The sequence below is a fragment of the Mercenaria mercenaria genome, chromosome 7 (assembly GCF_021730395.1).
Source record: "Mercenaria mercenaria strain notata chromosome 7, MADL_Memer_1, whole genome shotgun sequence".
NCBI lineage: Eukaryota > Metazoa > Mollusca > Bivalvia > Venerida > Veneridae > Mercenaria > Mercenaria mercenaria.
Window position 1 is genome coordinate 5,944,901 of NC_069367.1, and position 72,089 is coordinate 6,016,989.

At 35.0% G+C, this 72,089-nt stretch overlaps 3 protein-coding genes across 8 annotated transcripts in view; 1 reads left to right on the plus strand and 2 right to left on the minus strand.

Moving 5' to 3' along the window:
* Window positions 1–4,161: 4,161 nt before the first annotated feature.
* Window positions 4,162–45,287, minus strand: LOC123555070 (restin homolog). Of its 6 annotated transcripts, none has more exons than XM_053547431.1 (17): window positions 45,051–45,287; window positions 40,610–40,905; window positions 35,178–35,264; window positions 34,437–34,520; window positions 33,826–33,894; window positions 32,884–32,952; window positions 28,619–28,702; window positions 28,097–28,180; window positions 26,815–26,898; window positions 24,629–24,712; window positions 21,682–21,765; window positions 18,730–18,813; window positions 10,612–10,695; window positions 10,095–10,226; window positions 7,663–7,749; window positions 7,041–7,112; window positions 4,162–6,133 (listed from the first exon to the last, which is right to left on the minus strand). In XM_053547431.1, exons 2-17 carry the CDS (start codon window positions 40,883–40,885, stop codon window positions 6,131–6,133), a joined length of 1,467 nt encoding a protein of 488 aa, XP_053403406.1. In that variant the 5' UTR covers window positions 40,886–40,905; window positions 45,051–45,287; the 3' UTR covers window positions 4,162–6,130. The 6 variants fall into 6 exon arrangements, with proteins under 6 accessions (XP_053403406.1, XP_053403405.1, XP_053403408.1 ...); XM_053547430.1 differs by having other exon boundaries at window positions 4,163–6,133; window positions 45,046–45,286; XM_053547433.1 differs by lacking the exon at window positions 21,682–21,765 and having other exon boundaries at window positions 4,163–6,133; window positions 45,046–45,286.
* An 8,149-nt stretch (window positions 45,288–53,436) lies between these two features.
* LOC123556090 (uncharacterized) lies at window positions 53,437–54,459 on the minus strand. The gene has a single exon (XM_045346688.2). The coding sequence runs from the start codon at window positions 54,457–54,459 to the stop codon at window positions 53,437–53,439; it is 1,023 nt and encodes a 340-aa protein (XP_045202623.2).
* Window positions 54,460–63,371: 8,912 nt separating this feature from the next.
* The window catches only part of LOC123555661 (uncharacterized), an 11,408-nt gene continuing 2,690 nt past the window's right edge, over window positions 63,372–72,089 (plus strand). The window contains exon 1 of the mRNA XM_045346254.2: window positions 63,372–63,640. The gene's annotated coding sequence lies outside the window, so the exon portion shown is untranslated. The remainder of the gene's footprint in view (window positions 63,641–72,089) is intronic.

The following is a 72,089-nucleotide window of genomic DNA, read 5'->3' on the forward strand; positions in this document are numbered from 1 at the left end:
TTGGTGCAAATTTTTCAATGTAGGTTGCTGGTTGGTATTCAAGGACCATCCTAGCATCAATTGCAAGCAAAATATTCGCATCTTCAGAATCACCCAAAATCCCGAATTTTCAGCAGGTCCCGACCTGGAGAAAATTGACGATTTTTGAGGGTACCGTTGCTGGCCGTTTTGGTGCAAATTTTTCAAAGTAGGTCGCTGGTTGGTATTCAAGGACCATCCTAGCATCAGTTGCAAGCAAAATATCCGGGTCTTCAGAATCACTCAAAATCCCGAATTTTCAGCAGGTCCAGACCTGGAGAAAATTGTCGATATTTGAGGGTACCGTTGCTAACCGTTTTGGTGCAAATTTTTCAAAATAGGTCGCTGGTTGGTATTCCTGGACCATCCTAGCATCAATTGCAAGCAAAATATCCGGGTCTTCAGAATCACCCAAAATCCCGAATTTTCAGCAGGTCCCGACCTGGAGAAAATTGACGATTTTTGAGGGTACCGTTGCTAACCGTTTTGGTGCAAATTTTTCAAAGTAGGTCGCTGGTTGGTATTCCAGGACCATCCTAGCATCAATTGCAAGCAAAATATCCGGGTCTTCAGAAACACCCAAAATCCCGAATTTTCAGCAGGTCCCGACCTGGAGAAAATTGACGATTTTTGAGGGTACCGTTGCTGGTCGTTTTGGTGCAAATTTTTCAATGTAGGTTGCTGGTTGGTATTCAAGGACCATCCTAGCATCAATTGCAAGCAAAATATTCGCATCTTCAGAATCACCCAAAATCCCGAATTTTCAGCAGGTCACGACCTGGAGAAAATTGACGATTTTTGAGGGTACCGTTGCTGGCCGTTTTCGTGCAAATTTTTCAAAGTAGGTCGCTGGTTGGTATTCAAGGACCATCCTAGCATCAACTGCAAGCAAAATATCCGGGTCTTCAGAATCACCCAAAATCCCGAATTTTCAGCAACGGTACCCTCACCTGGAGAAAATTGACGATTTTTTAGGGTACCGTTGCTGGCCGTTTAGGTGCAAATTTTTCAAAGTAGGTCGCTGGTTGGTATTCCAGGACTGTCCTATCATCAATTGCAAGCAAAATATCCGAGTCTTCAGAATCACCCAAAATCCCGAATTTTCAGCAGATCCAGACCTGGAGAAAATTGTCGATATTTGAGGGTACCGTTGCTAACCGTTTTGGTGCAAATTTTTCAAAGTAGGTCGCTGGTTGGTATTCCAGGACCATCCTAGCATCAATTGCAAGCAAAATATCCGGGACTTCAGAATCACCCAAATCCCGAATTTTCAGCAAGTCCCGACCTGGAGAAAATTGACGATTTTTTAGGGTACCGTTGCTAACCGTTTTGGTGCAAATTTTTCAAAGTAGGTCGCTGGTTGGTATTCCTGGACCATCCTAGCATCAACTGCAAGCAAAATATCCGGTTCTTCAGAAACACCCAAAATCCCGAATTTTCAGCAGGTCCCGACCTGGAGAAAATTGACGATTTTTGAGGGTACCGTTGCTGGCCGTTTTCGTGCAAATTTTTCAAAGTAGGTCGCTGGTTGGTATTCAAGGACCATCCTAGCATCAATTGCAAGCAAAATATCCGGGTCTTCAGAATCACCCAAAATCCCGAATTTTCAGTAGGTCCCGACCTGGAGAAAATTGACGATTTTTTACGGTACCGTTGCTGGCCGTTTAGGTGCAAATTTTTCAAAGTAGGTCGCTGGTTGGTATTCCAGGACTGTCCTATCATCAATTGCATGCAAAATTTCCGGGTCTTCAGAATCACCCAAAATCCCGAATTTTCAGTAGGTCCCGACCTGGAGAAAATTGACGATTTTTTAGGGTACCGTTGCTGGCCGTTTTGGTGCAAATTTTTCAAAGTAGGTCGCTGGTTGGTATTCAAGGACGCTCCTAGCATCAATTGCAAGCAAAATATCCGGGTCTTCAGAATCACCCAAAATCCCGAATTTTCAGCAGGTCCCGACCTGGAGAAAATTGACGATTTTTGAGGGTACCGTTGCTGGCCGTTTTGGTGCAAATTTTTCAAAGTAGGTCGCTGGTTGGTATTCAAGGACCATCCTAGCATCAATTGCAAGTAAAATATCCGGGTCTTCAGAATCACCCAAAATCCCGAATTTTCAGCAAGTCCCGACCTGGAGAAAATTGACGATTTTTGAGGGTACCGTTGCTGGCCGTTTTGGTTCAAATTTTTCAAAGTAGGTCGCTGGTTGGTATTCCAGGACTATCCTAGCATCAATTGGTAGCAAAATATTCGGGTCTTCAGAATCACCCAAAATCCCGAATTTTCAGCAGGTCCCTACCTGGAAAAAATTGACGATTTTTGAGGGTACCGTTGCTGGCCGTTTTGGTACAAATTTTTCAAAGTAGGTCGCTGGTTGGTATTCAAGGACCATCCTAGCATCAATTGCAAGCAAAAAATCTGGGTCTTCAGAATCACCCAAAATTCCGAATTTTCAGCAGGTCCCGACCTGGAGAAAATTGACGATTTTTGAGGGTACCGTTGCTGGCCGTTTTTGTGCACATTTTTCAAAGTAGGTCGCTGGTTGGTATTCAAGGACCATCCTAGCATCAGTTGCAAGCAAAATATCCGGGTATTCAAAATCACCAAAAAAACCGAATTTTCAGCAGGTCCCGACCTGGAAAAAATTGACGATTTTTGTGGGTACCGTTGCTGGCCGTTTTGGTGCAAATTTTTCAAAGTAGGTCGCTGGTTGGTATTCAAGGACCATCCTAGAATCAATTGCAAGCAAAATATCAGTGTCTTCAGAATCACCCAATATCCCGAATTTTCAGCAGGTCCCGACCTGGAGAAAATTGACGATTTTTGATGGTACCGTTGCTGGCCGTTTTGGTACAAGTTTTTTCAAAGTAGGTCGCTGGTTGGTATTCAAGGACCATCCTAGCATCAATTGCAAGCAAAATATCCGGGTCTTCAGAATCACCCAAAATCCCAAATTTTCAGCTGGTCCCGACCTGGAGAAAATTGTCGGTTTTTTAAGGGTACCGTTGCTGGCCGTTTTGGTGCAAATTTTTCAAAGTAGGTCGCTGGTTGGTATTCAAGGACCATCCTAGCATCAGTTGCAAGCAAAATATCCGGGTCTTCAGAATCACCCAAAATCCCGAATTTTCAGCAGATCCCGACCTTGAGAAAATTGACGATTTTTGAGGGTACCGTTGCTGGCCGGTTTGGTGCAAATTTTTCAAAGTAGGTCGCTGGTTGGTATTCAAGGACCATCCTAGCATCAGTTGCAAGCAAAATATCCGTTTCTTCATTATCACCCAAAATCCCGAATTTTCAGCAGGTCCCGACCTGGAGAAAATTGACGATTTTTGAGGGTACCGTTGCTGGTCGTTTTGGTGCAAATTTTTCAATGTAGGTCGCTGGTTGGTATTCAAGGACCATCCTAGCATCAATTGCAAGCAAAATATCCGGGTCTTCAGAATCACCCAAAATCCCGATTTTTTAGCAGGACGCGACCTGGAGAAAATTGACGATTTTTGAGGGTACCGTTGCTGGCCGTTTTGGTGCAAATTTTTCAAAGAAGGTCGCTGGTTGGTATTCAAGGACCATCTTAGCATCAGTTGCAAGCAAAATATCCGGGTCTTCAGAATCACCCAAAATCCCGAATTTTCAGCAGGTCCCGACCTGGAGAAAATTGACGATTTTTGAGGGTACCGTTGCTGGCCGTTTTGGTGCAAATTTTTCAAAGTGGGTCGCTGCTTGGTATTCAGGGGCCATCCTAGCATCAGTTGTAAGCAAAATGTCCGGACTTTCGAAGATCTGCCTATGTTGCTTGCTATTGTTGCTTCAATCGTGTAGCCTATTTTCCCGTTGTGTACAATGATTAACATAGTATGCACAGGGATAGGAGATAACAATTAAAATTCCTTTTCTTTCTGATCTTGTGCCAGTACTCCTTGCAATCTTATAAATGTTAAAGTCACTGAAACAAGATGAACTTTTGTGTACTTTCAGTAGTCCTTTCTTATCTCATTTATATAATGGGATTAGAAGAACCTGGGTCTCTTTGGTTTACAAACTAGGTCAGTTGTAAAATAATTGTGCACATTGTAAAAATATGTAATTTCTACCTGATCTGTATGAAACCTTGATAAAATGTTTGTTTTTATGATATTTAACCGATGTTCGGAATCGTTTGAATCATCTTGTATAAAGCAATGTCACCTGCTTCCTTTCCTTTAAGTATTTTACAAACTAACTAGCGCCAATTGCAGCTTACAATCAGTGCCTTGAGCGCTTTGATTCAACATGCCTGTCTTAACATCACTCTGTACAAAAAACAGACACCTGTTTGAAGTTGTTAAAGACTTGCGACAGGTTTATTTAGATGACATGTTTGATATGCATTTATATATTTTCCATAAACTATGATTACATTTACGCAACAACATATATTTCCATTTAAAAACAACATTTATAGACATTATATACATAGCTTTATATATTACAACATTTTCATTCATATTACTTTCATACATTTTCATGTAACTCTACATGCTAAGATCCAGTAGATCAAAAATATTTAAACTGCAGTTGCACTGATATTTGAACAATCTATTAACTGTTCATGTCAATCAAAATATTGTATATACTGATTAAAAAGTGATCGCTATTTCATCAGAGGAACACCGGCTGCACACGAAAATAAAGAGCCCATATATTGATTTCAAAAATGATGTATTACAGACTTTGACTTGGTAAGAAATGTGGCTATACTAGCGATTGTATTGCACGACAATCAATATGATTTCATAGAACGCTATTACGAAATAACGGGTCTAACCAAAGTATATAATGTTAATAATCAGTTCACACACACTTGAATAGCAAAGTAAGTTTATAGCCTGTGTGGGTGAGGTTAGCGAAGAACCAAAACCACATGCAAATCTGTCAATTCTTTGACAAATACCACATAAATAAACTGCTTAATGATTCGAGCCAATTATACTTTGCCTCTACTATTTATGCTATATTATGATAAGTCATTCGTTCTGCGCTATGCTACGAAACGCGCAGAACCGTCAGCTTTAAACTGATTAGGGATGCCATTACAATGTTCGTGGCAAAATATTGCCGCTAGAATCATGAAAGACAACACCATTGAACTGCAGCCATTCTTTGTAATATCTTATCATGCATAAAATCACTCTACTTGGACATAGCAGTTTGGTTTGTTGAATTATAAATATGTGAATTATTAAATAAACGATCTGGGCGGCCCGGGAAGCGCATTAGGAAAAAAAATAGACAAAATGTCTTAACACGGTGACAATATTATGTTATGCTTTATTTTTAGAAAAAATACGAATTTGTATTACTGTGTGAAGGAATTAAACGCGTTTTTGTTACTTACTTTATAGAAATGGATCCTCCAATCTAGAGGCTTCACAAGTAGTGCAACGTTTCCGCTTCAGATCCCGTGCACATTTCTCAATATAAATCCAAAAATCTGTTCAACACATACGCATCTTCACTTACTGGTTATCATATAAATGATATCATTTTGTTCTTTAGCTTGGTTAAAATTGAAAATATTTTCGTTAAATATTTTTAAACGCAACGACATAAATGAAATTGATGTCAAAATTGACATTACCCAGCCGATATGAAATTAAAACGGCATGGAGTTTATAAGTATGTAATGAGATTATATTTTGTATAGAAATAACCAAAGAAATGGTCAGTATCATAACTAGAACTCGCACTCCACCGAAACAAAAACATTTTCAATTTATATACACAGGCCGTAGTTTTCTCGGATGAGATGAATAAATATGGCTGGGTGACGGTATTTTCATATTAGCACTTGTATTATATGCATACAATCACAAAGATTACCACGACTTATGGGTTTAAAATGTATGTCCTCCAGTGCAAACTGTCCTTTTGTTAACGTTTCTTCTTTTGTTCAAAACGGAGTATTTCCATTAATTCTTTCTTTATCTATGGTTTGTTTTTCATCTTAATGCCAGGGAGTTTCATTGTCACCTTTTTTTAAAAGCTCTTCTCCGCTGATATGATACTTGTATCAAATGTATATCTTGTAAAAGTCTATCATCCACGATCAAAGATCTGTACATATTCTGCCACTGAAAACTTACTGAAATTGAAATATATTTTTGCAGATTTTCGTTCAACTATTCAAAGTGTAAAGGGGGCTAATGCACTTCCTCTGGGGTAGGCGTCGGCGTTCATGTTGTTTAAAGTTTTTAAATAAAGATAAGTTTCTTCTTCTTTACTTAAGATATTCATTTAAAACTTGCTGTTCTTGCTCATTGTGACAATATATATATAGTGTGACAGAATATTCAATTCTCTTAACAATATATCAAGAGTTATGTATCTTTTTAGCTAAGAAAGTTTTGTCAAAGTTTTTCAGATAGTACAATTTTGTACTTTTAGCCATTGCAAATACAACGTTGAAACTTCACGCTCATCATTCAGATAACAACACACAACTCCAAGTCCCGTAACTATTATATGAATATAAAAAAAATCCCTTCTACGATTTAGAAAGTCAAGGTTGAATTGCTTATATATTGTTCTTTCCCAAGTCAATAAATATATTAAACTGAAACTTTTAATTATATAAGTTATTTCAGTGGATAAAACATGGTAAAAGGTGCATGACCTATAACTCTGAATTGTATTTTAGAAAACTTTTGTACCATTTGGGACCTAGAAATGCGGTTTGAAATTTTGCATGGAAATTACTACTGTCACTATTAATGCAGATGTTTGGTTGAAACTGTGTTTGTGAAATTAAACAAGAATACAGCATAAGTTTAATAACTCTTGCATTATTATCTACAATATAAGTATTCTTATATAGACGACAAGCCTTTACATATTCGAGCATACTGTCATGAGACAGCTCTTGTTGTTTAAGGATTTTCATAAAGCCGATTTTATTTTTGTTGAAAATTAATATGAAATTATATTCGGTGTAATATATTAATTTTATATTATCTATGTAATTTGCAGAAAGGAAAAACAGGTGTATGTACCTCTGCATCGCAATTTCTATTTCCATGACTTTCGTTTCCGTCTCCTTTTCTCTGAAACACTCTTGGCAGCATCTTAAGCAAATACAAAAGTATAAAAAGACATAATCTAAGACATTATGACAAAAAAGAAAGATAAAAGATAAAATCGAAATTGTTTTGCAAAAGAAAATGTCAACTTTGTTTTGTTCAGCTAGAAACGTTGAATGTACCATATCTATTCTAACGGTAGTTAGTTCATCACTGTTATTTTACAGTACAAGAACGCGCTAGAGTTATGACTGCTTTACTATGTCTAGAAAATTAGTTCCTGTGATATTGGTTCATTATAGTTATATGAATAAGTATGTATCCATTTATACCATGATTTCATAAAATACAATCATCTGTTGCACCACTTTTTGCACTAACTAGCTGTAGAAAGTATTTTCTGTCGCAATAAGTGTTGATTAGAAAAAAAATTAGCGAGTGTTTAACCAATTTACAAGACACAAAACTATATAATGAAATAACCAATTAAGTAGCTTAAACAAAATGACAAAAGAATATGTAAATCCGTTTGAAACAAAAACGGTCTTTTCTGCCTACGTTATAAGTTATATGTAAAAAAAAAAACGTTTCAAACCTGAAAAATGCCTGATGAACGTTTGTCTGTATACTGATTAGCCATTTTCAGTTCAGCAACCATCTTTTCAAGGTCTTCGTTACGCTCCTTCGTAATCATAATGTAAAACGTCATAAAGAGTAAAGAAATGATGCAATAAATTTATATGTTCTGTTTTTATGGGCCTTCATAATCATACGAACATCATAAATTGGTTTGAAATAGTGCAAGACATTTTGATGATTCAAGCCGTTTATAAAACAATGATTTAAACTGATTCAGTAAGGTTCATTTGCTTCTGCTATTGACTCACGTATAAGGTGTTAACAATCTATTCTAACACCTTTAAGATTTTCTTTTATATAAACGTAGAAGGATTTTATCATGTGTTGTATTGTCGATTAAAATACGTTTCGCAAAATGACCTACTTACGCATAACAGGGATTTCAGATTAGTATCCCTCCCTGGTGTAATTTGAACTTGTCAGAATGGAAATAGATTATACAGTCATGTAGTTTTGCGTGCTTTGTTGGCAAATAAAAAGCACGTTATTTTCGTTCAGATGCGAAGTAATTAATCAATCAGGCCTTCGGCCTTCGTGATTAGATAACTAAGCATCTGAACTCAAAACGGTGTTTTATGTGCCAACAAAGCACGCTATATTTCCCAAATGTAACATCACTAATTTAAACAAAAAAAAAAATAAAAAAAAACATACGGACGTTGTTAAACAAATTCAATAGAATTACAAAGGACTACTAGATAAGAACTTTATCAATTTTATTAGTTGAGTTTAGAGTCATAACGACACAATTTTGGTTATATGGCGATTTTTTCCAGCTTTTTATGGTGGAGTAAGGTTCTATGTTCCGTCCAAGCACTGAATCAAGCATTGGCGGATATGTGGTTCTGGGGCTATTTGTGTATGAAAAGTATTGGAACCACTGCCTTACCCTTGCATGATCGTAAGAGGCGACTAATAGGGTCTTAACACTTGGTTTTGCTGTAACTCTGATTCCAGCAGGTATGCAAATTTTGATTCCATACCTCATGTTTTTATTTCGATGTAAATGAGATGTGAAACCAAAATTTGTAGTCCTGTTTGGCGCCATATAACCTATACTGTGTTGGTGCGCCGTAAAACCCAAATATTAATATTAGATCGAACCACAGATCTTCCGTTGGCAACTAGAATATGTCTGTAGAACACAAGGTGTGTCTCCAATGATACATTTATCACATATACTAGTATGGTGCAATAATTCAGATGTTAGCAGTCTTAAGTGGGTATGGCCTTAACAAATATTTTATATAAAGGATTCATTATTCTACGCCATATACTTTCATAGCTATAACCATCACAAACAAAAAATCAAGGGAAAGATCTCTTTAATTAGCGCTAAAATCTCAAGACGAACGCCAAGTGTTTGAGGTCACCTCATGATAAATGCTCAAGCAAGGTTTCATGAATTTGTATTAAACACTTTTTGATCTAGGCACGTCATTAGTGAAAATGCGCATTTTTGATTATTTCGGGAGCAATAACTTTGGAAATAGAGGTGGTGCCAGACGAGAAATAGAAGATGTGCAAGTTAACATCATGATAGAGACTCGTGCTAGTTTTCATCAATTTATTTCAAATACAATTTGTTTTACGCTCGTCAAAAAATGAAAAAATGCGGATTCTTTTACTAGTTTAAACAGTTCTTTTACAGATTAAAACTAGGAGGTCCGCAAGTTCATATCGTGAAAAAGACTCATGCAAGGTTTCATCAATTTATATGAAATACTTTTTGAGCTATGCCCGTCACAAGGTGAAAATGTGCATTTCTGACTATTTCAGGGGTCAAAACTCTTGACATACGGGGCGGAGTTACACAAAAATAAATAAGAGGTGCACAAGTTCATATCATGAAAAAGACTCATGCAAGATTTCATCAATTTATATTAAAAACGTTTTGAGCTAGGAGCGTCACAAGGTACAAATGTGTATTTTTGACTATTTCAGGAGCCATACCTCTTGCAGTAGGAGCAGAGCCAGAGGAAAAATAGGAGGTGCGCAAGTTTATATCATGATTAAGACTCATGCAAGATTTCATTGACTTAAATCAAATACTTTTTGAGCTAGGCGCGTCACAATGTAAAAATGTGCATTTTTGACTATTTTAGGGGCTATAAATAGGGGCCTTGAAATAGGGGCAGAGCCAGACGAAACAAAGGAGGTGCGCAAGTTCATATCATGATTAAGACTAATGCAGGGTTTCATTAATCTATATCAAATACTTTCTACATAAACGCGTCATAAACTCTTAAGGACGCTGAGACGGACGCACAGACAAGACCAAATCTATATGCCAACACAACTCAACGGAGAGAGAACAAAAAACATGCATGTAAAGAATGCACTGAGTATGTTTTTTGACAAATTAATTTATATGTCACTCTTCCTTACCTTTAGTGCAAAACACGTATCTCCTATTTTATCAACAGCTTCACGCAAATGAGCAATTGTCATATCGTTTTCTTCGAGCTGCACCTTGAGTTTTGCTTTCTCGCGCTTTTCATTTTCCAAGTCTTTCTCAAACTAAACAGATTTTTGATATCAATATTTGTTTCCTTAGTCAAATACATTATTCATTAAATTAAATATTTACTGTGCAGAATGTAAATCAAGATCGTGAAACGGTTGCAAGTGCAATGTATGTGGTCAAGGAAGTACATTGTATCCAAATTTAATTCTTTATATGATATAGATTGTATTTATCGAAATGGAAGTATGTATGGTCTTCAGATGAATTTGAACATTTCGTTTCTGACTGCTTGCCTCTCTTCCATTTATAAAGAATCGTTTTTGCAAGTTAGTAATTAGACCTTTATCTTGAAGCAATTATATACAGTTTTGATATTCGCTGATCTTCTCTTCATAAGAACAAAAAAAATCGGAACAAAGTGAAATGGTTAGTGAATACCTTCTCTTGTTGTTTTTGCAAGTCAATCATATCAGTCTGAAAGGCATTGTTTCTTGCTTGGAGTTCATGTTTCCTCTTGTTCTCCTGTAAAAATTTAATAAAATCTTAAAATCAGTCAAAGAAATAATGCATTTTCAGTGTTAAACGTAGATGGTAATTGTATGTTTTTCAGTTTATATCTTCACCGATGAGAAAGACAGTTCAAAACTTTGACAAAGGTGAGCCTGTGAAAAAAATATCAGAATGTTCTCCCTGATCGGTGAAGATAAATAGACATATGTTTGTTTTGAGTGAATATGGAATATATTTCACTGAGGAGTGAGAAAATATTAAATATTTTCACGAGCGCGTAGCGCTAGTGAAAAACGCGAGTGAAAATGTGAAATTTTCTCACTTTGAGGTGAGATATATTCCATATTCACGAAAAACAAACAAAGTTTCTTTTTAGTTTATGGAACAAATTTTTATTTCAGCGGGGGAGACAGACGCGCGTAAACAGACGTGACGTCAGACGTGTTGTGACGTTAAAAAACGCACACAACATAAAGTTATATTAAATCATGTTTTTGCTGCATAACGTTAAGAAATTCTCATAGAGTAAAATAATTTGAATCGAGAAATTTACTAAGAATAACGAAGTGCGACTACAATTTTCACTCTGTTTTAAGCAAATAATTTAAAAATTTATACACAATGTACGCGTGGATCGGCTTTTACAGTGAGTCATATGCAGTGAGTGATATGGATTATATCTCACTGATAAAACACAGTTTTTCATCAGTTAGCATAAAATAAATTTCAATATCTCACTGAAAACAAGCATAGTTTCTTTTTATTTGATGTTAATTTGTGAAGCTCAACGAATTTTCTGTTTATTATATGCTTACATATTCAAATAAGAAAGACAGATTATGCCAAAATTCAGATTTATTTAAGCTACTGTTAAACCAATACTACGCCATTTTGTTTTTAAAAACAAAAACTGTATTTCAATATTTCTTTAAAATGTGCACGATCCGCAGCTAACAGATAGTGGCATATGTCAATAGTTAAGTATGCATATTTAGAACTTTTTGGGTCAATTCCGTCAGCAAATTGAATGACCGGGAGATTGCTTTGCTTGCCACAGAAACATTCACTGAAGGTCAGATTAAAAAACAACTGGAAAAAGTTAAACAGGTGAGGAATAACCGAAAAGCATAGGTAAATCAAGCTACACGATTACAGTCAAACTTGTCTATAAAGACCACCTTGGGAGAGTCAAATTGTGGTCTTTATTGAGAGATGGTTTTTTATGCACAGGTTACACTACACTGTAAACGTTAAAATGGGAAACAAAACATGTGGTCTTTAGAGCCAGGTGGTCACTATTTCGTACGTCGGATTGACATCGGGCCGATATTAGATTCTCTAATATAACTATATTTTTCAAAATATTATTTATTTTTTTTGACCTTTTATTTTATTTTATTTACAACAACAGGTAACATAACATGACATGCAAATTATGAAGGGTTTTACGTTCAGCAATGCATCATATATCATATATAGATTACAATGAAATGTCTTACTACCCGTACATATGGATAACATTATATTGTGTATTGTTTTTGAAAAACACACAAAAAAATCAACAACAAAAAAACCTTTCCCTAACATAGAGTTCAAACAAGTTCGAATCAGATCTCTGTGTTTAGGATAGTTTTAAAAAAGTATATTGACCTGGTGCGTTTTAAAGTACCGATCTTACAAATACATATACTCGAAAGAATGCAAGATCAACATAATATACGGATCTTACAAGATACATGTGTATATATACCCGAAAGAATGCAAGATCAACATAGCACGCACTCGTCAAGCTGTTTGGGTTGTTCCCCTTTTATTATATCAACTTGATTCTATTGAGAACTTTTATATCTTCTTTGTTTAAAGTCTGAAATTTAAATAAATCTTTTACATTTGATATGATTTTTTTTCCATCACAGCACTTTCGTGCTTAACATTTGAAAATTTTAATTCGTTTCTGTGTTTCCAGATAGTAAATTTCGTTTCAAAAATGAAATTATTTAAAACGTTAGAGTTTTTCAAATAAATTGTACTTATACCTAGTGCTATCTTGGAATAATCGAGAGTAATGTGCTCCTCGGGCAGAATTAAATGGAATATTTCGTTTACAAAAATCCATAATCGTTTAATATCACAGCATTCCCAAAAAAGATGTTTTAATGTTTCCATCTTCGTTTTACATATGTTGCATAACCCGTTAGATGTGTTCATTAAGAATAATTTGTGTTCCGTGTTAATAACATTGTGAACAATCTCCATTGAAAATATTTCGTGCTCGAAGGGCAATATGATTTGTAAATGTTCATCCAAATTTTGTCCCAACTGAGAGAGGAAAGACTTAAATTTTGTTCCCATTTCAATTCAACTTTTGATGGTGATTTATTATCACAGTATACTAACTGTTTCATTATATCACGTACGTGCAAGTTCGAGTAATGTACCAATTTACACCCATTTGTCAAAAGTTCAAGATTTTTAAACTTAAAAAAGGGCTTTTTTGCTGTTTTTGAGTCTTCATTTGACTTTAAAATAGATAAATACTTTGTTGGAATACTACTTCTTACAACTGACCATTCAGATATCCAATTTACCCTTCTTTTTAGCTTTTGAAAAATCTGATTACTTGACATAAATTGCTTTTTTTTCCAGATCCCATATATGTCTAATACTTGTAATACCGCTTTCTAAAAAGGATTTAATGAGAACAGGATTCATATGAAAAAGTATATCTGTATTATTAAACAAGGAAGTATCTAAAATATCTTCTACCGTCACTGGTGTTATTTTTTGAAGTAGTTTACTCCAGTGCTTTATTGCCATGGCATAATACGAAGACATTCTTCTTTCATAATCGATATTATTTAAATATGAACATCTGCAAAGAAAGAATGTCTGTGAATAGATGTTATCTAACGACTGTAAATAATATTTACCAATTGAGTTCCCGTTATCTAACTTTGAGTGTATGATTTTATAAATCATTTTAATGTTAAGTGATTCTCGTATATCTGAAATATTATATAAATTTATTCCCCCTTGCCATTTCTCTTTTTTCAACGTCAGTTTAGCAACAAGCGACTTTTTCCGTTCCATAAAAAGTTCGAAATCAAATCTTCAAGTTCTTTTTCATATTTTTCCGGAATACCTCTTTATTTTATTTATTTTAGCCCGCCATATTGCATCATTGTCGATATTGTAACCGTGGTGAACGCCAAGTGTTTTTACATACGATTTTGTCCATTTGATTTCCTTGAAAGACGGCGTTTTCCCTTTTAGTTTGCCAATAAAAAGTCCAAATGTTTTATCTTTATTGAGTTTAGCACCGGATGATTTTTTCGTAATATGTCAAATCTTTGAATATGTATTTCAGCGACGTTTCATTTTTAGCAAAAAATTGTGTATCATCAACAAACTGATTTATTTTCGCCGTTAATATAAGAGCTGTTGACGGTAGCACTATGCCTTGAATATTTTCATTTTGTCTTATGCAGCATGACATTGGCTCTGCTTGAATAATGTATAAAATTGGGGCGCACGGACAGCCCTGCTTTATAGACCTTGAAATAGGGAAGAACCCAGACAAAAAACCGTTTGTAATAATTGCTGTTTTTGAGAATTTAAGTAGTGTTGTTATCCAGTTCCGAAATTTCAAACCAAAACCAAATTTTTTAAGGCACATGTCGATCCACTGCCATTCACATCTATCAAAAGCTTTAGTTTGATCTAGAAATACGATAAGCCCCTCCTAATTTTCACGATCTGTATATTCTATCAAATCTTGTATCAATCTGTTTGCTTCATTAATGTTTCTTCCTTCAACGTAACCTTTTTGATCAGAAATTATTATAGTCGGAAGCAATGGTTTTATTCTATCCGATAAGCATTTAGCAATTATTTTATAGTCGACGTTTAAAAGGGTGATTGGCCTCCTGTTTTTTAATGTTTCGCGTTCTCCGTTTTTATACATGAGTGACAAAATACCTTTATATTGTGAATTCGTCAGAGTGTTATTATCTTGGATCAGTTTTGAAAGCAAGTGAAATTCATGTTTGACTAAGTACCAAAATTTTTTATACCATTCCGCAGGTAGACCATCTTCTCAGGGAGATTTTGATTGTTTAAATTTGAAAACAGAGTTTTCTAGTTCTGAGAGTGAAATATACTCATCGAGTTTATCTGCATCTACCTGTGAAATTTTTGTTGAGACCTTCGACATTAAATAGTTTGCAGCTTGTTCATTCACCCCTTCCGACGTAAATAACTTTTTATAGAATTGACATTGTTCTTTTAATATATTATCTATTCCATATTTTATTTGACCGGAATCTGATCGAATTTTCGACCATAATTTTTGTTTTCCCTGTTTCTTTTCTAAATTGAAAAAGTAGGATGTTGATTTTTCATTTTCTTGTATATACTTCTCTTTTGAACGAATTTTTGTGGCTTCTGCTTGCTTTTCGTAATATTCACTTATTTCCGTTTTCAAAGAATCTATTTCAGCTTCATCTGAAGTCGAATTGTCGAAGTTTTTGAAGTTTATTTTCTAAAACACCTATATTTATTTGCGAATTTCTTTTTGTTTTACAATAATCAATTGTTATGTTTTTTACATTATGTTTGAACATATCCCACCAGTCAAAATATTATTGATAAACGTGAAAAAGTAATCTAATTGTTTATATGTGCTAATTCATTAAGCAAATATGATGTATCTCAGAATTAATCAAACTAGGTTCCAAACAAAATTTGTAGAGGATATTTATCAAAATTTTATATGTAATAAAGGGGAGATAATAATTAAGATGCATTTTTATTTTTATGTAAAATGCCGCCATATAAATATTTATATTTACAATAAAATGAAAATATAAATAAAAAAAAATAATAGTGTTAAGAAAATACAGAAAGCTTACGTAACTGTTTAAAACATGCAGTATATAGTTGTGAACAAGGGCGCCAGAATGTCACAATATACGCCCGTCACAGCAAATTTCTTTACACTAGCACCTGTATTTGCAAATGGAATTTTAATTTTCTAGTTGTTTACAATGTTTTTTGTTTTTTTAGAAATTATTGTAATTCTTTTATTTTTCTAAGTCCACAAAAAAAATCCTTACCAGGTAGAGATACCTTAAAATACACCCAAAATTTGAAAGACACATCAATGTTGTACCACAGAAAAGTGGTCTTGGTTTTTCCCTACGGTCAGTTATAAAAAAGTTACAATGTAAGTTATTTATAGTAACAAACTAAGAAAAGTTAATCTTTAAAGAGAAAAAAAAAAATTACAAGTCCACACAAAAGTCCTTACCAGGTAGAGATAGCTAAAAATACACAATAGAATTGGATGTAACATGCATGTTGTACTACAGAAAAGTGGTCTCGATTTTTCCCTACGACTTGTAATGAAAAAGTTACAATATAGGCTATTTATAGTAACAGCAAAGGGAAGTAATTCAAAAGAAGGGACCAGTGCATGACACTCCGTCTCATGATGGTGTACAACTGTGCCAAGTTACATCAAAATCCCTCCATGCATGATGTAGAAATGCTCCGGACAAAGTCATTCTTGTATCTGACCTTTGGCCTCTAAGTGTGACCTTGACCTTAGACCTAGGGACCTGGTTCTTGCGCATGACACTCTGTCTCATGCTTGTGAACATTTGTGCCAAGTTGTATCAAAATCCCTCAATGCATGAAGAAGAAATGCTCCGGACAAAGTTTTCATTCTTGTATCCTTGACCTCTAAGTGTGACCTTGACCTTACCCCTAGGGACCTGGTTCTTGCGCAAGACACTCCGTCTCATGATGTTGAACAATTGTGCCAAGCTACGTCAAAGTCCTTTCATGCATGAAGAAGATATGCTCCGGACAAAGTTTTCATTCTTGTATCCTTTGACCTCTAAGTGTGACCTTGACATTAGGCCTAGGGACCTGGTTCTTGCGCATGACACTCCCTCTCATTATGGTGAACAACTGTGCCAAGCTACATTAAAATCCTTCCATGCATGAAGAAGATATGCTCCGGACAAAGTCATTCTTGAATTTTTCATTCTTGTATCCTTTGGCCTTTAAGTGTGACCTTGACCTTAGACCTAGGGACCTGGTTTTTGCGCATGACACTCCGTCTCATGATGATGAACAATTGTGCCAACTTTCATAAAAATCTTTCCATGCATGAAGAAGATATGCTCCGGACAAAGTCATTCTTGAATTTGACCTTTGACCTCTAAGTGTGACCTTGACCTTAGACCTAGGGACCTGGTTCTTGCGCATGACACTGTGTCTCATGATGGTGAACAACTGTGCCAAGTTGTATGAAAATCCCTCCATGCATGTAGAAGATATGCTCCGGACAAGGTCTGTGGACGCCGCCCCCCGCCCGCCCATCCGCCCGCCAGGGGCGTTCCCATAATACGTCCCGCTTTTCAAACGGGCGTATAAAAATTACAAGTCCATACAAAAATCCTTACCAGGTAGAGATAGCTAAAAATACACATCACAATTGGATGTAACATGCATATTGTACTACAGAAAAGTGGTCTCGATTTTTCCCTACGACTTGTAATGAAAAAGTTACAATATAAGCTATTTATAGTAACAGCAAAGGGAAGTAATTCAAAAGAAGGGACCAGTGCATGACACTCCGTCTCATGATGGTGTACAATTGTGCCAAGTTACATCCAAATCCCTCCATGCATGAAGAAGAAATGCTCCGGACAAAGTCATTCTTGTACCTGACGTTTGGCCTCTAAGTGTGACCTTGACCTTAGACCTAGGGACCTGGTTCTTGCGCATGACACTCCGTCTCATGCTTGTGAACATTTGTGCCAAGTTGTATCAAAATCCCTCAATGCATGAAGAAGAAATGCTCCGGACAAAGTTTCCATTTTTGTATCATTGACCTGTTAGTGTGACCTTGACCTTAGACCTAGGGACCTGGTTCTTGCGCATGACACTCCGTCTCATGATGGTGAATAATTGTGCCAAGCTACATCAAAGTCCTTTCATGCATGAAGAAGATATGCTCCGGACAAAGTTTTCATTCTTGTATCCTTTGACCTCTAAGTGTGACCTTGACCTTAGACCTAGGGACCTGGTTCTTGCGCATGACACTCCCTCTCATTATGGTGAACAACTGTGCCAAGCTACATCAAAATACTTCCATGCATGAAGAAGATATGCTCCGGACAAAGTCATTCTTGAATTTTTCATTCTTGTATCCTTTGGCCTTTAAGTGTGACCTTGACCTTAGACCTAGGGACCTGGTTTTTGCGCATGACACTCCGTCTCATGATGATGAATAATTGTGCCAACTTTCATCATAATCCCTCCATGCATGAAGAAGATATGCTCCGGACAAAGTCATTCTTGAATTTGACCTTTGACCTCTAAGTGTGATCTTGACCTTAGACCTAGGGACCTGGTTCTTGCGCATGACACTCCGTCTCATGATGGTGAACAACTATGATAAGTTTCATCAAAATCCTTCCATGCATGTAGAAGATATGCTCCGGACAAGGTCTGTGGACGCCGCCCGCCCGCCCGCCCGCCAGGGGCGTTCCCATAATACGTCCCGTTTTTCAAACGGGCGTGTAAAAATATTACATCAATAAAATCATATAGGCATTACAGACATAATGCGAGACATATCAGTTCTCAAGAACATAACTCTTAAATCTTATAGAGTGTATATTTTAAGAAAACTTTCACAAAGCACACCATGTCACACTTTTTCGCGACCACGATAAGATCTGCCAATATCTGGCCGATATCATTTTGATGTTGGCCAAATATCGTTTGCCAGTATCGGACCAATGTCATTATGATGTTGGCCCGATACTATCTGCCGACGTCGGGCCGACATCATTCCTATTTGCAGCCGAAATTGAAGCCATGTCGGGCCGTTATAGACAACGACGTCGGTTTGATATCGGGCCGATATAGAATCCTGGCTGGGAGGTCTGACTGTAAATATTATTGTAACTCCTTTAATATCGCGACAAGACAATGTTGATAATCCGAATTCATACAAAACACAACGCTTACCTCAGCCTGTTCCTTTTGTAATTCGGTAATTCTTGACTGTAGTGCAATATTGCTGGTTTGAAGGACACTGCAACGTTCCTCTACCTGTAAATACGCAAACTCATACTTACTTTTCATGTTGTTCAAGGCAGGTCTTATTTGCATCGTACAGTGTGTCAGTAGTCAGTATCAAGGAGAGAGATATCCCGGAAAACCCTCAAGTGCAAAACAAAAAATCTTTCTATTCCCAACCGAAGGCGGAGGGATAAAGTTTTGGCGCCGTACGTCTGTCCGGAGCCATATACAGGAAGTGATTTAATATATTTGAATCGGAATTCATATACATGTTACACTATAGGGAATTGTAGCCTGTAAAGTTTCTGTCAGACTGCCCGAGTAACACCCTTAGTTATGGCCCTTAGTAGTTTCTAGTGTTAAATAAATTTAGATCACTATAATGTGGTAGTGCACATTCAATTTCGTCAGGATCTCTTTAATAACTTCAGAGGTATTGCCCTTTAATTGTTTAAAAATGTTTGTAAATAACAAACTAACCAATAGGTAGAATACCATTAAACATCTTTCATTTTTTCATGAACATTTAATCAACATGTGAAGTTGCGCTTCCACATCCGGTCAACCCCACAACCCTGTACACACACTCTCGACCTCCTCCACAGTCTATATTTTTGTTGCTTTTTTTTTAAATCAAAACCTTCCATGAGTATTTATTTACATGCAAAGTTGTACCCTTCCCCGCCTCGCTCCTTCACCCGGCCACACCCCACCCCATCTTGCACCCCCACCCCACCAATATTCACTTTTTATTTCTGCTTTTCCAATCAATATTTGTTATCAACCTGTGAAGTTTTGTACCCTCACCTGGCCATCGCACTCTAATAATAATTTCACTCCTTTTTAATTTTTCAAACCTTCAATTGCTATATATTTATCTACATGTGAAGTTTTGTGACCAAACACGGTCATCGCCCCCTCCCTCCCCCAAAAATGTTGTTGTTTTTTTAATTCCTTTTTTTTATTTTTCAGACCTTCCACAAACCATAGCAGAGAGAGCACAGAGGCACAGAAGGCCAACACAAACAGCTACGCACGCACGCGTAATCACATACACGAGCACGTACGTACGCACACATACACGCACGCACGTATGTCAAAACGAACAAAGAATGGAGAAACACAGTCGGGCACTGCTAATGGTCGGCTGGAGGCAATATCATCAGAAAAGAGCGCCAGTTAGTATTTGCTGGTACTTAACTCCTCATAGCAGGAACTGGATGGGGGATAAGAAACTTTACACAACCAACAAGCCAATATACATAACAATATTTAATCGAAAAATTGAAAATAGGGTCGACGCCTTTAAACAGACAGTAACCTATATAGAACAAACTGGGATTTGAACGCATTTGGGGCATTTTAGTCGATTTTAATGGACATTGAAAGATATGGCCTATTCTTGCTTAATGCACTGACATTGATAATGGTAATGGCCTGAAATTATCAAGAGGTCAGTTGACAAAACAATCAGCTTTAATATGCAGTTCAAAAAAGTATAAATGTAAACTGAGTAAACAATGGCTACCTCTTTGCAGATCAGTTCCTAAAAATATATCGACTGTACTAAACAAACAGTACAAAATTTGATATTCATCCTACAAATGTTTAATAGATTACTGAAACCTCATCTGTCATATACAAATGTCAGAAAGAATTGTGTCATTTACCAATTTCCTTGTCCGCATTGAGCATTGCACTGATTACATTAAGGACGTTTACAACATGATACTGAGTCAGCTTTTCAACATATTATGACATGTTAAAATGATATCTATATATAAACAAATATTATACATTTACAAATGCATTTGAAATATGAAGCACCACTGAAATATATGATAATCATGTTTCTACATCTGGGCTGCGTCGTATACATGTGAGAATAGAAGAACAATGGCAATGACCCAGTAAATACTGATATTGGATTGAATTGTGGAAAGTATTTTCCTATCCATTTTCGGATATCAGTTCAATAATGAGGCGATTGTAATACACCTTAACGGTACTCGGAAAGATATTGGTTACATTCTGTAATGCTATGGTATGCTGCTTGACTGAATAACGCTTTCGTTTCAACATAGGGCCGATATTGGATTCTGTAATATAACTATATTTTTCAAAATATTATTGATAAACGTGAAAAAGTAATCTAATTGTTTATATGTGCTAATTTATTAAGCAAATATGATGTATGCCAGAAATAACCAAACTAGGTTCCAAACAAAATTTGTACACGGTATTTATCAAAATTTTATATGTAATAAAGGGAGATAATAATTAAGATGTATTTTATTTTTATGTAGAATGCCGCCATAGAAATATTTATATTTACAAAAAATTGAAAATATAAATATGTTTAAAATTTTAATTGAACAATTTTAATAGTGTTAAGAATATACCGAAATCTTACCTAACTGTTTAAAACATGCAGTATACAGTTGTGAAAAATATTATATCAATAAAATCATATAGGCATCACACACATGATGCGAGACATATCAGTTCTCAAGAACATAACTCTAAAAATTTATAAAGTGTATAATTTAAGAAAACTTTGATAAAGCGCTGCGTATCACACTTTTTCGCGACCACGATATGATCTGCCAATATTGGGCCGATATCATTTTGATGTTGGCCAAATATCGTTTGCCAATATCGGACCAATGTAATTATGATGTTGGCCCGATACTGTCTGCCGACGTCGGGCCGACATCATTCCTATTTGCAGCCGAAATGGAAGCCGATATCGGACCATTATAGACAACGACGTCGGTTTGATATCGGGCCGATATAGAATCTTGGCTGGGAGGTATGAGTGTAAATATTATTATGGCTCCTTAATATCGCGACAAGACAATGTTGATAATCCGAATTTATACAAAACACAACGCTTACCTCAGCCTGTTCCTTTTGTAATTCGGTAATTCGTGACTGTAATGCAATATTGCTGGTTTGAAGGACACTGCAACGTTCCTCTACCTGTAAATACGCAAACTTATACTTACTTTTCATGTTGTTCATGTCGGGTCTTATTTGCATCGCACAGTGTGTCAGTAGTCAGTATCAAGGAGAGAGATATCCCGGAAAACCCTCAAGTGCAAAACAAACAAAAAAATTCTATTCCCAACCGAAGGCGGAGGGATAAAGTTTTGGCGCCGTACGTCTGTCCGGAGCCATGTAGAGGAAGTGATTTAATATATTTGAATCAGAATTCATATACATGTTACACTATAGGGAATTGTAGCCTGTAAAGTTTTTGTCAGACTGCCCGAGTAACACCCTTAGTTATGGCCCTTAGTAGTTTCTAGTGTTAAATAAATTTAGATCACTATAATGTGGTAGTGCACATTCAATTTCTTCAGGATCTCTTTAATAACTTCAGAGGTATTGCCCTTTAATTGTTTAAAAATGTTTGTCAATAACAAACTAACCAATAGGTAGAATACCATTAAACATCTTTCATTTTTTCATGAACATTTAATCAACATGTGAAGTTGCGCTTCCACATCCGGTCAGCCCCACAACCCTGTTCACACACTCTCGACCTCCTCCACAGTCCATATTTTTGTTACTTTTTTTTTTAATCAAAACCTTCCATGAGTATTTATTTACATGCAAAGTTGCACCCTTCCCCGCCTCGCTCCTTCACCCGGCCACACCCCACCCATCTTGCACCCCCACCCCACCAATATTAACTTTTTATTTCTGCTTTTCCAATCAATATTTGTTATCAACCTGTGAAGTTTTATACCCTCACCTGGCCATCGCACTCTAATAATTATTTCACTCCTTTTTAATTTTTCAAACCTTCAATTACTATATATTTATCTACATGTGAAGTTTTGTAACATAACACGGTCATCGCCCCCTCCCTCCCCCAAAAATGTTCTTTTTTTTTTTATTCCTTTTTTTAATTTTTCAGACCTTCCACAAACCATAGCAGAGAGAGCAAAGAAGGCCAACACAAACAGCTACGCACGCACGCGTAATCACATACACGAGCACGTACGTACGCACACATACACGCACGCACGTATGTCAAAACGAACAAAGAATGGAGAAACACAGTCGGGCACTGCTAATGGTCGGCTGGAGGCAATATCATCAGAAAAGAGCGCCAGTTAGTATTTGCTGGTACTTAACTCCTCATAGCAGGAACTGGATGGGGGATAAGAAACTTTACACAACCAACAAGCCAATATACACAACAATATTTAATCGAAAAATTGAAAATAGGGTCGACGCCTTGAAACAGACAGTAACCTATATAGAACAAACTGGGATTTGAACGCATTTGGGGCATTTTAGTCGATTTTAATGGACATTGAAAGATATGGCCTATTCTTGCTTAATGCACTGACATTGATAATGGTAATGGCCCGAAATTAAAAAGAGGTCAGTTGACAAAACAATCAGCTTTAATATGCAGTTCAAAAAAGTATAAATGTAAACTGAGTAAGCAATGGCTACCTCTTTGCAGATCAGTTCCTAAAATATATCGACTGTACTAAACAAACAGTACAAAATTTGATATTCATCCTACAAATGTTTAATAGATTACTGAAACCTCATCTGTCATATACAAATGTCAGAAAGAATTGTGTCATTTACCAATTTCCTTGTCCGCATTGAGCATTGCACTGATTACATTAAGTACGTTTACAACATGATACTGAGTCAGCTTTTCAACATATTATGACATGTTAAAATGATATCTATATATAAACATATATATTATACATTTACAAATGCATTTGAAATATGAAGCACCACTGAAATATATGATAATCATGTTTCTACATCTGGGCTGCGTCGTATACATGTGAGAATAGAAGAACAATGGCAATGACCCAGTAAATACTGATATTGGATTGAATTGTGGAAAGTATTTTCCTATCCCTTTTCGGATATCAGTTCAATAATGAGGCGATTGTAATACACCTTAACGGTACTCGGAAAGATATTGGTTACATTCTGTAATGCTATGGTATGCTGCTTGACTGAATAACGCTTTCGTTTCAACATAGGGCCGATATTGGATTCTGTAATATAACTATATTTTTCAAAATATTATTGATAAACGTGAAAAAGTAATCTAATTGTTTATATGTGCTAATTTATTAAGCAAATATGATGTATGCCAGAAATAACCAAACTAGGTTCCAAACAAAATTTGTACACGGTATTTATCAAAATTTTATATGTAATAAAAGGAGATAATAATTAAGATGTATTTTATTTTTATGTAGAATGCCGCCATAGAAATATTTATATTTACAAAATATTGAAAATATAAATATGTTTAAAATTTTAATTGAACAATTTTAATAGTGTTAAGAATATACCGAAAGCTTACGTAACTGTTTAAAACATGCAGTATATAGTTGTGAAAAATATTATATCAATAAAATCATATAGGCATCACACACATGATGCGAGACATATCAGTTCTCAAGAACATAACTCTAAAAATTTATAAAGTGTATAATTTAAGAAAACTTTGATAAAGCGCTGCGTATCACACTTTTTCGCGACCACGATATAATCTGCCAATATTGGGCCGATATCATTTTGATGTTGGCCAAATATCGTTTGCCAATATCGGACCAATGTAATTATGATGTTGGCCCGATACTGTCTGCCGACGTCGGGCCGACATCATTCCTATTTGCAGCCGAAATGGAAGCCGATATCGGACCATTATAGACAACGACGTCGGTTTGATATCGGGCCGATATAGAATCTTGGCTGGGAGGTATGACTGTAAATATTATTATGGCTCCTTTAATATCGCGACAAGACAATGTTGATAATCCGAATTTATACAAAACACAACGCTTACCTCAGCCTGTTCCTTTTGTAATTCGGTAATTCGTGACTGTAGTGCAATATTGCTGGTTTGAAGGACACTGCAACGTTCCTCTACCTGTAAATACGCAAACTTATACTTACTTTTCATGTTGTTCAAGTCGGGTCTTATTTGCATCGTACAGTGTGTCAGTAGTCAGTATCAAGGAGAGAGATATCCCGGAAAACCCTCAAGTGCAAAACAAACAAAAAATATCTATTCCCAACCGAAGGCGGAGGGATAAAGTTTTGGCGCCGTACGTCTGTCCGGAGCCATATAGAGGAAGTGATTTAATATATTTGAATCAGAATTCATATACATGTTACACTATAGGGAATTGTAGCCTGTAAAGTTTTGTCAGACTGCCCGAGTAACACCCTTAGTTATGGCCCTTAGTAGTTTCTAGTGTTAAATAAATTTAGATCACTATAATGTGGTAGTGCACATTCAATTTCTTCAGGATCTCTTTAATAACTTCAGAGGTATTGCCCTTTAATTGTTTAAAAATGTTTGTAAATAACAAACTAACCAATAGGTAGAATACCATTAAACATCTTTCATTTTTTCATGAACATTTAATCAACATGTGAAGTTGCGCTTCCACATCCGGTCAACCCCACAACCCTGTTCACACACTCTCGACCTCCTCCACAGTCCATACTTTTGTTGCTTTTTTTTTAATCAAAACCTTCCATGAATATTTATTTACATGCAAAGTTGTACCCTTCCCCGCCTCGCTCCTTCACCCGGTCACCCCACAACACGAGCTTGCACCCCACCCCACCAATATTAACTTTTTATTTCTGCTTTTCCAATCAATATTTGTTATCAACCTGTGAAGTTTTGTACCCTCACCTGGCCATCGCACTCTAATAATAATTTCACTCCTTTTTAATTTTTCAAACCTTCAGTTACTACACATTTATCTACATGTGAAGTTTTTTAACCTAACACGGTCATCGCCCCCTCCCTCCGAAAAAAAAAGTTTTTTTAATTCCTTTTTTTAATTTTTCTGACCTTCCACAAACCATAGCAGAGAAAGCATAGAGGCACAGAAGGCCAACACAAACAGCTACGCACGCACGCGTACTCACATACACGAGCACGTACGTACGCACACATACACGCACGCACGTATGTCAAAACGAACAAAGAATGGAGAAACACAGTCGGGCACTGCTCATGGTCGGCCGGAGGCAATATCATCAGGAAAGAGCGCCAGTTAGTATTTGCTGGTACTTAACTCCTCATAGCAGGAACTGGATGGGGGATAAGAAACTTTACACAACCAACAAGCCAATATACACAACAATATTTAATCGAAAAATTTAAAATAGGGTCGACGCCTTGAAACAGACAGTAACCTATATAGAACAAACTGGGATTTGAACGCATTTGGGGCATTTTAGTCGATTTTAATGGACATTGAAGGATATGGCCTGTTCTTGCTTAATGCACTGACATTGATAATGGTAATGGCCCGAAATTATCAAGGTCAGTTGACAAAACAATCAGCTTTAATATGCAGTTCAAAAAAGTATAAATGTAACCTGAGTAAGCAATGGCTACCTCTTTGCAGATCAGTTCCTAAAAATATATCGACTGTACTAAACAAACAGTACAAAATTTGATATTCATCCTACAAATGTTTAATAGATTACTGAACAACATATTATGACATGTTGAAATGATATCTATATAAACAAATATTATACATTTACAAATGCATTTGAAATATGAAGCACCACTGAAATATATGATAATCATGTTTCTACATCTGGGCTGCGTCGTATACATGTGAGAATAGAAGAACAATTGCAATGACCCAGTAAATACTGATATTGGATTGAATTGTGGAAAGTATTTTCCTATCCCTTTTCGGATATCAGTTTAATAGTGAGGCGATTGTAATAACGTTAACGGTACTCAGAAAGATATTGGTTACATTCTGTAATGCTATGTGATGCTGCTTGACTGAATAACGCTTTCGTTTCAATGGCGCTCTTAAAGATGCAAGGAGGCGACATTCGCACTCACTCTTTACCCTATGTACATTATACAGACTCAATTTTACAATTTAGTAACTTTTACCTATATTTTGTAGCAATTATGAATAATTCACTGCCTCCACAAGTAAAATAAGTCAAATATGATAGTTCAAAACAAAATAAAATGTTTACCTCCGCTTGCTGTTTTCGTAATTTGGTCAAATCGGTCCAAAGAGCAGAGTTTCTTGTTTGGAGATCACTTTTTCTTTTTTGCTCCTGAGGAAATTCAATTAAAACTAAACATTTATTTAAGTAATAATGCATTCTAAGTTTCATACAGTTCTGTTTAGTTTATTCGAAACAAGTCATCTTCTCAAAGACTTAACAAAACAAGAAACACTATTTCACAGTGTTCAATCATTAAAACTACTTGTTTCGCTGCATCCGGGCAAGTATTAACGGGAGAAAAATCATATATAAACAAAGCTATTCACTTGATGTTAATGCATTTTTTATGTTAAATGCTTTGCTTGGGGCGAGTATCCATCATTTTCCAAATCACACATGGTATCTACGTTTTATTTTTTTAAGTTTCCTTTTGTTGCAATCCAACATAAACTATGTTTTGTTAGTACATAACGTACTGCTATCTCCCTACATAGAGAAGACGTAACTATGTGCTTACTCGTTTCCTCCCACTGCTTACCTCTTTAGAAAAGGAAACGAGTTATTTGTGAATGTATATCTTTAGTTACAGTATCAATGATGCTGGTAAGTACTAACCCGTATTTTTTATTTGATTTTTCACGCAATGCGTGTAATCTTAAAAGCTGATCAACACTTTGTATTTAAAATAACAGGTTTACAAAATTGTTATTATTGTAATTCTGTTCCTGTTGATCAAATTTGTAACTGTTTCGCAAAAGAATGATTAATTTCATACAATAAAGACTACTGAAAATTATCGTTTTAAAACAATGAATATATCTTTGTTGTCGTTTCGCCCTGGTTTGGATATTTAAAGCATGCTAACCATTTCCAAAAATAACAGAATAATAAATTAAAAATTGTACCGGAATCATAAAGTCATCACTTATAAAAACTGTACATTTAGTCTTTGTGTGATATTTGTGAATTGCGAAATTATACATTTGTTTTGTGTATATGTATTAATATCTGCAGAAGCCGCTGGGATATGCTGGTGACTGAGACAAGAGGTCTGCCGTCACAATACATTGGACCGCTACATACTAACAATATCCATATACTGTTTTTGGCTTTCGGTCTTCCAAAAAATGACATCCTCATTCTAATTTTGTCAGTTAGAGATATGTGAAATAGAAAGGTTTCAGGTAACGCAAATACAACATAGCTCAGAGAAACCTTGTAGAACGGCAAACTGTGACATTTTTTAATGTCGCTACAAGACAATTAACGTTAATGATATGAATTTGATACAAAGTGGAAATCTAACCTCAGCATGTTCTCTTTGTAATTCACAAATGCTTGTCTGGAGTGCTTTATTACTGACATGAAGGTCACTGCATTGCTTTTCTCCCTGTAAATACGAAAACGCATCCTGACCTTTCTTGTTGTTCATAGCATGTCACATTCGCTTTTGTAGTTTGTCAGTATCAAATAGAATTGAAAATGATTTATCCCGCAGTAAAACAAAATATATGAAAACATATGAAAACTTGTACAAATGCTGTCCTGATAAAGCGGTATTAGTATATATGTACAATATTAATGATCCTCGTTTACAAGTAGACATAAATGTGTAAAATATACCACAATTACAGGTCATTTAGTGTCGTGGAGAAAATAGATGAATAGTCCAAATTGCTGGTTTTATAACTATTCATCTAAACAATATACCCGGATACAGTCAAAAGATATCTTGATGTATTTGCAGTGACATTAGTAATGGTAACGGCGTGCTAGTAAACAAATCAGAGAGCTTTAACAAGTGATTAGTAATATGATTAAAAATAACCTCAGCCAGCCGTCTTTTTAGTTTATCAATGCTTGACTGCTGTAAGTTGTTACTTGTATGTAGGTAACTGTTACGTTTCCTTTCCTGTAAATAAAAGCATTTGCCATATTTATCGCAAAAGTTTAAACCTTATATACATCCAGTAAAGGTCTAATGAATTACTTAAAATCATCTGTCAATGACAAATAATACCAAGATTGTACGTGTCTACTGTAAGGATTGTACTGACTGTCCTTTGCGATATATCCAAAAGCACTGATAATGAGCTAACTGTTCGGTTATGTGGCTAAAGTATCTAGAACAAATTTGGAAATATATCTTCTTAAATGTTTACGGTTTACCCAATGAAGTATTTTTGGTTAATATCAGAATATATATCCCAACATCATATCTGCGCTGCCGCTGGTATCTTGGAAAGAGGCTTGAAATTGATATATTTCCTTCATGCCTTAAGCCAGAAACTGATATTATATTCAGTTTATGCCTCTGGCTAGGAATGTTCTAAGCCTGGATGTTTCAGATAGGCATCTGATATGACTTGTTAACATTAAACTTCTGTGGTGATTTTGATGGGGAAATTTAGGCATCGCAAAAGCAGATGTTACTGGTTACTGTTACCAGTGTGATTCTGACTGCTTGCAAGATACTTCATTTTCATTTTTGTCGTATTGAGCGGCCTGTGGAGTTTTCAATTTTTCTATTTTCTTATATAGACATGCATTCAAAACAATATTTCAGTATTATGTAGAGTATCTCATTTAAAGAATTAACGATGCTCTGTTGCAAAGATTAACGTATATCATCAAAGATTATTAATGACTGTTTATATAAATGTCTGTCCAGATTTTATGCTATTTATGTCTATAGCTCAACACTGAATTTTGCTGTTCTTATGTCAGACCTTGAGGGAAAAAAATTGAAATAGATTTAGGTAGACAACTAATAAAACATTTATGAGTGGCATGTCTGTTTATGTTAATTGCAACTTATTATGAGCAGACCAACAAGGAACAATAATTCATAACGTGTATTAACCCGTGCATTGATCATTTGATCATGTAGGTAATTAACATGCATGATCTAAAATAGATTCGGGCAAAATATTACGTAATGAAATAGTCGCTGCCCCGCTAGTGACAAGATGTTTGTTATCTCCAATATGCTTCCTTTCTTTTATTTTTTATCTGTCAAGATCCTATTCATACGTTGCATATGTGTAAAAGTTTTGTTTCTATATATATGCAGATGCTTGCGTGTGTTACTTACGTGGCAAAAGCATCCGAGAGGGCTACTTCAAATATTGCTGTATTAACATCTGCAACTTGATTCTAAAGTCAGGTTTTCTTAAAAGACAGAATATTACCTAAAACGCTAGAAGGAACTTTTGCTAAGCTAAATCTTGTTGTATTTCTATTTCCAAATATGTCGACTGCAAAAGTAGCCTGTTATCATGAGAGGTCGACCCGCATTGTCTTCATGTCAGATAGGTGTGCTGTTTTAGTTTGATTATTAGTTGATGGGGTTCTCCTTGGTCGAGTGGTTAAGGCCGCTGACTTTGAATCACTTTTCCCTTACCAATATGGATTCGAGAATAATTCAGGGCGTTAAATTCTTCATATGAGGAAGCCATTCACCTGTCTTATGAAAGGTCGACGGTTCTACCCAGGTGACCCCCAGTGATGAAATAATGCGCAGAAGGGCACCTTGGGTGATTCTCAACCATCAAATCTGGAAAGTGTTATGACATATAGTTGTGGCGGTGCGACGTTAATCCCAACAAATACAAAAATATTTGATGATTTTACTGTTTTAGGCTTTTATAAATTTAAATTGTATATGACTGAATTTATGAAGAGGCCCATACACGGTCAATAATATTGACAATAACACTTAGCCAATAATATTTCAAATCTTTCATTTTACGACAAACTGCACAATAAATTTAGCCAAAATTTATATTCAATTATGCGTTGACCACCATTCTGCAAGCACGAACCCTGTTTCAGTAATAATTGAAATTCAAGCATTGGATAAACGTAAGGAAAGAAGTATTTGACCTAAAGGTGGTTCTTGAGGAAACACAAATTTAGCTACTTTATGTTACTTCACAAACTGCGTGTCAACCAATCTGAAGTCCTCAGACATCTGCTCTCTGTGCAATTAAATACCTTCTAAAAAGATTTGCTGATCTGCATTTTGGACACGTTCATTTGATTGCTGATTTAGGACATTTTGATATGTCGCTATGGCGTGTGCGCAGCATTTATTATTTCGCCCTATTTAGGCAGTCATATCACATCGGCCGGCATTTTATTATGTTATCAACGAAAGATCAGGGTGTCGTTACAAACAATAATAATAGGTCAACCTGTTCGCTGTAAATTTATACATGAAACATGTTTACGAAATAATTATTCCATTCTCACTTATACCATTTAAACACGCCGGTGACGATAACGAACCTTTGATCATTCGTTGATAACATAACAAAATGTCGGCTGATATGATATGAATGCGTAAATACGGCGAAATAAGTAGGTAAATCACAACATATAAATAATAAATCACAAGAAATGTAATTTAATTAATTAATATAATGATCCTTTATAATACAGTTTCAGAGCCGGTGTAATGAAGTATTTCGACCCCCATAGAATAATGACCTATAGAAAAAGTGACCCCCCGGTCATAGTATTATGACCTCCAGATCATAGTACTATGACTCCCCCACGTGAAGTAAACTGAACCTCACGAAGAACATTGACTCCCATAAGAAAACGACCCCCGGTCATTTGGTCAAATTTAGTGATAACTCATGTATCTAAGGCCTAATTGCTGCATTTTATGCCCCCACTCGGGGGAAGGGGGCATATAGATTTGCCCTTGTCCGTCCTTCCGTTTGACCATTAGCCCCAGATACCATCACTTGACACAGAAATCAGAGCATTCCGCAACGGGAAAAGGGATTCTATTTCTAGACGCTGTATCTTGGTGGATACATTTTTTCAGGAAAATTACAATTCACAATACGTTCACAAAACACACCAGTGTCAATAATCCCTGCAAACTTCGGTATGAAGTAATTCTTCAGAAGAAAACTGCACAAGAAACTGCTAGCATAGAACTTAGTATTAATAGAAGTTGCAATACTTAGCAGTGGCAGTAAAGTACGGTAGCGGCAACAATAGAAAGTAGTAGTAGTAGTAGCAGTAGTAGTAGTGGCAGTGGTAGTGGCAGTTGCAGTAGCAGCAGCAGCAGCAGCAGCAGCAGAGGAATAAGTGACAGCAACAACAGCAGCAGGAGAAGAAGAGGTAGAAGTACAAGACGTATTAGTGGAAGCAGGTATAGTAGTATCAGTAATAGCAGTTGTAGTAGTAGTAGTAGTAGTAGAAGTAGTAGTTGTAGTAGAAGAAGAAGTACATGTAGTAATAGCAATAGAAGTAGCGGCACCAGTAGTAGTAGTACACTCAAAATGTTAACTATTGGCAATGGAGGGTATTAGAGTTGTAGATCTAGTAAAATTGTCCGTTAGGTTTGGTGGGGATCACTTTTTAATAGATATTATCGTCGAAAGTCTTTTTAGGAGCCGGTGTTTTACACGGAAAGAGTAACTTTTTTAAATAGAATAATGTCCGGGAATCGATATTGTATGAGAGTTCGAATGTAGTAATTTCGGCAGTGAGTATTTTACATGGAAGGAGTCACTTTTTCTATAGAATAATAACCGGGGTCGTTATTCTATGAGATTCGAAGGGAGTCATCTTTAGGGAGTCAGTATTTTACTTAGAGGGGTCAGTTTTTCTATAGAATAATGACCGGGGGTCGTTATTCTATAGAGTTTTCAAAGGGAGTCAGTTTTTTATAAGGGGAGTCAATATTTTACAGGAAAGGAGTCACATTTTCTATAGAATAATGACCGGGGGGTCGTTATTCTATGGGGGTCGAAATACTTCATTACACCGGCTACCTTGACTTATATGTTCATAATTATACGATATATAGGATATATAGAGCCGTCTACCCAGGCCGTTTAGTCTAGGTAGCCGGAACAGGCTACCTATCCACTGCCAACTTTTAAACACGTCCACGTTTTATATACACCATGAAACTACTGAAACGCAAATCAAATTAATACATCCAGTTGCTTTGGTTGTTTAGGTAGGTGGGTATACATGTTTAATAAAAAGAAAACTTATATTTTTGCAAACAAAAAGATATTAATAATAACTAAATAATTTCTATATGTTCTTTAAAAGAATATTCACCTCCTCTAGCTCTCTTCTTAAGTCAGAAACGTCAGATTGAAGTTCAAGATAACTGAAACTGCTATTTTCCTGTGAATAAAAATGGTTATCAAAATTAATCAACTTACTTTCTTTCTTTTCTTACATTTCTCATTTAGGTGCAGTTATTAGCGCCACATCGGAAACATCAGTGGCTCTTTTTTCAACTCACTTTCTAAAAGAGTTGTAACCTCTTTTACAGGCCGTGCATTAAGGACAGTCATATCTGTATAGTTAAGTCTCCATAAACCGACCCGGATAATTAACTAGATACATGTTTATGCAATAAGTTAATAGTACTTTCAAGTGGCCATTGTCAAAATGTTCGGGGAGGGGTGGGGGGACATGTCCCCGGACCGTCTAGCTGTTCGGCTACTTTTCTATTTCAGCCTGTTCAACAAAAACTTATTGGCAACACTGTACTTGTAAACGGCTAGCATCCGCACAAGTCACATCAAATTATTTAGTGTATAAAGACACATGTTTGCCATAGTGAGAGTTCGGTCGAAACCCCTCTGAGAAAATTGGCCGGATCCGCGCATGCTAAGGACAATAATGTGCTGACTTCATTTTATATTATTTTTTATTTAGTTAAATTTTTAAAACGTCATTACACTACGCGATACCTATACTTGTGCGCTCTATTGATTATCATGTTCTCACTGTCACCTGATGTTTGCAAGGTGCTCGCTGAAAGCCGGGGATTCCGTTTTATTATAAACTGGAAAACCCTTACCAGAATTGGTAGACGAATGTCTTTATTTTTTATTTATTAGGAAAACAACGATTCTGGACAAAATTCGATGAAAAATACATTGTTAGAACATTGAATATGCCACTTAAAGGTCAATACAGGTAAACGTTTGATTTTTTTTAATTCTCACACCACGATGTGTAGGTTAACCGCTATAAAAGAATATTCACCTCCTCTAGCTCTCTTCGTAAGTCAGAAACGTCAGATTGAAGTTCAAGATAACTGAAACTGCTATTTTCCTGTGAATAAAAATGGTTATCAAAATTAATCAACTTACTTTCTTTCTTTGTTTACATGTCTCATTTAGGTCCAGTTATTAGCGCCACATCGGAATGATCAGTGGCTCTTTTTTCAACTCACTTTCTAAAAGAGTTGTAACCTCTTTTACAGGCCGTGCATTAAGGATAGTCATATCTGTAAAGTTTAGCCTCAATAAACCGACCCGGATAATTAACTAGATACATGTATGCAATAAGTTAATAGTACTTTCAAGCGGCCATTGCAAGTAACTTGATCCCTCGATTTGAAAAAAAATGACAATTTTTCCTCCCTTTTATCAACTATATCATCGTATATTTCTACATCTAGGAATCTACGTAGTAGTTATATGCTTAGTTGATATCTAGTCATCTATTGTTAAGAGGGTTATTTTAAAAATTGCTAATGAACAAACTGTTAGTACCTATTCGGGTGACAGAGGTATCTGATATGATTTATACCTCAAGGAAGTTGGATAGCTGCTTGACTTAAAATGATTTAAGTGATTGAACTATATGCTAACCTCCATTAACTGCCTTCGTAAATCTTTAATGGTTTTTTCAAGTTCGTCGATGGTTTCCTCAAGATATCTGCAACGGCTTTTCTCCTGTAAATGGTAAATGAGCCTGAAAGGACTTGCATGAATGAAATGTAAAACAGGAAAATATTTGTTCCATTTATAATCCCGTACATGTCCAAAATTGTTATATTCGATAATAAGTACCTGTGATTTCTCTGCCCTTTACACTATTCCATCTCATAACTTTATCTAAAAAAGCTCGAAGTGTTGACATATAAAATAATATCATTTGGCATATAATGAAGAAGAGCCGCTTTTTCAACCATTGTCATGATCAACAATTCGATAAAATTTGCCGCCTTATCGGTAAAATTATCCCCCTTGAAATCACCTGGCTGGTCGATATCGATTTTTATCTGGTTGATATTTTCCAATAGAAACAAAGAATGAAAAAAAGTTTTAACAAATATTGTTTTTATTAGAATGAACACACAATATTTATTATCCTATTGAAGTGTTCGTCATTCTTTTCTCTTTACAAAGATATAAAAATTATATATCTAAAAAGAAGAATTTATGCTTCCCTTTGCGATTAAAAACACTACTATCAGCCTCAGTTTACGGCATATAGTTACTGAATAAAATAAGCAAAAACCTGTGACAGTCAAGCCTGATACCACTAGACTACCGGATCGCTAGTCCTGCAATATAGTAAAATGTAAAACAAACGGATAGAATACTTACAGAAATAGCTATAGCTTGTGTCATGTCTAGCGTAAGTCTGGATTTTGCTCTCCAACATTGTATGAAAAGTTCATGGCTAGGAGAACCCTTCAAAATAATTCATTTATAAAATTTATTTAGTAAAGGTTTAAGAATAAAACACAATAAACCAAATTTAAGCTTTTAAAATTGAATATATACTTGCAGACCATAATTTTAAAAATGGAATTTACTTCTGACTGCAATATTAAATTAGAACTTTTTTAATGTAACAGAGGGTTAGTGTAATTAATATAATGCTAGAATGATTTGACACTTTTCAATCTTCAACGAGTTTTCATAACATGATCGTTAAAAAAATATGTGACATTTTTGGAAATAGAAAAGGTTCTTCAACGTAGTTATCAATCTATTTTTACAGCTGTAAGTTATCCTTTTTCTTACAAGATGATAAAAAGTGCAAGGGTTCCGTGCTTAATGTTTGAAAAAAAAAAATGTTTTTTTTTCATCAAAATATTTGACTATCTGCTAAATTCAGAAACTGATTTTTCTGTTGATATAATTAATCTTCTTCAGATTCTTTTTCATCTTACACTGTATCAAAGACACATGCTTGATTTAAAGCTACTCGCCCACAATTTGGGTGAAATTTTTCAACATGTTCATTTCAACAAAGTTTGTGATAGAATGTATATATGACACTGAAAATGATGAAGTGGATGGAAATAAAAGTTAGATATTGTTAAAAATGCAAAAATAATGTAAATTTCCTGCGTTATTTTAAAAGCGTTGCAACAGGTTACTACCTTCTGCACAATATTGTTGGTCAATTATAATCTTATGTCAATAAGTGGTTCTACTAGTTACTTACAGAGTACTCACTTTTTTATGGATTTTTGAAACTATTTTCGCCTAAAACTTATGAGTTAGTCCTTTTAAGCTAAATATAGGCACTTGGTTACAATGAAATCTATCTATGTGTCGTTGTATTTTCTCAACATTAATATATATCTGATATCAAGGGGCTTCTGTAGCCAAGTGATTAAGATCACTGACTTCGAGTTGATGTAGATTCAAAACATTTCTCGGAATGTAGAATTCTCCATGTGAGAGGGCCGCTTAATTATTTTGCCTTATTCAATAAAAAGGTATATTTATCTAACTAAAGTAATAATAGCCATTGTCTTTAAAATGTACTGTTGTTCGCATGTGATGAATTCATCAACTACGAGGAGCGGTCAGAAAATATCCGGACTTTTTTATTTTTCTAAAAAACCTTTCAATATTTTTCAAACATTCTTTTTATTCCTTTGCAAAGTATTCTCCACCTACTTCTTTACACGTTGCCATCTTCGTGGGAACTTTTGTTTTCCCTCTGCAAACCATGAAGTAGACCTACTGCTGAGGTATGGATATTTGTTTCCAGTGAATCTTATTTTCAGTTCTGGAAACAAACAAAAGTGGCAGGAGAAAAGGTCTGGGCTGCACGTGGGTGGGACAATAACTGCAACTTGAATGAGTTAGTAAGTTCTACTGTAGATGAGGCAACATGAGAGAGGGCATTGTCAGGCAAAAGAAGAACATTTTTGAGGGTTAGCCTGGGACGCCATTTTTTTAGTTTTTATTTGGGTTCTTTCAAAATTACTTCTGGATAGTATCTAGCAGTCACAGTTTGACCTGTTGGCATGAAATGAGCCAGTATTGCTCCACGTTAATCCCAAAAGGTAACCAGCAAAACCTTGTCAGCAGTGGGAGACAGCTTAATTGTTTTGGGGATTTGGGGCACCAGCTCGTTTCCACTACTTTGACCGAGCTTTTGCTTCAGGTTCAGCATAATGAACCAACATTTCATCCTCAGTGATAATACAGTTCAAAAACTTATTTTCAATAACTGTTAAAACGCCAAAAATGTTCTTTTGCTATGGTCATCCTGAATGTTTATTGGTCTTTTGTCAGCTGTTTCGGCACCTACCTAGCACGTACCTTGCTTATACCTAATTTTGCGTGTAAAATCTGATGTATCGACGCTTTACCGATCCTAAACTAATTAGCTACCTCCTGCAATGTCACTCTGTGATCTTTGTTGACAAAAAAAACTCAGCTTTCGGCACCATTGTAGGGATCACTGCCTCAGTGGGTCTGCCTGGCCTACGCTTACCCCTCACGCTTGTTCGCTTCCCTAATCTGTAAACCCTGCTATAAAAGGTTGAACAGGATATGCAAGCTTTAGAAAAACTTTTCTGCAACCTTTGAACAAGAGCACCGTGTGCGGGTGCCATCGTTCGTCTGTAAGTGCTTGATAATATGCAAGAAAAGATTTATAGTTCTTGGCCTTCTTAATTGACCGCAAATAAATGTATGACGTTTCAAAGTTATAGTAAGTACAATTGTATTCAAAAAGGGAACTTAAACAAAAAAAACGAGAAATACAAATTTTCTAAGTTAAAAAAGGCCCATAATTCACACAGATTGCATGAAAGTTATAGTTCTTGACCTACTTACTAATCTTATGATAATAAACTTGTTTACAAAGTTTCAAAGCTATACCTGTCAAAGAATTAAAGAAAAGTGTACCTAAATTAAAAGAAATTAACATTTTCTAAGTATAAAAAGGGAAATAATTCTGACAAAATGTTTCTTAGAGTTATGGTTCTTACCCTATGTAGTAACTAATTGATGATAAACGAGTTTGTAAAGTCTTAAGGCTATAGTTATTATAGTTTTTGAGAAAAGGTGGACCTAAAAAAGAATTTAACCAACGCCGACGGTCAGGTGACGGCAATACCTTGCAGAGTTGTTTTTTCAAAAAACAGACGAGCTAAAATTATGGCAAGGTTTTTCACCCTCTAAAAGCAGGAATTTTATAACAGTTCTCTGTTCCTCCAGCTTAAAGTCCATGGTATACCTAACACCTGCCTTGTTTAAATGCTCAACGCTTCGTGTATACATACACTCACCGATTTATAGACAATAAAATGTAGTTTTCACTTACACTCAGTCCCAAAAGAAAGTGTGTGCTTAGTTTTCTGATATTTTTTCTCGGTTATTTTCATGAAAACTTATAATGTTTGGTAGCAAAATTTAAATCAGTTCGTAAACAAATTTATGTGCATTTTAGATTTTGAGTTATACCTGAGAGTAGTTAGTGTATGAAAAAATGAAACTAAAACGTCGGGGAATTTTTTTAAATATTTTAACTTAAAAAGTGCACACTTTCTTTTGGAACTGAGTGTATGTATAATATGTGTAGGTAGCTATACGTGGAAAGACAGGAGCATGAAAAGTCCGGATATTTTCCGACCGCCCATACTAGACCTTTATCACGGACACGGACATGGAAATGTAAATGTAAACTTACTCTGTACAGCGATCAAATTTGAGGGGTTTTCTCAAACATATTATTGGAATCATGGTAACTTATTGTACTTAGTGTGTATCGAGAATATGTATAATTATAATGACAGCGCATTGTCTTTAAAATTGTGTAGAGGTAAAGTTTAATCCTGTAAAGTTGCATGCTGTACATACTTACAAAAACAGTGATCTTTGACGTATTTGTAACTGTTTGGGAAAGGATGGGGTGCTCTAAAACAACTCTAAAACAACTAAAAGATACACAAGGAATTAAAAAAGAAAGGAATATGAATAGAAATTACAAAGATAACTGACGGTCGGTGTAGGAGTGTAACTGGATGGTTTAAGGATCTGGGTGTTTGGGACAATACTTAAAAATTAGAACAACATAAAACTTATTTGTTTGTTGTCTCATGTTTTGGTAGTCAGGGTGTAAGAGTCAGAGGGATAGAGGAAAATAGATATTTAGAAACAATATCAGCTATAATACAGCCTGTAAACACTGGATCCACATATTTTTGTTGGCTAGTAAAATAAGTGGAGGAAAGGGCTAATGATACTTCCGAGGAGGCTCTAAGTAGCAACACAAAAAGAATACTTTCTGTAACAATTTGGAACCTTATTTCAGTTAAACGCGCAATATAGTTCTAATCACAAACGACTGTAACTGACATTTATGAAGATCGATTATCAGAGATTACCTGTTTTACGTCAGCACTTTCGAGAGTCGTGATATAGAGCCTGTTCAAAACGAAAGTTAAGTTTTGCAATATATTCCACTCCGGTTGGTAAAATATTAGTATTTCACAGAAATAGTACCTATTTATTTGAGAAGCTTACTTTATTACAAAATAAATAATGTGGTTTACTGTTTGTTCTTACTTGCCTATTTGCACTTTTGAGATACGAGATGAAGCCATTGCCAGTTGTACAGGCGTAAAGAGTTGGAGCATGTGAGAAATTTATCCTTTAATAAGATCAGTCCTTAAGAAATGTTGCTTTTTTATTATAATGATTGTAGTAAGAAGGCACTGAGAAGGTCGACTTAAACATTGAACCAACACTATTACAAAATATGAGGTTTAATGATTATAGGGGCAGTTACTAGAAAAATTTAGAAGGTGGCCAATTTTGACCCGAGAGCAAAGAGCAAAACCGACACAGACGTCGGTGTGAGTACATATTATAGAAATCCTTATTCGCTTAAATTGATTGAGCTTAATTACAGTAAATGACAACGAGATGTTATGACAAAACTTTGTTTATAGGTAGCTTTCTAATATAGAAAGGCTTGGATATATATGGGGTAGCTGCTTGTTTGTTACTGAAAATAGAAAAATGGTTTTCGGTCAAGAGTTTAGAATGACATATTATCACCAAACATGAGAAATAACATAGTTATAAAAACACACTAGCTTGCAATTGCATTAGAGCTGTTTGGATCAAAGTCGCTTACATATCTAAATTAATAGATAATGTTCTGCCATAAACTATACTTATTTGAGTGAAAAGACCTAGCAATGGTCTATTTGAGTTGAGGTCAGAATTGTTTTACCTATACAAAATACAGCTACCATCCAATGAATTTAGTTCAAAATGTATTTACTGCCACTACGATAAAATGCTGTAATCGCGTTGCTTGCCGATAGACTGTCAAAATAATTCTCAAAAATTTCAAAAGTAAAAAATGGTATTTTATCAAATGGCAATAAATAAAATTACAGGTATGTGACGTTTGATTAAACTGAACATGGTATTTTTTCATCTGATGTATATGTAGATATAAAGTGTTCGTCTGTGTTCTCCTTGAGGACAAGATTTATTCGCAGCAGACGAGAGCACTGCCAAGAATTATAAAGATATGTTGTGCCTTGATAATTATAATTACGCAAAAACCTTTATTATATTAATATCTTTAAAAAAATCGAAATCCTGTGGTTACAATTTTTGTGTTTTGAGAAAATCCCCAGATATTGACCATAGTACATAGTACGATTACATTGTCCGTGTCCGTTATAAAGGTCTACTAACAATCTAGTTGACAGTTTACTCTACGTGTACTTTAATTAAATAAAAGCAAAATCAAATCTTCGTTTTACCTGTATTATCTCTAATAAATTTTGTACTTGGTAATTAGTTTGAAGTTTCAAATCCACACACGAACTGGTCTCGATTCTTGTCCGACACAGTGGACACGAGATGTCAATTCTTCTGTCTTCAAGCAATAAGCTTCTTTGCTGAGTAATATATGATAGAATGCATTTCTCACAAAAGGTATGTAGGCATTTGAGTACTTTCGGGTTTTTGAATGTATCCATGCAAATGCTACATTGCAAGAAATCATCAATCAATATTTCTTTAATAGTTCTGGACATATTTGATGTTGGCCGATATTCTGAAAAAAAGATACATTTTTCAAATGATTTATAATTAAACAAAAACTGCAAAGGATATACAAGACATATCTGGACGAAAAGAGTCGTATTTCTTGCATAAAAAATCACTGGATACGGACAAAAATCATGCAATAACAAGGTAATTCACATGCTGTTTATACACTATTTAGTATTTAAAATGCTGGGTCAGGGCAGAATATTTGTTCTTGCACAGATAGACATCTAGTATCTGTGTTTTATTTCTTCCATGATAACTTCTTTTTACAGCATAAATGATGCAATCTAACCCATATTATGTTTTGCTGTATCATTTACTAACCCCTAACACCATCTCCCCTACAGTGCTTACCCGCTACTCTTCTCTATACTCCCTTTCGAATTCAGCGTCGGTTCAATTTTTGTTGTTGATAACCTCGAATGTATTGAATCTCGTGTAACTTGTGCGATTGTTTGTTTTTAGAAATCATATTGTAGGTATGTTTGTGTAACTTATGTACTCTATCAAAGAACAATTCAAAATAAGTCTATATATGTACTTCCCCATTAGACAGTGTCCAGTTCGAGTAATTTTGAAGTTAAGTATTTTAACTTTTAACTGATTATGCTAAATAAAACCTTTATAGTGGTATGTAAATCAAAATGAGCCTACGTCGCTCTTCTGGAAAAGATATTGCCATTCTGACTTCATTCTAACAAGGTTTGGTGAAAATCCTTTCAGCAGTTCATTAAAAAAAACTTATTTAAAGGTATTTTCTATACTTTGCTCTGATTCACAAAAAAAAACAACATAACCATCAGATCAAATTTCATGATAAGGATTTTTTAAATATTTTTTGTTCTAAGCTCTAGTGTCGCCTAAAAGGCGCAATAATAATACTGCATACTAATTTTCATGAATATCCATCAAGCTGAACATGAGAAGAAGTCATTTAAAGATACCGCTATATTTAGCTCTAGCGGTCCTTAAAAGAAGTCAAGTGACCCATTTAATAAATTTTGGAGAGGCCTATATTATAATGTTATAGACCAAGTTTAATGAAGTTCCATCCAGCAGTTCGTGGGCATAACTTTTTTAAGGTATTTCTATTTTAAGTCTAGTAGCCTCTAAAAAGGGTCATTCCTCCTCATTTGGGAGAGGACTTGATATTAATGAATGCTAAAGGCCAAGTTAGATGAGGATCTGTCCAGTGGTTCATGAGCAGAAGGGATTTCTATTTTTAGATCTGGTGGCCCCTACAAGGGGCCGAGCGCCCCCATTTGAATAAAGTTGGAAGAGGCCTATATTATGAAGCTATAGACTAAAGCTGATGAAGTTTCATCTAGCGGTTCATGGGCATAAGTTGTTTAAAGATAGTTTTAATTTCAGCTCTAGTGACTACTAAAAGAGGCCAATAATCCCTATTTGGCAGAGGACCTAATTATGATGCTACAGACCATGTTTGATGAAGACCCATCAAGCGGTTCAATAAAAAAGTCGTTAAAAGTCACTTTTAATCTAAAACCTAGTGGCCCCTTAAAGAGGCCAACTGTCCGTATTTGAACAAACTAGAGAGAGGATCTTATAATGTTGCTACGGACCAGGTTTGATGAAGATTTATCAAGAGGTGAGAAGAAGTTCTGTAAAGGCTCTTTCTATTTTTAACTCTGGTGGCCTCTAAAATTGGCCAAGATAAACCCCTTCAACACAATTGAAAGAGGTCTATGCATCATGCTATTGACCAAGTTTGGTGTAATTCTGACCAGTTGTTTCATAGAAGATATTTAAAGTAAAACTGTTAACGCAGGATGAAGGATGGACGATGGGCGCCGGACGCCGGACAATCCACCTAATAGTATACTAATAGCTCAACCTGAAAGTTCAAAACTGAACGGTAGAAAATTAGATGAATCCTCCTGGGTTACATTAATGATTTCATTTAAACTCTTATACATCCAGAATGCAACAAAATATATTGTTCTTTTGCTAAACGGGACGTTCCCTTTATGATTCTCGGTGAACCAATTGAATTACCGGACCTCACACTTTGAAATGAGGAGAAGGTCTCGTTTCGTTGGGCGCTACTTGAGATTAACGGACTTGCAACGAAACTAATAAATAAAATAACTCATCCAGTCCTCAAACTATTTTTCTTCAACGAAAACATGGATAAACGAATATCGATAATTTTGAATACTTTGCTTTATACTAGTATGTTGGACAACACGTCAAAAACCACCGGAACCGCAAAAACATGCATGGTAACAAGAAAAATAGAATTGATGCATGCAAATGATACAACAAAACATGGGAAGAGATCGATTCATGATTGTATTTTAAAAACATTTGCAATGTTATGGAAAATTGCGGCTGCAATTTTGTTTTATTACGTAATAAATCTCTTTCGGATTTTTTGACGATATATTTAAAGTTTTATTAAAATTCAAAAGGTAACTAGACCTACAGAATTATTAAAGATCACTTTTGAATTTAACATAATAAGAAAGATCATGAATTTAGTGAATCGAACAGTAGGTTATTATGTTATACAAAACTGTCTTTTCATATTGAACTTGTTAAAACGATTTGAATGAAATAATAAAATGCGAGGCTCTACTGAGCACTTTATTAATTTTAATGTGAAAAGCTACAAACATCATATTCTTTTTATCACATATAAACTTTCCTAAAAATAATTTTAGAAAATGTGCTTTCTTTAACTATAATAATTATAAAAAGTCAATCTATACTTTAAACGACATCGACGTCAAAGCTTTTAAATTATTACACTAATGTATTATCAATTTTATATACTGGTTCTATTTCACTCCCGCGCCGTCACACATGTGACACACCTCATAAGCGCTCCTAGAAACAATAAACGCGTTCTTCTTCGTGGATAATCAAATGTCAGTGGCGACGGACATTGTATAATGTCTATGCTTTGATAAATTAATCTTGAATCTTGCTATGATCGCAAGTCGTCTCTCACAATTTGTTTGAAAATAAATAAGTATATGTCGTATTTTAAGTCATTCATATAAGACATGCATATAAAAAAATACAACACCGAAAATGTAGGTTTCTGCATTAAGTATTACCTTACAATTGCTAAGACAAGTCTTTAGTCATGTCTTTAATATCGACATGCATCTTTCCTTCACAACCTAAAACGTGGCGTCGCGGCGGGTCAAAACGTCATTCAAAACGAAAGTTGGCTTCAGGCAGTTATCAATGCGGACAGCTTATGTGATATTAATGTGATGTTATGGCACTGTGCCTTTCGCTAAACTTTATGTTGTTGTTCTGCGATCATCAAATTGAATGAAATTACATATTTTTATGTAATATCCGAGAAGCCTAATTAAGCCACTGATGGTGAAAGTTGAGTAGTATAGTACTACGTAATTGTGCTAAGGACATAATGCAAGTGTTTATAAATCGAATAGATGTAACCACATAAAGAAGAGGTATCCGATTTCCTTTTATTTTTGTCAGCTTTACATAACGACATCTATTCTACTCTACGACCTTGGATACGTAAATATAAATCATTATAAAATGGTTTCTTTTTTCATACGAGACTATTTGCTGAATTGATTGATCAATAATATAACAATATGTAGGATCTCTGTATGGATAAACTTACATTTATAAAAGGAAGTGTAATAATACACTTAATTCAAGGATCGCACAGTGTTGTGTTATCCCTCCCGGTCTCAACTTCAAATTATAAACAAATTGTTCGAAGCAGGTAAAAAGGCTTTCTGTGGAAGGCGTTGTGTTTGGAAACACAATGTCGCCCGACTTTCTACGGTCTATCACACTTCAAGCATAGTTTGCACTGTACCAAGTAATCTAAGTTTTTAGCAATTATGATTGACAACGGAATAAAAACCGTTTTTACATAAATAAGAAAGAAAATTGATACTAATAAGCTTTGATAATGTGGCAGTTGGGTCCAATAAGTCCAGGGGTGTTTAAAGATAATCCGTCACAGATCTATTGTAAAGCAATCGTTGGATTTACCTGTATTGGAAAATAAACAGTGTCGATTGTATTGAGGTCAACTGCCATATTATCAAAGTTTATTAGTACTTGTTACTTAAAAACGTAAAATCTAGTATCAATTTTCCGAATAAAATATAACGAAAATAATTACCTTACACTGTGTTATTTATTGCATTGATCCGCTGTTGATGCGTTCTTTGTATAAAAGTGTATACATATGTCGTTTATCGTGTGTGTTGCAAACGAAAACGAAACTGTCGGAAATTCCCGTTTGAATATGATAATACGTGTATATATTTCTGGTATTTCGTTCTTTAAACTTCTTAACTCTGAAGACGTCTATAGTGAATTGTCCAACATTCTGTGTTTCTGATTTTTTCTTTTATTTTATTAACTTTTTTCGACGTTTAAATTTCCCATGTCTCAAAATCCATTGATAACATTTTTATCATCATAATTATTTTGGCGGCCATATTTATTTCAAAATGGACGTGAGTTTTTTTTGTTTTGTTTTTTCATTCTTCCTATCTTTAAATTTCTTTAAAGTGCAACTCTATGCACATTATATGTTACATAAAAGTGTAAGGTTCATATTGTGCAACTACAAATTGTACCTTTTATATTGTGCAACTGCAAATTTTACGTTTTCTTTTTTTTTTTGCAACTACAAATTGAACGTTTCATATTATGCAACTACAAATTGTACGTAAGTTTTATATAGTGCAAGTTACAAATTGCCTGTACGTTTCATATAGTGCAACTACAAATTGTACGTTTTATTAAATGCAACTACAAAATGTATGTTTGGCATTGTGCAACTACAAATTGTTATTTTATACTGTGCAATTTAAAATTGTACGTTTTATGTTGTGCAACTACAAATTGTAAGTTTTATATTGTGCAACAACAAGTTGTACGTTTTATATAGTGCTTTTATGATGCTTTGATACTTTTTGTATGAATTATTTGCTGGTTTCGTCGCGTCCAGTTATGCATTTACTGTGGGTATGTTTTTTTACGGATAAAGATGACAAGCTGAAAGCATGCGACAAGGGTCAGGCATTTCGTATTATATCAAAGAGTGAGTTGAGTTTGTTAGCTTAGTTCAAAGTCGAAAATATTAAAACAATCAAATTATGGTAACTAAAAATATTAATTTGAAAATACACGTTAGACTGAAGATTATTGATACATGGGATTAAGATGTAAATTCTATGTTGCTGTTTTCTTTTTTTTTTTACTTAGAATGCATTATTATCTCGTCTAACTAAAACAAAGTTTATTGTGTTTTGCAATGTCTGCTACTGTTGACTAAGAAAGTTCCGTCAATTTCAAAACTGCGGGTTGTATTTTTGTTTTGTCAATGTAAAAAAAGCGAACAAATAAGCCACCAAGTTGTAAATGTGATGCTCGGGTAATTCTGTACGTAAACTTAAAACTATGAAAACTATGGATTTCCACTCGAAATTGTGAACGAAACTGTTAACGATAAATTACCTTTATGCTAACATATTGTTTTAGTGGTGATCTTTTGGCCAAAAAGTATGAAAAGCGTAACAAAAATATATGGTAAAGTTTGAGCTAAATCTCGACCAGGCCAGTGGCAAATTCAGAGGCACACCTTGCGCACTCTCCCACTCCCCCCTACCCTAACCTCATCCACTTCCAGAAGACATGCATGACAAAATTTCTGCCTTCTTCGCATGCGTATCATTCGTTGGTATTATTAATACAATGAGCTGTAGTATTCCTATGCATGATGTTGTTCTGTTAGTTTCTCTTGCAAGTGTTTTTATAAAAAAATATACATACCACAGAAAGGCGAAATCTAATAGGCTAAGCATGATGCATGTTCTTCTACGTGTTGCCGCATGCCATCGTTTGGTTTAACGATTACGGAATCTAAGTGTTTTCCTTCCCTCTGTTCTTGGGGATACTCTTATACAGGAAAAAAAGTCTTCTTGTCTAAAACTACAAGACCTAGGCCTTTGATATTTTGTACGTACGTACCAAATTTATTCAAATCATGCCCCTTGTGTGAAAAGTGGCCCTGTCTCGGGGGTGTCAAGTTTTACATAGACTTATAAAGGAAAAATCTAAAAATTTTCTCGTTTGAAACTGCAAGGAAGGCCTTTGCATTGCTTTGTGGTCTTCTACTAAAATTGTTCAAATTATGCCCCTCGGGTAAAAAGAGGCCCTGCCCTGCGGGTCTAAAGTTTTACATAGACTTATGTAGGAAAAAAATACAACTCTAAAAGTCTTCTTGCCTGAAACTACAAGGCCTATGCTTTTGATATTTGGTATGTTGCCGTTCCTTGTGTTTCTCTACCTATCAAAATTGTTCAAATTATGTCCCTTGGATGAAAAGGGGCCCTGCCCTGGGTGTACTAAGTTTAACATAGGCTTATATATTATATGGAAAAAGATCTTCTTGTCTGCAAGTTCAAAGTCTACGCCTTTAATATCTGGTATGTAGCATTGCCTAGTGGATCTCTAACAGGATTGTTCAAATTATGCCCCTGGGGTAAAATGAGGCAAGTCCTGGGGCTCACTTGTCATATTATTTATATGGGAAAAAATACTTGAAAAATTACCAAATCATAGTTCCTAGACTGATTATAATTACCTGATGACCCTGAGGGATGAAACCAGTTGATGAAAAGCAGACATTTGCAAGATTTAATGTGAATATGAACTGAAAAAAAAAGATTGCAAGTAATGCTAATATGTGTCTTTTATAACAATAGTGTAAATAAAAAATATCTTTATGTATGTAAATGTATATTTCACTGAACGTATATTCAACACAATCAGTATACTATAACACATATGTACACAACTATTATCATGTTAATGAAATGAGAACCATGTGCAAGTGATTTTTAAGGGTTAACTCAATGGTTGACTAAATGTTATCTGTATAAGCCTACGACTGCTTGTAAATGAATGCAAACAGTAAAGTCTGTTCACAATAGTACAAGAGAATATGGGCTGGTCTTGCACAATTTTAACATGATTTTGTGTGTATTGTTCTACAAGAAATATAAATGTTGTTACAAGTAGTGATGATACTGTGTTCATCAAATTCATTATGCTTTTGCTTTCATTGACATTACAAACTTGCAACACATATGTAACGGCAAAATGTTTATTTTACGGATGTAGCACTTTTTGATCCGTCATTGTGTAATATATAAATTGTAAATCGAGGGGTGACAACAAAAGACGTCAACTTGATTCTTTTTTCATATGCACTTATGATGTTCGCTCTCAACCCTTGGAGTATCCTCTAACTTGTAACTTTTTACCCTTTAGGAAACATTCGCAATGACCACTCGTGGCGACCGATCAAAAGAAACAACTGGCAGGCCGAAGGTAAAACATCGTCTTCAAATTAATTATTTTGATTTACACGGTGTGTGTATTTAAGTTTTACGATAAGTTGAGAATAAATATGTGTATGTGGTGATACAACAGATGAAACAGACAACTAATGTTTAGAAAATGTTGATTGATCACACACATTGCATGGAAATTACTTGACCAAGCCACGAAACTGGTGAATAACATATCAAATTGGTTTGTAATCCCAATAATCCATGTTGTTCTCTGAAATAAGCATGCACATTCCATCAATATACGTAAATCAGATGTTGTATATCTGTTTCGTTTTTGAAAGAAGTTACTTTTTATCCAGACGGTAAAATAACTTTCACTGTATGCCGATTTGCCAATTTTGACATTTGATCTGAACACTTATTTGCGACTGACACTGTATTCCATTTTGCGATTAAGTATGCGATTTATGTCCTTCTATCGAACTGTTTCTACCAATCAATTTTTATTTTTATAATGGCATTTAATGCCGAACAACTCGTGCAGTGCATGCACTAATCCATGGGGGCGGGGATCTGTGATTCGCTATCTTACATAATTATATACTAGTAATGTAATTGAAAGCCTCAGAATCGTTTACATGCAAGTATTCCGTGTTGGTGTGCATTGATTCAAGAGCATTGAATGGTTGATCGCTTACCGATTTATTGATTTGATTGACATGCGGCGTTTGGTCAGTTACAGAGATATACTCTCATAAAATGTAGAATTAGGAATTGAAAGTGTCATCGTGTCATGTTGGTGAACATTTGTGCAAAGCTATTTCAGAATCCCTTGATGCATAAAGAAATTATAACACGGTAACGAAAAAAATGACCGTTTGGTTTTACATTCGGCCTCCTACGTGTGACATTGACTTTAAAGAGAAAAGAAAAAAGAAAAAGACGGACACACACTACATGTTGTCTATGTGTGCGTGAAGTTTGAGAATGGTTGGTGTGAGAGTATTCATTGCCAGTAATTGCAAGATCAAATTTATGAGGACAAAAAAACATATCGCACAGACAGATCGCATCGCGACTCCTGTATACATCTTTCCTTCAAACTTCGTTTGCGGGTTATAATTATGAAGAAATACTACATGAGCAAAGGAAAACCGATATTTAATATACATGTAGAAGTAAGTTTCAAACAGGCATACAGTCTTTTTTACGAAAGTCGCAAACATATGTACAATACTGAAAGCAAACAAACATGCATACAGTCAGGACATTACACTGGCTCGTTGTAAACAAATAGGAGGTTTTAGCAATGATTTCTTTTAATTTTACCAATATTTAGCGGTCAGCTTATTGTTTTTATCGGTCGCAACAGGAAGAGGGAGAGAACAGTCGTTTATAGGAAGTGACTTTGCATTTGCACACCTTATTAATGATTGTATTCCCCCTCTTCCTGTTGCGAACGATAGAAAAACAAATGACAGACCGAAGTTAAGAAATCGTGTTAAAATCAATTATTTTGCTTTACACGTTGTGTGTATTCAACTTTAACGAAAAGTTGTTGTTTTTTTTTTGTTTTTGTTTTTTGTTGGATTTAACGTCGCACCGACACATGATAGGTCATATGGCGACTTTCCAGCTTTAATGGTGGAGGAAGACCCCAGGTGCCCCTCCGTGCATTATTTCATCACGAGCGGGCACCTGGGTAGAACCACCGGCCTTCCGTAAGCCAGCTGGATGGCTTCCTCACATGAAGAATTCAACGCCCCGAGTGAGGCTCGAACCCACATCGATGAGGGGCAAGTGATTTGAAGTCAGCGACTTTAACCACTCGGCCACGGAGGCCCCTAACGAAAAGTCGAACATAAATATGTGTATATAGTGATATAATAAATGAAACAGACAAGTAATGTTTAGAAAATGCTGACAAAATGTTGACTGATCAAACTCACTACATAAAAATTCACTCGATCAAGTCACGAGACTGATGAATAACACGTCATATTGATTTGTAATCCAATATGCTATGTTGTTTTCTGAAATAAGCAAGCATACTCCATAAATATAATGTAAATAAGATGTTGCATAGCTGTTGCATTTTCTTAAAGAAATTACTTTTTATCTAGACGGTAAGAAAAACATTCACTGTGTGCCGACTTGCCGATTTTTATATTTGATCTGAACACGTATTTGTGACTGACACTGTTTTCCATTTTGCGACTACTGTAGGCGATTACGTCCTTTAAGGGCGTAAATGAAATTAAAAATACAACATGTACATACCAATTTTTCTCTATTGATCGGTCTTCATGTAAATAATGTTATTTAATGTCGAACCCCTCCTGCTATAATGCATGTTCTATTCCATGGGATGAGGGAGGGTCTGTAATTAGATACCCGAACTATTTATATAATAAATTGAATGTTTCAGAATCATTTATATGTACAAGTATTCCGTGTTGGTTTTACAAATATGTACTAGCATGCAATACAAAATTAGAAACCGAAAGGATACACAGGGTCCCCACTATATTACGCAAGAAATTACCATCTGTGGAAGTCACGCGAAGAAATGCTACCTGACGACTTCAAAATGTCGATGAGATGAGACAGAAGGGACTATAGGTTTACACTCCCCCGTCCGTCCGTCTGTGTGTTGTCTGTCCGTCCGCTTTCCAAAAAAATGTTCCTCCGATTTCTTAAAAGCTATTGCACCCACAAGTACCCTGCGGCTTGACATAAAGCCGTCATGTTTACTACCTGCCGTGATTTGACCATTATTACTCATATTTAAGATAATTTACATTTGACAGTGATAACGCATGCACACGTCGGGAGTATTGCTCTTTTTACCTGCCCTCGCGGATTTAGTCGTTTTCATTGCTAAGCCTGACTCTTAATCCATTTCTGTTGGTTGAAGAACGGAGTGAGGTTTTAATATCATCGGCAAAATCTGAATCTTTTAAAGAATCACTTAAATCCAAAGTTGTGTGTTATTTGGTAACTATAAATGTAAGCAATTTAAAATATAAGAAATAACGGTCAAATCACGACGACTAGTCAACACGCTGTATGTCCAGATGCAGCTAGGGTATCTGTTATTGCCTACCTTGATACTTCACACACACACACACACACACACACACATATATATATATATATATATATATATAAACGCTACCAGTCGAGGATGTAAGTTATAAACTTACCAACTGGGAACTTCTTTATTACTATAGCTACAGTTATCATATTTCTATCAACAGCAGGGATCGAACTCATGCCCCTTAATTAGTGAAAGATTAGACTGATTTTAAGTCAGCGACTTTAACCACCCGAACACAGAGGCGGTCAGTCAATAGAGGAAGTTCTATATTTTGTATGTTGGTACATGTAGTACGTTAATGTCCGACATTCAATCAAAGTTGTCTATATCAAAAGTTAACATTAAAAAAACTGTTTATGAAAAGACTTAGAACAATCGAATAACAAACCAGACACATGATACAGATAAATAATAAAGCACAAAACAGTATCTGGTTGTATCAATTTTATGTTTAAAACACCTTTCATTGCCTACAGCAACTGTTGAACTTCGATATTAAGTAATATTGTATATTTTAGTTCCTTCATGTTTTAACTAAAATTTTCATTAGACATTCGCAAATTTGTGCTTAGCAGATAATTTATGCTTGCTTCAATTCTACTCCTTCCAAAGATAGAATTAACAGTCAAAACATATTAGTGGTTCCTATAAAAACATTCGGATGAAGGAAATCATGCAAAATTAAAAAAAAAAAAACAGACAACTCACTGGGATTATCTCCCAATATTTCAGTTGTTGCGTTCCGGCATTTGAAATGTGTATTATTATATATACATTGTATACATTGTCAAAGGCAAACATGTGTTAAAGTTAAGACGAAAACAATAGAAATATGTAGGTAATTAATTTGAATAAGATAGAACTGAGACAAACACATAACCCTAAATTAGGAAGAATGACAGTGACAAAGCATTTATTTTCATTTGCGTTTTTCTCTCCGATAGTAGGCTAACGAAAACTTGATTTTCTTAAAAAAAAAACTTTCGCGCTTATTTGCAAAGTAAACTTTCAGGTTCAATATGTGAAAACAGGAAATAACAAGACATGCGTGATGTAACTGAAGCAGAAGTTATATATGGACAGAAACCTGTATTTTAAATCTTTTGGCAATGTTGAAAGGGGCCTCTGTGAAGTTTTGTATAAATGAGGACAGTAGTTCTGAAGAAGACTGTGTTTAGAAATTGTGGAGGAACACGCGACGGACACCAAACAATCACAAAAGCTCACTTTGAGACTTTGGTGCTTAAAAGATGGTAACAGTAAGCAAATAATATTGAAATACGTTCTATACTTTATTACTGGAATTGTTGGAAGCAACATGAACCATTACCCTACTTCAGCTTATTATCAAATTTGTCTATCATTCAGAATATGTACAGTACTGTTTTCACCGGACAGATTAATTTAAAATTTAGAGTCTAAAATTTAACAGTTTCGGACATGTTGTTGCAGGTTAGTAATGATTTGCACTAGTTAGAAATTGTTGTTATAATGCAAGAGTTAATGACTGTATAAAACAAATAACCTTTTTGTAAAAACAAAACTTAAGGAAAGGAAACTTAACAAAACAGAAATATGTCCGGATAAGCATATGAATATTTGGTTACGCACACCTGTTCAAGTGGTACGCATGTAACCCGATGGTGCTGTACTTATAGAAGTTATAGATGACAAACGCGTTGTCATTTCACTCAGTGTCACACTTGACTCAGAGTGGTTTTAAAGTCGAATATGTACACGTAATCCCGTTCCTGCTCGGTTATGATCAGTTTGTTTATGTTTTTGTTGTATACACAAGAAAACTCTTCTACTTTTGGGATTTTATGAGGAAATTCTATATCTAGATCATTCTCTTCCACCTTCAGATTCAAACATTTAACAAACCGCTGGTCGTTTGTACAACCAGCGAAGAAGCTGGTATCATCTTTTTGACATATATGGTTAAAGCTTGATGTAGTCTTTATAGATCGGCTAAGTAGTATTTTGTTCCAACTGGACACAAAATACATTTCAATATAGAATCCCCCTGAGTATGTTACAACAACTTCATTTTCTTTTGAATCAGATATGCAACATGGGTTTTCGGGTAGTTTGTATTCGCCAATCACTTCGAGCTTTTGATTGAAGAGTACAAGTTTCTTATTCTCTTATTCTTGTTATCTGCTGCAATCAGTCTTCCGTCAAGTAGAAAGTCTATTCCTAAATAAAATGAAACTGTAACATCGTCTTCAGATTTCTTTAAATCTCTTGAAGCAACGTTTTCAATAGCAGTACCTTGTAACTCTTCCTCATTTGTCATCATTTCTTTTGTAATGAAGGTATAGAGATGGCCTAGATATTTCTTGCTAGTGCCAATCTCAAGATCTAGTTTAAAGTCTAAACTGTCAATACTGGATGCTAGATATTTTACTTTTTCCAAGTAACCCTCATATATCTCTACGAGCTTGTGTTGTGTGATAAACTTTTGGTCAGATGTACCCCTCTCAATAATTTGATCTATATTAATGAGTAAGTCTTGAATTTCGGAATAAAGCATCTTACATTTTCGTTTTCGTTCCGTTATTGTCATTCCCTTCTTCTCCATCACACCGTTTGCTTCCTTGACAACATTTTGTAGAATGTCGTCCAAGTTTTCATTTATATTTGCCTGAAGAGCATCTATGCATTCCGGAATTCGTTCGACGTGATAAAGCAGGTCCTTTGTTTTCTTCTCTAAGATACTTCTATATGATGTAACAGTACTTTGAAAAAAATTACACATGGCATCTATCAAAGTGTCCGTGTCATGAGATAACAATCGCGCATATGTTCCTATTTCTGCCACATTTTTACAAGTCCTGTGTTCCGTAAACGCACACATACCACAGCACAGCTTATTGTCAACTTCACAAAAGAACCTGAGGTCATTTTTATGTTCATCGCACAGTTTCAAGCCTACAAGATGGCGTCTCGATTCAGACGCTTTCATCAATTCATGATTTTTCATACCAGTGTATATCTCGTGAGCCTCGTTGCATTGAAACTCGTCACAAGTTGCACAAAATACCGTTGCTACTGTCGATGCGCTGTTTAGTTTACACGGTTCACATGTTGCTGGAGCAACACGTCCAGGAACGTTTGAGCACATGATGATTCTCCTTATTATATTTTCATAACTTTCCTAAAATATCAATTCATTAGACTTCTATATAAACATTCTCTAAGTAGACCAAAACTTTCCTACATTTAACGATTTTTTGAATGATAACCGACTTTATGTTGTAAATGCCCTTGGATAAGGTTATCTATATAAAGTTGTAAAGTGGTATTCAGAACACAATCTCTTACTTTTGAGTAGATATGAACAGGTTTTAGTTTGAAGGTCCGTCAATACATTGCTAAAACTATAACTAACAAGATGATTCAATATCCTACATGTAAAAGAATATGTGGATATATTCTAACATTATATTACTGATTGTAAAGGCATCTTAGAATACAGGTCTTCTTTGATTTGTTTTTTTTTTATATACTTAAACTCATAATATTGTTCTCGTGACCAATGTGCTACTCTGCATACCAATTGCAATCTGCATATTTATTAATCAAATAACATACTTCTCTTCAGTGCATATAAGATTGTGACAGGGTCCTTTCTACATATCTAACGTGATATTAATTTTCCTATTTTGGGGACATGAAATGTAAACACACGCACGAATCGCATGAAGTGATAAACTACTAGTATATGGTTTATCATAAAGTGTAGGTTGGTGTCATGCATTACGAAAGTACATGCTGCATCTTGCATATTGTATATTTATACTTTTTATACTTCACTGAAAAATGTTCAGTCAAATTCCGAAAATTCGAGCATTCATAACAATTATGATAGCAAACTCGGTTTGACTGATAGAGAATAACAGCCTACTGTCTTTTGATATCGATGTTATCAGGTCGAGGCTGATATGGGCTGGAAGGGGTCGGTTCCCTCCCCCCTTCCAGCCGATATCAGCCTCGACCTGATAACATCGATATCAAAAGACAGTAGCTTGTTATTCTATTTATCATGAAACTCATACAAACTGCCTAGAAAACATATGTCTTCTTCTCTTATTTCGTAAAAAAATGTCTTCTGAAGCAAACAATTAAATTTATATTTTACGGATTTGAAAATTCATCCGCCCCTGAAACTCTGAACAAAACAATACGGCAGCCATATTGAATTCAACTCCGACAATGTTTTTGACTTTCTGATATTCTTGTAAAAAATAACAATGAAATAATTTCTTACCTGCGTAAAAATCAAAACTCATCATCTTGAATAAACCAGAACATGCTTTATTTCCATATTATACAACATTTGACTCAGACAACTACATGTCCATAGCGGTGAAAATTTCACTTCCAGTTCCAGACATTAAAGTTTTTAAAATCACTAAATTTACACTGATCCAAGAATTATAATTAACTGATTCAAGAAAAATAATTAACACAAACACTTTTGCTAATACTTAATAAAATGTGCATGCCTTAAATAAGGCATAAATCAAGAATAAGTACATCATACATTGTCAAGTGTATTGTAAACCTTTCCAAGAATCGATCCATGTAAATATTGTGATGTAAAGATGAACGTTTCACAATGACGTCATTCAGTGCTACAGTATTGTCTGTGTGATAAAATTAGAGACAACCATATACATAGTCATGGAAATTTGTTGAGATTACAGAAACTATTTAGAAAAAAAGTTGTGCAACATCGAAACCGGACTCTGTAATAAAATTCAATCTGGAAGGAAACTGATGTAAAAACTAGTCCGTCAGTATGGGAGGAGCTTAATTTTGATATCAGGTCAATGACCTGATAACAAAATAAAATATCAGGCAAGTGATATTGATCGGGCACTTTGCATAGTAGTTGCATGATAAAATCTGTTAACCCCCTAAGGAATAAAAATAATGTTTGAATTATAAGATATTAATATTTGAAATTTATTTTTGCCTGAGCATAACTCGAATTTGTTACCCAATGATCCTAATCATATTATATTAGATCTAACAATCTACTGCTGCCAACAGAATGGGGTTGTTTTCTTGACATTTCTGAAGGTGACCGTACTTTTGAATTAAGTACGAATTGGTTGTTCTAATAGGTTTGATGATGTGTATCATTATATTATTATATGTTTTGATTTATCTTAGAAAAGAAATGAATACATTTTTATTTCAAATTCATAAGGCCCCTAAAATACATGCCTCTAACACTCCTTCCCATGCTCCCGAAGAGGTTAAGGAAGTTTTTGGTAAAGCTAAACGTCTGAACTGACCTTCTCACTATTGGCAGTTTTGTAGACCATAGTCTGTCAATTTGTTGGTTAATCTGTTATCCGTAAAGACAACTTAAAAATGGTAGTACTAGATTCGTTACCTAAGGCTACGTTTACGACAACAAATCTGTAATTCAAGTGTAGAACTGAAGAGCGTATCGCTAATCTACAATCGTGACAAATGAAACAAAAATCATCGAATCTATTTTCTCGTAATTACGAGATATATCACGTTATAACTCTAATAAAGCTGAACGACTGCACATACCAGAACACCAACGAACCCCCATAAGGTCATAAAAAGCGGAAAAGGGGACAAATAATCTTGCAAATTCTTTGCTAAAGTGGGATTTATGAGCTAGTTTTCACAGACTCCAAAATCTATAACGTTCTCGCACTGTCAAAGCGGAGAGCGCACTGTCCAAATGTTAACAAGCAAATTCGATGAAATGATATCCCACGCCGAAAGGGCTTGTGGTGAGGAATGGCAAAATATATATCCGGCAAAAGGTTAAGGATGTTACTAATAAGCAAATAATTTCATTAGTGAAAATCATTTTAACAGAAAATGAATGGGATTTTTTTATTTGGGAGTGGGGGGAGGGGAGGCAGCGGGGTTGACCAGGTGAGGGTTCAACATTTCACATGTTGATTATAGATATTGATGGAATATTAAAAATGATGAAAAAATGGGCGGGGGTTGGGGATGCATGATCGGGGTGGTGGGCAAGACTAAGTGGAGAGTGAGGTGGGGAACGGTACAACAAGTTTGAAAAGAAATAATAATAAAAAGCAATGATTTTTTTTTTTTTTTTTTTTTTGGGGGGGGGTGACCAAGGCAACGTGGTGATCAGGTATGGGTACAAAACTTCACATGTTTATAATAAATTTTCATGGAAAAGAATGAAAGAAGTTTAATGAAATTCTACCAATTAGTTGGTTTGTTATGTACAAAACTGTAGATTTTTAAACAATTAAAGGGCAATAACTCTAAGGAAAATTGACCAATTGAAAAATAAAATGACAGGCATCATCGAAATATGTTGGTTCATATTCATTTCAAGTTTCATGAAATTCTACCAGCTTATTACTGAGAAATCAAGGGCAATATCTCTAAGGGAAATTGACCGATCCAACACAAACTTGACGGGCATCATCGCAGTAAGTTTATTTCAAGTTTTATGAAATTCTACCAAATAGATACTGAGAAATGGCTGCGTGTGGACATTGTTGGGCATTTTTCATTTAATCAAGGGAAATAGCTCTAATGGAAATTGACCAATCCAAAGAAAAACTTAACGGGCATCATCGCAGTATGTTGGTTCATGTTTATTTCAAGTTTCATGAAATTCTACCAGCTAGTTACTGAGAAATGGCTGCGGACGGACGCACGGACGGACTGACGGACGGACAACGCCATTTCAATACCCCCATCCGATTTCATCGTAGGGGAATAATAAATGTACATTGTCTCCGAATACTGTTATAAGGTCGGACTATAGTATAGGAACCAGCCGGTGTAACGTTGTAAACTGACCCCCATAGAATAATGACCCCCGGTCATTATTTTATATAGAATAATGACCCCTTTCTATAAAATACTGACACCCCCTATAAAATAATGACCCCCCCCCCCCCCCCCCCCCCCCCCCCCGATTTTATCTATAAAATATTGACCCCCTACCTAACCTATTGCTAACATACTCTTTATCAATTCAAGCCACTGTCGTATTTCAATTGCTTATATTTGATGTTGTTGTTGTTTCTGCTGCTGCTGCTGCGTCTACAGCTGACACAACAGCAGTATATCTCAGAGGCTCCGCTAAGAAATAAACGTGCACCTATTGAAAAATGGTTTTTATTGAATTATCATTGTTGTACATAAAGAGAATTATTACAATAATAGAAGATATACCTAATAAAATCTGGAAAGTAGATCCCTCGGAAGCACCGAGAACAAGGCAAAAAGTGAAAATTGCAGACTCGGTTTGATTGAGTCTGTTCATGAGCAGTATTGTAAAATGCAACACTGCCCACGCCCTCTAGCACCGGCTTAAGCAGTATTCAATCTTCAAATCTAAATGAGTTGAAATCAATGATCCCGAAGGACCAGTTTTAAGGTTACTATAGAAATAGAGAGAACCGATATTTACTATTTAGGCTGGAAGATAATTTGGTTTTGTTTACAAACAGTGTATTATCATCTTTTATTAGTCATTTGAAATGATTCTGGTCATGTTTTCTTGATAACAATTGAAATCATCCTTTAGAAATTAAGTAAAAACCTCACCAAACAAACTTTGGTGAGAGATTTGGCCTACAGAAAATAATTCAAACCACTTGTCACTTACAGTGACTTTGCTTAAGTATTTAGTTGGACTTGCCGAGTGGTTAAGGCCGTTGACTCCTAATCTAGCGGCCCGGGTTCGATTCCCGGGCGGGAAAGCTGGAAATTATGAAACACATGTTTCCCACTCAACTAGAGGAGTTCTGGTAAGCAACCTAGCGTTACTGGATTGAAACTCAGGTATCCTCGCCGCCTGAAAACTAGCCAATTCTGGCTATCTAAAAGAGGACGTTAAACTGAATATGAATAATATGGATATAAACAAATTTCTTAAATAGAAAATAGGGGTCTTTTCATTTTCACAAACAGCAATTACATTAAGATTTTGTAACGTTGAAACTTGTGTTACGTCGGGTGACGTTTAGGCTACTTCAGTGATGCACGCGATACAAATATATGCATTTTGTGAAATATTTCACGGAAAGAGACCCTTTTTATTTTATAAATTAGTTCGGAATTTTCACAGCAAAAAGACTGCGTAAGACGTTAGTAAATTGAATCTTTTTCCGTCGACCAAATCATCCACCGAAGCTCGTATGGTACTACTCTAAGATCAAAAGAATCGCGCATTTTTTAGAACATTTAACGCCCATCATAGTGACATTTTATGAAATTTCCGATTGACAACACTGACTTATATCATTCTGTTCCATTTGTCAAGAGCATCCGAATGATGTTTTTGAAACTAATCCAGCGGCAAAATAAGCCAGTTTTTCATTAACTGTACGAAACAGCCCTTTGCTAAACAAAAAAGGAATATAAAAGATCTAAATCGTACAAAGTGAAGGAGAGGTGTTTTGTATATGAATACCAAATATCAGGGCAATACGGTATCTTTACTTTTCGACCATTATTACGTCGACCAACGTCAAAGAAGACTGGCAAGTCACCTTAATTCACTCTATTCTTCGAATTGCGGTGGCATAACAACGCATGTTTGAAACCAGCTATCCCGGATGACGCATTCTCTTTTAAATACTTACCACTTTTGTGAGCCTCGGTGGCGCAATGGTAGCGCGCATGCTTAATAAAGCGGATAGGTCTCCCCAAAGGGATAATTTTTCGCCGTATCAAACCTTTGCCAATAAAAACAGATGACCTAATGGAAGGGGGATACATAAGGGAATCCTTTTGCAACTTGGAACCCCTGCAACTTTCAAGATGCATGGTAGAACATACTTAGAACATAGATCACGAAACTCCTGCTTTTTAAGGTGCGTGACTTTTTGTTTAGAACATGTTTTAGATCTAAATCTTTTTGTTACCTATAAAAGTTTCATGCTTGAAGTATTTCAATAGGCTTAAGTTTTATTTTTCCAAGATCTTTCCAAAATTCTTTGACAGTACCTTTAATTTTAGAGGAAACATTATTTTGTTATTGCATCCTACATGTTGCACTTATTTTGTAATAGCATGGGCTCACGGGCTCATTACGAAAAAATGCTTTTGACGGTAAAATAGTTCATTTTCTGGAGTGCAAGATTGTAAAAAGGCAATTTATACGTGGAAAAGCACAATGTTTTATGCTACCCCTGAAAGTGATGTCAAATACCCTTAACCTTCATTATGTCACCTATATATCACTCATATATACCTCCAAAATTAGGCGAAACCGGTATGAGGTAGCCCAGTGGTTTTATTACCTATGACGTTCCTCGTCGTTAGAAATTATTCAAATTTCAGTATATTGTTGAAGAGACATCCTTCTTTGGATTTTGGGTATTTTTGTTATTTTTCAGGCGTTTGTAAGTAGAAAAAGTCAACAATTATATCAATATATGGCATAAAATATGCAAATCGGTTGTTGCGAAGTCCCATGTTGTATGACCTGTGACGTCCATGACAATAAGATGATGTTCAAATTTCAGTATAATATTGAAATATAGTCATTCTCCTGGAGATTTTGGTGATTTTTGTCACTTTTCAAGAGCTTTTAAGTAAAACGTATTGACCATTGCACAATATGTTAACTACGTTTCTGTTACGACACCCGTCACGATTTATATATAAAGTTGTTATGTGTTTTTAAAGAAACCAGAGAAGCCAGGACCACGTCTTAGAAAAAAACAAGGGCTGCAGTTGAATGACAGCTATATCTCCCGTCGATACCATTTGAAAAAAAGGCCATAACTCCAGAACGGGTTGAGCAAATCCAAGATTTATTTCTTCCGTCACAACTAAGCATTAATAGTAGTAATCCCTGAAAGTTTGAATCGATTCAATCCTATAATGAATGAATAATGAATGAGGAGTTGCGTCACAAAAATTTGCACTGTATTATATATATATAAGAAAAAAAGTAACAATGGGGTCATAACTCTCGAACGGGTTGAGCAAATCCAAAATTGTTTTCTTCCTGCACAAGCATCAGTAGTAGTAATCCCTGAAAGTTTGAATCAGTTCCGTCCAATAATGAATGATGAGTTTCGGTCACAAAAATATTGCACGGACGCACACAAGTACGGGTGCCATTACCATATTCTCCTCCGATGCTTATCGGTAAGGGATAATTATGTTGTAAGTGTACCTTAGATGGGTTAGGGTTAGGGTTTGGGTTAGAGGGTCGTTATTATATAGGGGTCACAATGTGAGGGTCATTTTTCTACGTGTGGGGGAGTCATAATATTATGACCCCCGGTTAAAATATTACCGGGGAGTCACTATTCTATATAAAATAATGACCGGGGGTCATTATTCTATGGGGGTCATTTTACAACGTTACACCGGCTTAAGACTATTATTTTTTCACTTGGCATGGCCAGAGAGGTTTAAATTAAAGCTTGTTTTTGTTTAAATTTCACTGTTGGTGTATTTTTGACATTTTGGAAGATAAAAATGGAAGAGGAGGTTGTATTTGGTTATGTGAAACTCAATTTTAGTATGAGTAGTATTTCAACGTCACAAGAGTGTGATTTTGATGTGATTTTACACTAAGCAAATGTGACAAGAGAAATCTCTCTTAGTAGATACATGACTCCTACATGTATCCCCATTTAATGTCAGTTTTATTATACCTCTTAAATATGAAGTAAGGATTTATTCTCTTAAATGGGCCTGGCTATGTTTGACAGCTCTTTAAAAATGTCAGTTTTATAAAGAATATGTAGGGAAAACTATTTGTGCTAGTTTGACCTATAAGAAAATATTGGCTAAAATTGAGATTCGTTTCAGAGGGGACATTTGGTATATTGCAAAATGTTAGTGTGTAATTTGCTGGCAAATTATAGTTAAAATATATATACTGAGCAAAAACAAGCTCAGGCCAGGAGAATTAGTTAAAAATTGTGTCGCGACATCTTAAAGGAATATGTCTTAGAGGCGCGCGTTACTGAAAATGCCATAGAGCATTGAAAATTGATTTGATCAAGCTGAAACTTGAAAATTTTCATGCAATTATGTTAATGGTGTTGAACGAATTGAATTCAGACTATTACAATTTACAAAATGCTAGTTTTTCTCATAGGCCTGACTATAGTAAAGAAACCAGCATGGGAAACATCTGGTCTAGTCTCATAAAGGCGGACCTGTGGTCTTTTGAACAGTAACTTTTCACTTGGCCTGGCCAGAGAGGTCTAAAGGAAAGCTTATTTCTGTTTCAATTTTATTGTGGGTATATTTTTGACATTTTTGTGGAAAAATGGAAGAGTAGGTTGTATTTGGTTATGTTAAACTCAATTTTTGTATTACTACTTCCAGGTCACAGAAGTGTGATTTTTATGTGATTTTACAGTAAGCAAATGTGACAAGAGAAATCTCTCTTAGAAAATGCATGACCCCTAATTTTCTTTTCATTTTATATCAGTTCTGTTATAACTTGAATGAAGTAAGGATTTATTCTCTAAAATGGGACTAGCTGTGTTCGGCACTCATTGAAAATGTCAGTTTTACATAGAATATATAGGATATATTATTTATGCTAGTTTGATCTTATAACCTCTTACAATAAAATGTTTTAGTATTTTAATATTTAGCGGTCAAAAACAGCTATGCCCGATAAACACAAAGTCCGTGTCTATAAAAATAATGTTGTAAAATACCTTGTTGTAGAAACGTCTTTGGGTTTCTTGACTTGAATTATTTATTTCGAATCGGGTGACAGAGTTTAAAGCAAACAGTCTGCTAGTGTGAAATTATAGAAAAATACTTTTAAGCGAAATTATCATGCAGTGAAATTAAGATTGCGGATGTAAATCAGAAAATCCATTGCAGTCATGAGAAAGCAAACATAATTTGTAAGGATTCAATTTGAATAGGCTGGGCACGCTTATTGTGTGAGATCATATCAGTATTCATGAATAATTTCCGTCACTTTTTGTGCAAGTTATTAAAGCTAACATATTGATAAAGTCGTAAACGATTTGTCAATAATCACTATTTAGAAAATAGAATGTTTAAAAGTATTCTGGAAGCCGTATAACCTTAACCAGTGAATATTTTATCTTCTTTATTTAGTAAACTATTCAAGTTTCTAGATTAAGAAATAGCAAGTGTTTAATACTTTTTATACACGGTGGGCGGTTATACGTCAAACTTGGTAATTTCATGAGGGTGCAGCCTCACATCGGGTATTCGGCTGCCTACTCATGTGAGCAATAACGTCCGCGTTTGATTTATATACATGTAGGTGTATTGGATATTCACACCTTCAACAGGTATTCATTTCATTTTTACTGCAATTTTTAAAGGTTTTAGTATTGAATGTGTATGATCATACCTTAACTTTATCCATGTCAAGTTTCAATCTCATATGATATGAGTTATTGTGAAAAAACACGGATTTGTTGCGAAAATGAATATATTTTAAGGCGATGTTATCTATTTCCATAAATAATGATATCATTTAGGTGTATATTAGAAACTTTTGTTAAAAAACTGAAAAGCAGGCATTCTGTGTGTTAGCTATATAGAGATAGACCCTAACATTTTCATTGATAGAAATACATTAAATAAAGTCTAGAAATTGATTTCCAAGTCCTTGAAATTAACAAAAATGATTTCACAAATGTGCAATGTATGATAGTATTGCTAATATCAATAACAGAAATTTTAGTATTTCATTCAAAGTTGTGATCCACAAAGAATGTCAACTCTTGCCTTGGGCTAGTACTTTAAAGCAGAGATATTTATTAGTTTACTTCCGTTGCAATTACACAATAGAGTAGAAAACGAAAACGGTTTAAAACACAATATTACACATTTTTGCACAACAAAATCGTTTAGGATTTATTAATATGTGTTTGATTTACCCCTGAAACACTGGTTCCTATGATTTTGTAAACTTACTTATGGTAAAAATTAACTTTTAACAAGCCGATAATATAATGAAATACCAGTAAGTATTTTATAGTGCAGATAATACAGTTTTGCTTGTATCAAAATGTCAAAATAGAAGCACTTTTGTAATACAGAACACCTGGTAGGATTAGTAAAGGTGCAATTATATTGATTTCTTTTTCCTATGCCTAAGCCATTGCTTTTGTTTCTTAAACGCTTGACGAACAGTTAAAATAGAGCATTTTTAAGACATTGTGTAGGAAAGGGGATACCTCTGACGATGTACCATGATATCATCCTTGCTGTTGTTGTCAGTCGAAAAGATACCGCACTCATTATTTAAGCGAACATTACATTGGTACATTGGTAACATGCAATGACCGACCAAAATAAAGATAAAACTTTAGCCTTCTGTACTCTTCGGCTGCTTGAAGCAGCCTGTCTGAAGAAAAATTCTTCTCACATATTTTCTTCAATTTGCTACCAAGATCCATCCACAAAGACCCATTTTGTGTGTACTTACTTTAGAGGCAGCAAAATTTGTCAGTGCGTGTTTCTTTTTGTTTAAAATATTCACTCATCAAGGAGAATTTATGAATTCGGCGGCTGTTCCACTAATATTTCATTGCAGCGGTGCAGACATTCTGACGCACCCTTACTAGAGCTGTAAATATGCCTTAACAGGTTTTCAGCCCCTTTTGTTTATGTCTGCTACTCGAAATAACTCCTAAAACTGACTTCGTACAGTTTATTAATTTAGACGATCGTACCAGTCAGACCCCCGTTTACTAGAAACTGCAGTATCTACAGTGGATTACTCAGTTCCGGATCATGAGGTTTCCTGATCACAGCACTGATAACACTTATAACATGAAGATAATCATTTAATTCTTAGCATGAATATTTGCTTCAATAAGGGAATTATCATAAAAATATAAATTTTTCAGATCGCTGGAATGTGGAGAAAATTCGCATCTTGTCAATCCATGTGATCCGGAACTCACACAACAGGGACACAACACGATCGAGAAATTATATTTAAACAAGAAAATCTTCTTTTTTTTCTTTCCACAATATGTAATGATTTGGTCGAGTTAGAGAAATAATTATTATTTCCGAAAGTGTTTTAGCTTATCCTAAAATGATCTAAGATAGCCTAAATAATCCGTAACTGACCGAAGTGATGATATTATTGTTGCGCATACAGTATAATTATTTCCTTTGCACTTTCAAACCAGATGTGGTAATTTTAAAAGCAAAAGGGTTTCCCTTTCTCCTTGTGTTAAAATTGTGCTTTAAAAATATATTTCCGAAGCTCATAACATCTACATTCCTCAGTGATCCGGAACTGGCTTACCGACTGTATAAGGAGATCAAAATACAAACATATTTATCAATGCAATGTTGCTTCATTTCAGTGTCAGTTTGTTTTTTTCTGTCGAATAAATTCAAGCCTCTAGAAATCTTATAATTATAAAAATGTTGAAAAGCGGGTCTAAAATGGTGGGAAAATAAAAAAAAATAGGTGTAATTATTATACTTTTGCAGTCTGGCGGTCCCCATTGATAAAAATCCTGGATCTACCCTATGCTTGATCTAGGTAACTATTTGAACATTATTTCAAAATTATTACAGCTTCTGATACTTAAACTTTATTAAAATATCATCTAACCTGTTTTTGGTTTCTGTCGTCATGTTGTGAATACATGTATTGCAACTATTGATTATGAATCTAAAGTGAGTAAGTTAAAGTATGAACAGACTTATCTGCGTATATTGTAAGCATTTGCGTCCACAAGTTTTGTCGTTTTCAGAAAGATACTGAAGGATAGAAAGAAAAAGAACGTCAAGAAGACGCGATTATAGACTGTGTAGGAGTAGAGGGTGTGAGAATGCTTTAAGTTCGTGATATACTGTAAACATGGTCCATTTTCACTTCTATACATCTTACATTCTAATCAATTAGATCTACTTAAGGTCGGGTATACATAATTCACTCTGCATGATCTTTGTTTTATAAACTACCAAGCTCTTCACAGCGGTTACCTTTCATTGCCTTCATTTAGTGTATTGTTAGGGGAAGTAATCGCTGCGGAGGGTTTTACAAATGTTCATTGACATAACACGGACGATACTTAAGCGCAAACGGGTAGGCATCTTTGTTTATTTTAACTCATTCTCAGAGGCATCAAAAACAGCGACAGGGTGCATCTTATTGAAATTTTATCAACAAAAACAAAATTGCAGGTAGAGGATCCAAACGTTTTGTCGTTGAGTATGCATAGTTCTACCAAGGAGTGTGGCAAATTTAGTTATCTGAACAATGAATGATGAAAAACATGTTTCAAAACTTCAAAATATAACATTATTTTTATTTATCCTAAACAGCCTACATGTATATAAACCACACGAGGACGGTAGCCGAATACCCGGTGAGCAATTATTTCGCACCACGTGTAACAGTCAAAGTGTATAAATAGCGTTCAAATACGTTTTTGCAATAAATTATTTCTATCGTAATATGTCTATTATTGCAAAATTTAGGTCAAGTAAGGAAGAACTGTTCCATGGCACATGTATGGTGCCAAATTGCAGGTCGTCACGCTCCTATATTTATACTTGCGGAGTAGTTCCGTTAAGGTAAAAATTATGGTGAATTATTCTGCAAAACTAATAACCAACTGCGTGCGTGTATAAATAATCAGGAATTTTTATGTGATGTGACATTTCGTTTAAAACATGTTTTAATTAGAATATTTGATCAAATGGGAAAGCTCTATTTATCGATGCGCATGGCGCAAAATATTACGTCGACGCGCCGTCAACATCGTTGTAGTGATTTGAGCATTGCTAGTCATATTAGAATGTGTTTTGTTAGTACAAATAGCTTTATTCAATTTAATCAACGTAGTTAAACATAAGCATGTCATTCATCAAATGCATTAAACAGAAAATTATCTTTACAAAATGTTCCATGTCATCCTATAAACATTGCTCTGATTTATAGAGGGTAAGAGTAAATTAGTTTGGAATCATTTGTCTTTCAATAAATTATCACCATATCAACAAATAATGTTCAACTTTTACAGAGTAAAATGTTATGTTACAATGGTAAAATGCTAAAATGTATAGGACATACGTATGACAAGTTAGCTATATCGACAGACACTGATGCAGAAACGAGACTCGTTGTTCTTAGGATAATTTGATCTGTACAGTGAAGAATGCATACAAATTTCTTATGACCCAAACTTCCACCGTTACAATACAGCAAAACCCTGTGAAACATTGTTATATATTGCATATTCGTGTATTTGTATCATTTTTGTATTAATCAGCAAAACAGAATTATGTTTCTCAAAAGCTACCATACTTGGGAACATCTAATTTCAATACCCGAGTCTTGAAACCTTTTAAGTTCGATTTCAAATTAGAATCAAATCGTTACTGAGTTAACTGAACCCATACAGTTATAAAGCATGCGTTTTAAAACTGCACCATTGTGTTTAGCCTAAGCTCAGCTGAACAAATAGAAGGTATTGTTCCAGTACAAATTCTTATTCAAAGGTGTTAAATTGAACAGCTGATTTCTTTCATCAAATTGACGCTGTTAGTGAGCGCAGATCAAATGAAACGCAAGGTCGACAAGACAGATGTAGCAAAGCATCTTCCAGTGAAAGGACAAATGTACAATTTCTATTTTGGATGTCATAGTGATGTGTGATATTTTAGCACAGCTGAAGCTTGATTCCATTTACATCTTATTATTATCTATTATCTTATATATCTATCATTTAATTGCTGCATATTTGAAGATTCGAGTACGTGTCCATCAATTTGGGGTTTTTTACAGTCATATATTAATCCAAGAATTAGATGCAGATTATGTATAAGCTTGTTGAAGTACAGCCAAGGTACTGTGGGCATACTTCCGTGCTTGTTGAATGCCAAAGGTAAAAGCATATATGAATTGGGCATCAAGGAATCAGAGAAAATATATGAGTTGCAGCTTTTTATTATGAAGAGTTAGGCAGAAATGCCTTACGATAGGACTCGCATGCTGACAATTCAAAGCTATCTTCAACTTAAAGGCCAGTCAAGTATAGCAGTCCAGCCTATAAGATATTTTAAAAGTTGAACATCATTATTTAGTTGTGTGTATTGACTGTTTTGCCTGGTCTCTGTAAATATTGAGCTCACTACCTAAATTATTAAAAATATCATTGTTAAGCGAATCATTAAGTAGCATTTAACGAAAACTAGAAATATTTAGATTTTGATTAGTTACAAAATGTTGAATTTAAATCAATTTACAGTTACTGTCAAACCTGTATCAAAGACCACCTCTGAACATAGACCACCAGGCTTTAACGACCACATCTTTTGTTTCCCGTTTTAACATTAAATTTTACAGTGTATTTAAACCTGAGAAAAAAGACCATCTCCCAACAAAGACCACATATTTGCTTTTCCAAGGGCGGTCTAGACAGGTTTGACTGTATATTCACCAACATCACATAATACGCTTATTTGTGTTCATTGAATTCTGAATAAGTGTGAGATTTTTATTGCGGATATTTTTTGAAATTCAATTTTTCTGTCCTGGTTGCCCAATTAAGATTTATTTATTTTAGCATAAAATATATATGTAAATTGGATAAACATGCTACGCCTAAGAAAGATAAGAATATAAAAACTATCAAACTATATTTCTCAACTGTTTGCATTGACTATGAAACATTTAGCTTTAAATGATTAGAAATGTAACTTAATGAAAATGATTATTAGTTCTCTTTACTTGTCTCTGTTGAGCAACCAGTTCGATTGGATATAAATAAATTTGGAAGCTACACCTTGTTTTAGAACCTTTTTTACTGCGTTTTCGTTCAGAGTGTTTAAATATCCCAATATTGATCAATTTCACGTTTAAGTATTCAAACTATATATTGAATTTAAAAGAGAAAAAAAAATCCGCTTTTTTGATAAACTCTTGTCAGTCTTGTTGATATGCAGTGTATTTCCTTTGCATGTTGTATTTTCACCGATATCGATTAACGAACTCAATATTTTGCAATTCATTTTGATTCGATACAAAAGAAACATTATATCCCACTTTAGAAGAAGCATTGCAAATTGTATATGGTCAGGTACAGAATAATTTACATTACATTTGTAATATGCGTATAAAAGGAATCAACTTTATGTTACTATCATGAAAGCTCTTGTATTCATGCTCGTTAAGGGAAATGGAACTAAATCAATAATACATCGTGCATTTTGAGGTGAGACTTAATTCCTTTGATTTTATTTTATCTTTGATTAAATACTGGATAACGTAGTTTATGTTTTCTGTAGTAAAAATAGCTTTATTCAATTTAATTAATGTAATGGGAAACGTAAATATTCCGATTTACTGTACTGCTTTGTTCGAGTGTAACGTCTTTTTCGACGATAAACGAAGGTGTCACTTTTTTATCAGTGAGTACAATGTTCAGCTTTAGAGTACTATCTCATAGGACTATCACGCCGTAGACACGTGACATGATACCCCACCCAGTCTCATTATACTGACACCGGGATGACCAGTCCTTGTACTAACCGCCAAGCGAGGAAGCCAACAGTTTCATTTTTACGTCTTTGGCATGACGCGGTCAGGGATTGAACCCTGGATAAAACGATCGACTCGATAGCCTAGTGGTTGAGCGTCTGCACTCTAAGCGAGTCGATCGTTTTATCCAGTATATTAGAAGTCACATAGTAAATCAATGAAATATTATTGATATTCTGTAGGACGGATTACACCAAACCGGAAGTGACTACTCAGTGTTACATGTGAAGTAGTCCAAAATGTAGTTCCATGCTATGGATGAAATCTGGTATAATGAGTGACATGAGGAGGTGACAGTTAAATTTTTGGCTTATGTTTATTGCTTATAGTATTGAGAATAGATCTAGACCATTTTCATTGTAAATTTCTTGGAATAAGTTTTATTCTTTGCGAAAAATGTCTACCTACGCGTAACTGCTAAACGGCTGTTTTCATGGGGGTATTTTTAGAGGGTGATGTTTCTCAGAAAAGATTATTTTTCTTATATTCAACATAACATGTCAATATTTTTCTATTTTTGATAAGAAGACATGTTGTACTAAATGACCATATATGGTTTTCATATCTTTGAAATGCTCTAAAGTGCTGAAAATGAGGTCTGAATGTTTTGTTATTAATATGAAATAAATAAGGACTTGAATTGGTAGAGTGTAACCTATAAGTTGTGCAGGGGTAAAAATTTAAACTTGTTTAGATGTGGCTGTAAACAGGCTAGTTTGGCCAGATTATGATAGAAGATGACAATTTCAGTGCAATTTAGCAGAGAAAAAGAAGAAAAACTAAAAATATTTCAAAATCACTGTTTTGGGTGTATTTTTTTCAAAAAATGCATATTTATTGACTAAATATTGGTATGTTTTAGGTGTCAGGGGTGAGTTTGGGTATATTTTACAGTAACAGTGTGTGATTTGAGTGCAGTTCATGGTAAAACTTGATAAAATATGGCAAAAATAAGCTCAAGCAAGGAAAAGTGGTCAAAAATGATGTCGCGACAGCTTTTTTCTAGGAAATTTGGCGTGCTAGCATACGTTACTGAAAAAGCCATAAAACCTTGAAAATTGATTGTATCAAACTGGTATTTTTTTCATGCATTTAGGTTACTGGTACAATTTAAGTAAAAATAACACATTTTGAGTATGAAAAATGTTTCTTTAAGGACGGATTACACCAAACCGGAAGTGACTACTCAGTGTTACATGTGAAGTAGTCCAAAATGTAGTTCCATACTATGGATGAAATCTGGTATAATGAGTGACATGAGGAGGTGACAGTTAAATTTTTGGCTTATGTTTATTGCTTATAGTATTGAGAATAGATCTAGACCATTTTCATTGTAAATTTCTTGGAATAAGTTTTATTCTTTGCGAAAAATGTCTACCTACGCGTAACTGCTAAACGGCTGTTTTCATGGGGGTATATTTAGAGGGTGATGTTTCTCAGAACAGATTATTTTTCTTATATTCAACATAACATGTCAATATTTTTCTATTTTTGATAAGAAGACATGTTATACTAAATGACCATATATGGTTTTCATATCTTTGAAATGCTCTAAAGTGCTGAAAATGAGGTCTGAATGTTTTGTTATTAATATGAAATAAATAAGGACTTGAATTGGTAGAGTGTAACCTGTAACCAATTTTAACACTGACTTTATGAAATATAAGAGTATCGAATAATTTATCTTTCAGTTATATATATCTCAATACTAATATCAGCAAGTTATGTACAATGTTAAAAACGTTCAAGTATATATATTTATTTCATTGATTCAATCGAAATGATATACTATTACATATTTTTTTTTATTCACTAGATGCACTTAAATGGAGCCACCTACAGATTTAAACATTTAACAAATACATCTGGTTGTTTAAAACTTCTGAAGTGTGTAAGGGACAAACGTCCGCCATTACATTTAAAAGCGGGGTGGTATGTTTCGCTCATTGTATTGAATAAATGGGCCTCCGAGGCCGAGCGCTTAATGTCACTGACTTCAAATCAGTTGTCCCTCATCGATGCGTGTTCGAGTCTCACTCGGGACGTTGAATTCTTCATGTGAGGAATAAAATCTGGAAAGTAGATCCCTCGGAAACATCGAGAACAATGCAAACAGTGAAAATTGCAGACTCGGTCGTGGTTGGTGGTTCTACCCAGGTACAAACTCGTAACAAAATAATGCACGGTCAGGCACTTGAGGTCTTCCTCCACCATCAAAG

Coding starts and splice junctions, on each gene's coding strand:
- LOC123555070 (XM_053547431.1), bottom strand. CDS start 40,885: ATGTCCAGAACTATTAAAGAAATATTGATTGATGATTTCTTGCAATGT. Junction 10,696..18,729: donor TACAAAAGGAACAGGCTGAG/GTAAGCGTTGTG, acceptor AAATTTTTACAG/GAGAACAAGAGGAAACATGA. Junction 10,227..10,611: donor TGCAAAAACAACAAGAGAAG/GTATTCACTAAC, acceptor AAATCTGTTTAG/TTTGAGAAAGACTTGGAAAA.
- LOC123556090 (XM_045346688.2), bottom strand. CDS start 54,459: ATGTGCTCAAACGTTCCTGGACGTGTTGCTCCAGCAACATGTGAACCG.